This window comes from Bos indicus x Bos taurus, chromosome 19, assembly GCF_003369695.1.
Source record: "Bos indicus x Bos taurus breed Angus x Brahman F1 hybrid chromosome 19, Bos_hybrid_MaternalHap_v2.0, whole genome shotgun sequence".
NCBI classification, from domain to species: domain Eukaryota; kingdom Metazoa; phylum Chordata; class Mammalia; order Artiodactyla; family Bovidae; genus Bos; species Bos indicus x Bos taurus.
Genome location: NC_040094.1, coordinates 42,383,824 through 42,448,738, shown reverse-complemented (window position 1 = coordinate 42,448,738; position 64,915 = coordinate 42,383,824). Strand labels below are relative to the sequence as shown.

The 64,915-nt window shown below is 41.7% G+C and overlaps 8 protein-coding genes and 1 pseudogene across 16 annotated transcripts; 8 read left to right on the top strand and 1 right to left on the bottom strand.

Annotated features, from left to right (window-relative positions):
- The first annotated feature begins 2,772 nt into the window (after positions 1 to 2,772).
- Positions 2,773 to 3,579, top strand: LOC113878293 (keratin-associated protein 4-11-like). Of its 6 annotated transcripts, none has more exons than XM_027519320.1 (3): positions 2,773 to 3,062; positions 3,165 to 3,386; positions 3,465 to 3,579. In XM_027519320.1, exons 1-3 carry the CDS (start codon positions 2,773 to 2,775, stop codon positions 3,577 to 3,579), a joined length of 627 nt encoding a protein of 208 aa, XP_027375121.1. The 6 variants fall into 6 exon arrangements, with proteins under 6 accessions (XP_027375121.1, XP_027375120.1, XP_027375119.1 ...); XM_027519319.1 differs by having other exon boundaries at positions 2,773 to 3,077; XM_027519318.1 differs by having other exon boundaries at positions 2,773 to 3,146; positions 3,204 to 3,386.
- Positions 3,580 to 8,950: 5,371 nt separating this feature from the next.
- Positions 8,951 to 9,580, top strand: LOC113877929 (keratin-associated protein 4-11-like). Of its 2 annotated transcripts, none has more exons than XM_027518609.1 (2): positions 8,951 to 9,087; positions 9,205 to 9,580. In XM_027518609.1, the coding sequence occupies exons 1-2, from the start codon at positions 8,951 to 8,953 to the stop codon at positions 9,578 to 9,580; spliced, it is 513 nt and encodes a 170-aa protein (XP_027374410.1). The 2 variants fall into 2 exon arrangements, with proteins under 2 accessions (XP_027374410.1, XP_027374409.1); XM_027518608.1 differs by having other exon boundaries at positions 8,951 to 9,117.
- A 4,929-nt stretch (positions 9,581 to 14,509) lies between these two features.
- On the top strand, positions 14,510 to 15,022 carry LOC113877930 (keratin-associated protein 4-7-like). Its single transcript, XM_027518610.1, has one exon. It carries the CDS (start codon positions 14,510 to 14,512, stop codon positions 15,020 to 15,022), a length of 513 nt encoding a protein of 170 aa, XP_027374411.1.
- A 6,387-nt stretch (positions 15,023 to 21,409) lies between these two features.
- Positions 21,410 to 22,485, top strand: LOC113878241 (keratin-associated protein 4-11-like). 3 transcript variants are annotated; one of them, XM_027519217.1, is made up of 2 exons: positions 21,445 to 21,581; positions 21,699 to 22,074. In XM_027519217.1, exons 1-2 carry the CDS (start codon positions 21,445 to 21,447, stop codon positions 22,072 to 22,074), a joined length of 513 nt encoding a protein of 170 aa, XP_027375018.1. The 3 variants fall into 3 exon arrangements, with proteins under 3 accessions (XP_027375016.1, XP_027375018.1, XP_027375017.1); XM_027519216.1 differs by having other exon boundaries at positions 21,445 to 21,611; XM_027519215.1 differs by having other exon boundaries at positions 21,410 to 22,485.
- A 4,139-nt stretch (positions 22,486 to 26,624) lies between these two features.
- Positions 26,625 to 27,224, top strand: LOC113878276 (keratin-associated protein 4-11-like). The gene is made up of 2 exons (XM_027519286.1): positions 26,625 to 26,761; positions 26,858 to 27,224. The coding sequence occupies exons 1-2, from the start codon at positions 26,625 to 26,627 to the stop codon at positions 27,222 to 27,224; spliced, it is 504 nt and encodes a 167-aa protein (XP_027375087.1).
- Positions 27,225 to 32,530: 5,306 nt separating this feature from the next.
- LOC113878328 (keratin-associated protein 9-1-like) lies at positions 32,531 to 40,234 on the top strand. The gene is made up of 3 exons (XM_027519343.1): positions 32,531 to 33,091; positions 39,410 to 40,041; positions 40,120 to 40,234. Exons 1-3 carry the CDS (start codon positions 32,531 to 32,533, stop codon positions 40,232 to 40,234), a joined length of 1,308 nt encoding a protein of 435 aa, XP_027375144.1.
- Positions 40,235 to 53,535: 13,301 nt separating this feature from the next.
- LOC113878562 (keratin, high-sulfur matrix protein, IIIA3) lies at positions 53,536 to 54,305 on the top strand. The gene has a single exon (XM_027519772.1). It carries the CDS (start codon positions 53,582 to 53,584, stop codon positions 53,978 to 53,980), a length of 399 nt encoding a protein of 132 aa, XP_027375573.1. The 5' UTR covers positions 53,536 to 53,581; the 3' UTR covers positions 53,981 to 54,305.
- A 5,301-nt stretch (positions 54,306 to 59,606) lies between these two features.
- LOC113877250 lies at positions 59,607 to 60,193 on the bottom strand (annotated as a pseudogene).
- A 1,321-nt stretch (positions 60,194 to 61,514) lies between these two features.
- On the top strand, positions 61,515 to 62,221 carry LOC113878586 (keratin, high-sulfur matrix protein, IIIA3-like). Its single transcript, XM_027519815.1, has one exon. The coding sequence runs from the start codon at positions 61,561 to 61,563 to the stop codon at positions 61,963 to 61,965; it is 405 nt and encodes a 134-aa protein (XP_027375616.1). The 5' UTR covers positions 61,515 to 61,560; the 3' UTR covers positions 61,966 to 62,221.
- The last annotated feature ends 2,694 nt before the right edge of the window (positions 62,222 to 64,915 follow it).

The following is a 64,915-nucleotide window of genomic DNA, read 5'->3' as shown; positions in this document are numbered from 1 at the left end:
CACTATTAGAACGTAATTGCCAAATGTATGTGTGTACAATTGAAAACTATTAAACAGAGTCCTCTTTAATGATGAGATCTTCTAGTGCTTCCATTCTCATCTTGTAAGTGACTAGTTGACTCTCTTAGAAACATCTATTGCATAAATATCTTCCTTACCACACTCATTGTAACCAACCCAGAAAGGCATTCACCTCCCACCCCTAGACTGCAACCACCACCTGTCTTCCCACTTCCTGTCTCTCCACCCACCTCTAGCTAAGTAATATTTACAAAGCTGAGCTATTGGTTCACAACTTTCTCCCAACTGTATGATGATATCCACTTTCCTTTGTATAAATTCAAGATTATCTTTAAATTCTCTCACTCTATCAGTGAACATTTTTTTTTTTCTATTCTTCTACACTTACCAGCCAGACAAGTCATTTACTTCATCATAAGTCAACCTACGCCCTCATTCAATAATGTCCCCATTGTCTGCTCTTCTCTTCTCCATCCATCTAGATCATCTGTAGCATGTTAAAGGATAAGTAAATGCCCTGTGTTTTCAATAAATCCCATGGTCATTCAACTAACATTCACTCAGGGCAATTGCTGGGTATCATATCTATAAAACTGAATAAGACAGTGCCTGACCTCATAGGGGCAAACAGAAGGACTGGAAATAGACATACAAACTAGCTACAATCAAGTGTGATACTCTAGATCAGAGGCATATCTTAAAACAAAAGGAGGGAAGGACTCATTTTGAATGTGGTAGAAACCAAGAAAGACATTAGAGATGATTTTGTGTCTTGGCTGGACATTTAAGTACAAGCAAGAGTTTGCTGTGTTGACAAGGGAGAAAGCATATTTACACAAAAGAGACAGAAAGAAAATGACTTAGGAGTATAATATTCTTAACTTCTTTGAATGTTCTATGGGAGAACTACCTTCCCTGCTTACTGTGTGACTTCAATCTATCTGAGCCATATTACTTCATGTCAGAAGAATTAAGAAAATTGTGTTTACCTCACAAAGTCCTTGTGAAGTGTAAACAAGATAACAATTATAGAAGACTCAGAAAATTCCTAACATGTAGTAGGCACTCAAAAATAGTAACTATTAGTGTTATATTTCATAAAAGTATATGAATTTAAATATATAATTGGTATTTTGTTTAGTAATCACACTCTAAATAGTTGCAAACCTCATGTGTGTGTCTTATTTGTCTTATTCGAGTGTATGTGGGAAATAAATTAAGCCTTAATCCCTTAATCTTTCATTTGTATCAAGGAAAAATCTCAAATATATCTTGCTAAGAGACAATACCTCATAATACAAAAAAATATACTTCAATAATACTCAGTTATACATAGTCCATTGCGTATGTTGACATACTAAAATATAGATTAAAAAAAAAACTTATAATATGTAATCTTTGAGGAACATGTCAATAATAATTTAATAATGTTAAAAAGGACCCATCATGCCAAGGTGTTTTTACTATTTAGAAGTAGTGAATCACTGCACTACAACTCTTTCAAGTTGAATAGATCCAATAAAGAAAACACTTTATAGATAGAACTAATAAAGAAAGTGGCACCAGTGGTAAAGAACCTGCCTGCCAGTGCAGGAGATGTAAGAGACATGGATTCATTCCTGGACCAGGAAGATCCCCTGTAGGAGGGCAGGGCAACCCACTCCAGTACAGCACAATAAAGAAAACAGGCACTTCCTTTGGGATCTTTTAAAAAACTGAGACATTACTTTGCCAACAAAGGTCCGTCTAGTCAAGGCTATGGTTTTTCCAGTAGTCGTATGTGGATGTGAGAGTTGGACTATAAAGAAAGCTGAGCGCCGAATTGATGCTTTTGAACTGTGGTGTTGGAGAAGACTCTTGAGAGTCCCTTGAACTGCAAGGAGATCCAACCAGTCCATCCTAAAGGAGATCAGGTCTGGGTGTTCATTGGAAGGACTGATGCTAAAGCTGAAACTCCCATATTTTGGCCACCTCATGTGAAGAGTTGACTCATTGAAAAGAACCCTGATGCTGGGAGGGATTGGGGGCAGGAGAAGGGGATGACAGAGGATGAGATGGTTGCTTGGCATCACCGACTTGATGAACATGAGTTTGGGTAAATTCCAGGAGCTGGTGATGGACAGGGAGGCCTGGCGTGCTGCAATTTGTGTGGTTGCAAAGAGTTGGACTGACTGTGTGACTGAACTGAACTGAACACCTTAATGAACATCCAGTAGTCCAAAGGAATCAGAGTATTCTTCATTGTACATGAGTGGTTCTCTCTCCTAATCTAAGATGGGTCTTTAATCCTATTTTCCCACCAGCATTTCATATGATTGCTCTTAACCTCTTTGACAGCAGAGGAGATTTAGTCCTCACTCTCAGCATATTATCCTGGAGTTAAATACATAAATAAAAACTTGTGAAATCCAGTAAAACAATGTCTTATAATGAGTCTACTTGAAGGACACATCAGATAAGGGAAGAAATATGGGTGCTGATTCACTTGGCTTTAACCAAATTAGATAGCTCAGAATACAAGAGGAAAAGGAAATGTGCCATTTTTAAATGTAGGAATATTTACCAGATAAACACAATTATATAATTTGCTAAAAATGAACTGATTTTCTAGTGAGATAAAAACAACAACAATAATCCTGCACATGCTCAAAGTAGTTCTCAGCAGGGTATAAAAGTGACAGATGGCAAGGAAAGATCAGACTCAAGAACCTCACTCTCCTATTAACAACAGAACCTCCACCCTCTGACACCATGGTCAGCTCCTGTTGTGGCTCCATCTGCTCTGACCAGAGCTGTGGCCGAAGTCTCTGCCAGGAGACCTGCTGCCAGCCCAGCTGCTGCCAGACCACCTGCTGCAGGACCACCTGCTGCCGCCCCAGCTGTGGTGTGTCCAGCTGCTGCCGCCCGGTCTGCTGCCAGCCCACCTGCCCTCGCCCCACCTGCTGCATCTCTAGCTGCTACCGCCCCTCCTGCTGTGTTTCCAGCTGTGGTTCCAGCTGCTGCAAGCCTACCTGCTGCATCTCCAGCTGCTGCAGGCCCCAGTGCTGCCAGCCTGTGTGCTGCCAGCCCACCTGCCCTCGCCCCACCTGCTGCATCTCTAGCTGCTGCCGCCCCTCCTGCTGTGGGTCCAGCTGTGGTTCCAGCTGCTGCAGGCCTACCTGCTGCATCTCCAGCTGCTGCAGGCCTACCTGCTGCATCTCCAGCTGCTGCAGGCCCCGGTGCTGCCAGTCTGTGTGCTGCCAGCCCACCTGCTCTCGCCCCGCCTGCTGCATCTCTAGCTGCTGCCGCCCCTCCTGCTGTGTTTCCAGCTGTGGGTCCAGCTGCTGCAGGCCTACCTGCTGCATCTCCAGCTGCTGCAGGCCCCGGTGCTGCCAGTCTGTGTGCTGCCAGCCCACCTGCTCCCGCATCTCCAGCTGCTGCCGCCCCTCTTGCTGTGGCTCCAGCTGCTGCCTGCGCCCAGTGTGTGGCCGGGTCTCCTGCCACACCACTTGCTATCGCCCCACCTGTGTCATCTCCACCTGCCCCCGCCCCGTGTGCTGTCCCTCCTCTTGCTGCTGAATCTCTGCTTTGAACATACTGCTTCCTCATTTCCTCCCTCCCCACAGTTGCAGAGCTTCTTTTTAAAATATGGAGGGTTCAAGAGAACTAGTCTCTTGAATTTCATAAGCAAACATCAGGCATACTGAGCCCACGTTCTAACTTCTCTCCAAACTCCCCCACTTCTAAATGTAATCACTCAGAATCTCCCAGGAAATTATATTCTCCCAACACTCCTCCCTTTTTCTTCAGCACATCTATTTTTCATGCTTAAGGAACTTGTCAAATCACTTGTGAGGCCACTGAATTTATCTCTCTGATATGGAAATCCAGTGAAGATTTTTTGGTGATTTTCTTATGTCTTTTTATTTCCATGAACCTAAATAAATGTCCTCCTACTGGCACTGAAAATTGAATCTGATTGTTACTCTCTTTCTTTGTTTTAAGTATTTACATTTTGATCCAAAGTAATTGTATTTTGCCTTCACCTGCCAAAGAGCACAAATTAATCAACCTTCAGTTCAATTCAGTTCAGTTAAGTCTCTCAGTCGTGTCCACATCTTTGTGACACCATGGACTGCAGCACGCCAGGCCTTCCTGTCCATCACCAACTCCTGGAATTTACCCAAACTCATGTTCATTGAGTCGGTGATGCCATCCAGCCATCTCATCCTCTGTCGTCCCCTTTTCCTCCCACCCTCAATCTTTCCCAGCATCAGAGTCTTTTGAAATGAGTCAGTCAGTTTTTCGCATCAGATGGCCAAAGGATTGGAGTTTCAACTTCAACATCAGTTCTTCCTATGAATATTCAGGACTGATTTCCTTTAGGATGGACTGCATGGATCTCCTTGCAGTCCAAGGGACTCTTGAGACTCTTCTCCAACACCACAGTTCAAAAGCATCAATTCTTTAGCACTCAGCTTTCTTTATAGTCCAACTCTCACATCCATACATGACTACTGGTAAAACCATAGCTTTGACTAGATGGAACTTTGTTGAGAAAGTAATTTTCTGCTTCTTAATATGCAGTCTAGGTTGATCATAACTTTCCTTCCAAGGAGTAAGTGTCTTAATTTCATGGCTGCAGTCACCATCTGCAGTGATTTTGGAACCCAAACAAATAAAGTCTGACACTGTTTCCACTGCTTCCCCATCTATTTGCCATGAAGTGATGGGACCAGATGCCATGATCTTAGTTTTCTGAATGTTGAGTTATTGTTGTTTTTTTTTTAAATTTTATTTTATTTTTAAACTTTACATAATTGTATTAGTTTTGCCAAATATCAAAATGAATCCACCACAGGTATACATGTGTTCCCCATGCTGAACCCTCCTCCCTCCTCCCTCCCCATACCATCCCTCTGGGTTGTCCCAGTGGACTAGCCCCAAGCATCCAGTATCGTGCACTGAACCTGGACTGGCATCTGAGTTTTAAGCCAACTTTTTCGTTCTCCACTTTCACTTTCATCAAGAGGTTCTTTAGTTCTTTCTTCACTTTCTGATGGTGTCATCTGCATATCTGAGGTTATTGATATTCTCCCGGCAATCTTGATTCCAGCTTGTGCTTCATCCAGCCCAGCGTTTCTCACGATGTACTCTGCACATAAGTTAAATAAGCAAGGTGATGATATACAACCTTGACATACTCCTTTTCCTACTTGGAACCAGTCTGTTGTAATACTGGAGTGGATTGCCATTCCATTCTCCAGGGGATCTTTCTGCCCCAGGGATCAAACCCAGGTCTTCTGCACTGCGGGCAGATTCTTTATGTTCTGAGCCACCATGGAAGTCCCTACATATACAGTGGAGTTCTACTTTATTCAAGGAGCCAGAGTTTCAGTACATTTGGTTTATTATTATTATTCAGAATATTCAGTGTATTCTGCCTTCTAGAGGGGCTACCTTCAGTGCCAGGGAGGTGACATAAATGAATGAAACAGCTTGGTGACAGTTCCTAGGTATTCCTGGAGACTGTGATTTTATGTTCAAGACAAAAAGGGGACCTTTCCAGTGCCACTTCTGCTCACTTCCTGTCCCTTCCCTTCTAGAAGTGCTAATCCCCAAAAAACTTCTAAATAAACATCCTGTTTGCTAATTTTTATCTTTGGGTCTGCTTTTTAGGGAACTCAAACAGTCTCGAAAAGCAATTTGTAACTCACAACAGTTAATCTGAGAGCTGGGAAGATTGACTGAAATTTATTTTTCATCTTTAGTGTATAATAAGTAGGAGCTTAAACATAAACATAGAAAACTTATGGAAATGAATATGTAGAGAGAACCGTGAATTTTATCTAAAGTACATTTATTCTTTGCTAAGGATTTTATGTCACTTATACATCAATATCTGCTTTATTTAAAAATTTAAATAACACAAAAGAATGTGTTCAGAAGTGAGTTTCCTATTATTAGTCTTTGCCGATCCCATTGAAAACCTGTTTATACAAAGAGAGATATATTCTTATTGAATACATTTGTATCACATTTATGTCTTTATTCACAAACCCAGCTTTAGCTGTACATTTTTTTGTTCTGATGTTTATTCAAATATTATTTTTTGGCCTTCAGGCAATGTTAATACATCCCTCCAATACCAGGTAAGTATATTATTTGACAGATTTGCTTACATATTTTTTATATTTATTGTTGAGAACTGTAAATACATGCTTCCTATCAGTTTTTATGAAGAAATCTTGCTAAGTGCATAAGAAATCTATCACTTTTCTAGGTCAGCCAACTTCACTGTTAACAATAATATTCAAGTGATTCTTGGGATTTTCTAGACATATCGTCATGGCTGAGAATAGTCCCCAGGCTCAGGTATGCCCCAGATTCATTCCCCAGTTACCCAGGTGGTAACCGCATTATTAAGTCAGACTTATGGGTTTTCTTTCGTTCCTGCCTTGCTCTCCCACTTCCTCATGTGTACTTCCCAGCATTCCCCCCACCCCCAAGTGAACTACCTGCACTCACATCTTTGTCTCAGTATCTGCTTTGGGTGCAATTCAAACAACAACAATAGATGTTCAGCTAATATTTTTAGCTGATTGATATTAAACCAGTGATGATAGTTACTTCTCACAAAAGAGGGCTAAATTGGGATGTCTGGAAGAGAAGAGAAACAGTGTCAACATATGTGCTCACCTCCTTTCTATTGTACCTGTTTCTGTGTTAATACAGCATATGTATCCATGGTGTCCTATAGGTAAGTTCCACTCAAAGGATCAAATTTGAACTTCCACAAATGTGTTTTATCAGGTGACACGTTGCTTGCCACTTAAACAAATGTGGTATTCCTCAAGTGTAACCATGATCCCTTTGTTTGGAATGTTTCTCCCACTTTTCTCAACCAGGCAAGCAGACATATTTTTAAAGGACCATTACATATCCATAAGTCATCCAAGAGCCTTCATTCACTCGACAAACATTTGTCACTAATGTGCTCTGTCTCAGTAACAAAATTAAATTTTATTAGTTCATGCCTTCAGGGTGTCTGCATCACAGAAGTGAAATGACAGAAAGTAAATGTAGTACAGCAGAGTGCAAAATTCAGAGCACAATGCAGGGACAAATTGTATTTGAACAGGGTAGTTAATCATTGAGAGGAAACATTCAGGGGAAACCTGGGGTATTGATAGAGGAATAGTAGTTTGCAAAGATAATGACAAAAATGAAACATTCCAGGAAGATGAAACAGCTTCAGCAAAGGCATGCGAGCTTTATTTCCACCTCTTCCTCAGCTGTCCTAAAACAGCTTAACTTCTGTTTAATCTTATGTAAGTTTTCTTTTTTTTTCCCTCAACAGTTCTATGCTTCTTTGGCTTATTGCTTAAAGAAGTATTAAGAATATGCACTGTGTTATATGCTGTATTAAGATTCAAAACAAATATAAGATATTCAGCACAATGCTTAGTGAACTCAGCATAATGCCTAGTGAATTTAGCATAATGCATAGTAAATACGAATGATAAATATCATTATTCCTCAGATTTTATTGAAGATGTATGGAACATATCCCATACTATATATGCTGATTTTAGTTCTTTAGTCAAAATAACACAGGAAGCTCAGTCTGGTGCTCTATGACAACCTAATAGACGTCATTCTATTGGTGGGATGTGATTGGGGTGGAGGGCAGATCAGAGGGAGGGGACATATATATACTTATGGCTGAATCATATTGTTGTACTGCAGAAAGCTACACAAACTTGTAAGAGAATTATCCTCCAATTTAAAAAAGAGACTTAAAATAATAACTGTCATTCTTTTGAAAATGAAAGTCACTCAGTCGTGTCCAGCTCTTTGTAACCCCATTGACAGTACAGTCCATGGAATTCTCTACATCAGAATACTGCAATGGGTAGCTGTTCCCTTCTTCAGGGGATCTTCCCAAGCCAGGGATCGAACCCAGGTCTCTGACATTGTAGGCAGATTCTTTCCCAGCTGAGCTATCGGGGAAGCCCTTCTTTTAGCAATTGCCAAACTGTTTCTTATGCATGTGACTCATTCAAGTATCTACAGGAAAAAGATGAGGCGTTACCTGTCAAGTTCTCTTACTACCCAATAGAATGTCTTGGATCCATATTTTTGAAGACTTAATAATTCCAAGCATGTTTATATATAATGAATGCTTTTGTAATGAAATATCCTGTGTACAAGTCTAACAAATTAAAGATAAATCAAAACATCCCATTCATGTTGCCTAGCCTGGGAGACACAGTAAAAATGTGTTTCTTCTACTTAAAAGCTGTGACTATAGCTAAGTGCTTCTGACAGTAGAGCCCAAACAGATACAGAATTTGAAACTTCCTTGTGGTCTAGCTATCTTCCTGACCATCAAAATGCCTACAGAGTATCACAATCATCCCTATTATTTGCAGGACAAGTCTCCACAAACATCTTTCTTTCTATTTCCTTTCCAGTGCTTCACCTTATCAGCACATTTCCCCCTCACCCTTGACAATAAAATATACATGAGCCATATAAGAAACTTTTTCTCTCTGATGTTCAGACAGCAGTGATATGAGAAAATATCACACTCAAAAAAAATTTCAGAGCCACATGACTAATGCTTTGTTAAGACATTGAACACACCAGGAGCACAACTGACACCCACTAAGGAAGTATTGGGATAGATCTTTAAATCGGACACACAAGAACATATCAGAAAAAGGAAAACTGTTATTTTCTCCAAATTGGAATACTGCAGGATAAACACAAATTATGTAATCAAATGATCAATTTTCCTAAGAGGGTAAACAATAACCAGGAAATAATGATGTCATGAGAGCAGCTCTTCAGCAGGATATAAAGGGGGCTGTGGGCCAAGGCGACTCTCAGACTCAAGAAGCTCACTTTCCTGGAAACTCACCCAGAACTTCCACCCTCTGACACCATGGTCAGCTCCTGTTGTGGCTCCGTCTGCTCTGACCAGAGCTGTGGCCGAAGTCTCTGCCAGGAGACCTGCTGCCGGCCCAGCTGCTGCCAGACCACCTGCTGCAGGACCACCTGCTGCCGCCCCAGCTGTGGTGTGTCCAGCTGCTGCCGCCCGGTCTGCTGCCAGCCCACCTGCCCTCGCCCCACTTGCTGCATTTCTAGCTGCTGCCGCCCCTCCTGCTGTGTTTCCAGCTGTGGTTCCAGCTCCTGCAGGCCTACCTGCTGCATCTCCAGCTGCTGCAGGCCCCGGTGCTGCCAGCCTGTGTGCTGCCAGCCCACCTGCTCTCGCCCCGCCTGCTGCATCTCTAGCTGCTGCCGCCCCTCCTGCTGTGTTTCCAGCTGTGGGTCCAGCTGCTGCAGGCCTACCTGCTGCATCTCCAGCTGCTGCAGGCCCCGGTGCTGCCAGTCTGTGTGCTGCCAGCCCACCTGCTCCCACATCTCCAGCTGCTGCCGCCCCTCTTGCTGTGGCTCCAGCTGCTGCCTGCGCCCAGTGTGTGGCCGGGTCTCCTGCCACACCACTTGCTATCGCCCCACCTGTGTCATCTCCACCTGCCCCCGCCCCGTGTGCTGTCCCTCCTCTTGCTGCTGAATCTCTGCTTTGAACATACTGCTTCCTCATTTCCTCCCTCCCCACAGTTGCAGAGCTTCTTTTTAAAATATGGAGGGTTCAAGAGAACTGGTCCCTTGAATTTCATTGGCAAACACCAGACATACCAAGCCCACGTTCTAATTTCTGTCCAAACTCCCTTCCTTTCTAAATTAGATCACTCGGAATCTCGTAGGAAATTACAATCTCCCAACACTCCTCCCTTTTTCTTCAGCACATCTATTTTTCATACTTAAGGAATTTGTCTCCATCACTTTTGGGGCCACTGATTTTTATTTAACATGGAATTCCAGTAAAGATTTCTTTGAGTACTCTTTGTTAAAGACTTTCTTATGTCTTCTTATTTCCATGAACCAAAATAAACCTCCTCCTACCAGTACTGAGAATTGAATCTGATTGTTACTCTCTTTCTTTTTTGTAAGGATTCATATTTTGATCCAAATAATTGTATTTTGCCTGCACCTTCCAAACAACACACATTAATTGACCTTCAAGAGAGGTCAAAAGACACTGATCACTTCTTAGTTATGTCTACAAAGTAGATAAATTAATCATTTTCTAGTCTTCATGGGGGAAAGGGGTGAAATTGAAGTGATAGGGCATCTATGAACATAATTACAGGAGAAAAGATTTGGAGATTGAACACAATTCATGATTTTTAACAACACCACCTTTCAGGGTTTTTTCACCTATAAAAGCATCACATAGATAGTTTAGTAAAAGTCTATGCATTTTCTACTTAGGGTCGCATGCAATGAGTCCTTCATCCACTCACACAGTGAAAATGTTAGTCACTCAGCTGTGTCCAACTCTATGCGACCCCAAAGATTGTAGCCCACCAGCTTGCTCTGTCCACGGAATTCTGCAGGCAAGAATACTGGAGTGGGTTGCCATTCCGTTCTCTGTGGATATTTCTGCCCCAAGGACCAAACCCCGGTCTCCTGCATTGCGGGCAGATTCTTTATCTTCTGAGTCCCCATGGAAGCCCCTGCATATTCACTAGAGTTCTGTTTTGTTTTTGTAAACAGAGCTTCAGTAGATTTGTGTTATAATAATTATTCAGAATATTCAGTTTATTCTGCCTTATAGGGGGGCTACCTTCAGTGCCAGGCAGGTGATATAAAACCATGAAACAGACCTGGTGACAGTCCTAGGTATTGCTGGTGACTGTGAGTTTAGGTCCAAGACAAAGAAGGGACCCTTCCAGTGCCATGCTTAGATGTCCACTGAAACTCTATCCCAGCTTGATTTCTCCAGCTGTCCACTTCTGCTCATTTCCCTCCCCCTTTCCTTCTAGAAGTGCTAATCCAAGAACACTTCTCAATAAACATCCTGTTTGCTATTTTTCATCTCTGGGTCTGCTTCCTAGGGAACTCATACAGTTCCCAAAAGCAATTTGTAATTCACAACAGTTAATCTGAGAGCTGGATAGCCTGACTGAAATGTAGTTTTCATTTTTTAGTGTATAATAAGTTGGAGCTTAAACATAAACTTGGAAAACTTATGGAACTGAATCTGTAGAGAGAATTGTGAACTTTATCTAAAGTACACATATTCTTTTCTAAGGATTTTATGTCACTTATACACCAATATCAGCTTTAGTTAAAAAAATTTAAATAACATAAAAGAATGTGTTCAAAAGTGAGTTTCCTGTTGTTGGTCTTTGCCAATCCCATTCAAAACCTATTTTCACAAACATACATTCTTATTGGATGCATTTGTATGACATTTATGTCTTTATTCATTAACCCAGCTTTAGCTGTACATTTTTTTGTTCTGATGTTTGTTCAATATTATTTTTTGGCCTTCAGGAAATGTGAACACATTCCTCCAATACGAGATAAGTATATTATTTCACAGATTTCTCTACATATTTTTTATATTTATTGCACAGATCTGTGAATTCATTTTTTCCACTACATGTTATGAAGAAATCTTGCTAAATGCATGGGAAATCCATCAGTTTTCTATATCAGCCAAATTCACTGTTAACAATAATATTCAGTTGATTCTGTGGGATTTCCTGATGTACAATCACGGCAACTAAGAGCCCCAGCCTCAGGATGTCCCCAGATTCATTCCCCAGTTGCCCACAGTGGTAACCGCATCATTAACTCAGACGTTTAGGTTTTTCTTTCTTTCCTGCCTTCGTTTCCACTTCCTCATCTGTACTTCCCAGAATCGCTCCGCAAAGTGAACTACCTGCACTCACATCTTTGCCTCAATATCAACTTTGGGTGAAATTCAAATAAAAACAATAGATGTTCAGCAAATATTTTTAGCTGATTGATATTAAATCAGTGATGGTGGTTAATTCTCACAAAAGAGATCTAAATTGTGATATCTGGAAGTGCAGAGAAGTGTCAACACTTGTGTTCACCTTCTTTCTATCATATCTGTTTCTGTGTTACTATACCACATGTATCCATGGTGTCCTATAAGTAAGTTCCATTCTATGCATCAAGTTTGAACTTCCATAAATGTGTTTTATCAAGTGACATGTTGCTTTTCACATAAACAAAAGTGGTTTTCCTCAAGTGTAACCATGATCCCTTTGTTTGGAATGTTTCTCCCACTTTTCTCGACCAGGCAAACAGACATATTTTTTAAAGGAACATGACATACCCTTAAGTCACCCCAAAGCCTTCATTCAGTCGACACACATTTGTCACTAATGTGCTCGTCTCAGTAACAAAATTAAATTTTATAGTTCGTGCCTTCAGGGTGTCTGCATCGCAATAGTGGAATGACAGAAAGTAACTGTGGGACAGCAGAGAGTGCAAAATTCAGAGCACAGTGCAGGGACAAATTATATTTAAACAGGGTAGTTAATCATTGGGAGGAAGCATTCAGGGGAAACCCGGGGTTTTGAGAGAGGAATAGTAGTTTGCAAAGATAACCACAAATATAAAACAGTCCAAGAAGATGAAATGGCTTCAGCAAAGGCTTGCAAGCTTTATTTTCCACCTCTTCCTCAGCTGTCTTAAAACAGCTTAACTTCTGTTTAATCTTACAGAATATTTTTTTCCTCTTAATGTTTCTATGCTTCTTTGGCCTATTGCTTAAAGAAGTAGTAAGAATACATACTACATTATAGCTGCATTAAAGATTCAATACAAATAAAAGATATTCATCACAATGCTCAGTGAACTCAGCACAATGCCTGGTAAATTTAGCATGCTGCTGCTGCTGCTGCTGCTAAGTCGCTTCAGTCTTGTCCGACTCTGTGCGACCCCATAGACGGCAGCCCACCAGGCTCCCCTGTCCCTGGGATTCTCCAGGCAAGAACACTGGAGTGGGTTGCCATTTCCTTCTCCAATGTATGAAAGTGAAAAGTGAAAGGGAAGTCGCTCAGTTGTGTCCGACTCTTCGCTACCCCATGGACTGCAGCCTACCAGGCTTCTCCATCCATGGGATCTTTCCAGGCAAGAGTACTGGAGTGGGGTGCCATTGCCTCCTCTGAAATTTAGCATAATGCACAGTAAATACTCTGCAAATGATAAATATCATTATTCCTCACCTTTTATTGAAGATGTATGAAACTTATCCACATACTATATATGTTGATTTTAGTTTTTCATTTAAAAATAGCATAGGAAGCTCAGTCTGGTGCTCTAAGACAACCTAGAGGGGTGAAACAGGATTGGGGTGGGAGGGCAGATCAGAGGGAAAGGATTATATACAGTTGAGGCTGAATCACATTGTTGTACTGCAGAAAGCTACACAACCTTGTAAAGGAATTATCCTCCATCTAAAAAATAAGACTTAAAAAATAACTGCCATTCTTTTGAAAATGAAACTTGCACATTTGTGTCTAGCTTGTTGCGACCCAATGGACTATACAGTCCATGGAATTCTCCAGGTCAAAATACTGGAATGGGTGGCCATTCCCTTCTCCCAGGGATCTTCCCAACCTAGGGATCGAACCCAGATCTCCCACATTGCAGGTGGATTCTTTCCCAGCTGAGCTATCAGGGAAGCCCTTCTTTTACCTATTTCCAAACTGTTTCTTAGGCATGTGTCTCATTCAAGCATCTACAGGAGGAAGATGAGGAGTTACATGTCAAGTTCTCTTACTACCCAACAGAATGTCTTCGCTCAGTTGAAGCCTTATTAATTCCAAACATTTTTATATATAACGAATGCTTTTGTAATGAAATCTCCTGTGTACATGACTGACAACTAAAAGATAAACCAAAATATCCCATTCTGGTTACCTAACTTGGGAGGCATAGAGCAAAAATGTGTTTCTTCTATTTAAAAGCTGTGAGTACTGCTAAGTGCTTGAGAACCTGGAGTGAAATCAGAGGCAGAATTCGTTAACTTCCTCATGGTCTATCTTCCTGACCATCCAAGAGGCCCACAGAGGATCACATTCATCCATATTATTTGTGGGACATCCTCCCTCCAAACAGCTTGTTTTCTAATTCATTTCCAGTGTTTAATCTCACCAGCACTTGTTCCCCTCACCTTTGAGAAAAAAATATACATGAGCCATATAAGAAACTTTTTCTCTCTGAAGTTCAGAGAGCAGTGATAGGAGAGAAGATCACACTCAAAAAATAAGTGTTGGAGTCATATGACTAATGCTTTGTAAGCACTGAACCCACCAGGAGTAAAGATGACACCCACAACGGAAGAACTAGGACAGGGCTTTCAATTGGACACACAGGCGCTTACCAGGAAAAGGAAAGGTATTATTTTCTCCATTTTCGAATACTGAATAAGAAACACATAATTATGTAATTAAATGATCAATTTTCCTAAGAGGGTAAACAATAAAAAGGAAATAATGATATAATGATAGCAGCTCTTCTGCAGCATATAAAGGGGGCTGTGGGCTGAGAAGACTCTCAGACTCAAGAAGCTCACTTTCCTGGAAACTCACCCAGACCTCCACCCTCTGACACCATGGTCAGCTCCTGTTGTGGCTCCGTCTGCTCTGACCAGAGCTATGGCCAAAGTCTCTGCCAGGAGACCTGTTGCCGCCCCATCTGCTGCCAGACCACCTGCTGCAGGACCACCTGCTGCCGCCCCAGCTGTGGTGTGTCCAGCTGCTGCCGCCCGGTCTGCTGCCAGCCCACCTGCCCTCGCCCCACCTGCTGCATCTCTAGCTGCTACCGCCCCTCCTGCTGTGTTTCCAGCTGTGGTTCCAGCTGCTGCAGGCCTACCTGCTGCATCTCCAGCTGCTGCAGGCCCCAGTGCTGCCAGTCTGTGTGCTGCCAGCCCACCTGCTCCCGCATCTCCAGCTGCTGCCGCCCCTCATGCTGTGGCTCTAGCTCCTGTGGCTCCAGCTGCTGCCGCCCGAGCTGCTGCCTGCGCCCAGTGTGTGGCCGGGTCTCCTGCCATACCACTTGCTATCGCCCCACCTGTGTCATCTCCACCTGCCCCCGCCCCGTGTGCTGTCCCTCCTCTTGCTGCTGAATCTGCTTTGAACATACTGCTTCCTCATTTCCTCCCTCCCCACAGTTGCAGAGCTTCTTTTTAAAATGTGGAGGGTTCAAGAGAATCGGTCCATTGAATTTCATAAGCAACACCAGACAGACTGAGCCCTCGATCTAACTTCTCTCCAAACTCCCCCACTTCTAAATGAAATCACTCAGGATCTACCCAAAAATTACAATCTCCCAACACTCTTCCCTATTTCTTCAGGACATCTGTTCTTTCATGCTTAGGGAATTTGTCTCCATCACTAGTGAGGCCACTTGATTTTTATCTCTCTGATATGAAATCCAATGAAGATTTTTTTGCTGTACTCTTTGGCAAAGATTTTCTTGTGTCTTGTTATTTCCATGAACCTAAATAAACGTCTTCCTACTGGCACTGAAAATTGAATCTGATTGTTGCGCTCTTTCGTTTTTTAAAGCATTTACATATTGATCCAAAGTAATTGAATTTTGCTTGCACCTGCCAAACAGCATAAATAATCAACCTTCAAGAGAGGTCAAATGACATTGACCGCTGCCTAGTCATGTCAAGGAAGTAGGTATATCAGTCATTTTCTAGTCCTTATGGGGGAAAGGGGTGAAACTGAAGTGATAGAGCATCTATGAATATAATAACAGGAGGAAAGATTTGGAAAGATTGAACACAATTCATGATTTTTAACAACACTAGCTTTCAGGGGTTTTTCACCTATAAAAGCATAGCATAGATAGTTTAGTTAAGTCTATGCACTCGGGTCACATGCAATGAGTCCTTCCTCCGCATACACAGTGAAAATGTTAGACACTCAGCCGTCTCCAACTCTATGTGACTCCGTGGATTGTAGCCCACCAGGCTCCTCTGTCCACGGAATTCTGCAGGCAAGAATACTGGAGTGGGTTGCCATTCTGTTCTCCAGGGCATCTTTCTGCCCCAGGAATCGAACCCAGGTCTCCTGCACTGTGGGCAGATTCTTAATCTTCTGAGCCACCATGGAAGCCCCTACATGTATACAGTGGAATTCTGTTTTATTCTGGTAGCCAGAGCTTCAGTAGATTTGGTTTATTATTATTATTATTCAGAATATTCAGTTAAGTCTGCCTTACGGTGGGGCTACCTTCAGTGCTAGGCAGGTGATATAAATGAGTGAAACAGACCTGGTGACAGTTCCTAGGTGACTGTGAGTTTATGTCGAACAGTAAAAAGGACCTTTCCAGTGCCATGCTTAGATGTCCACTGAAACTCTATCCCAGCTTGATTTCTCCAACTGTCCACTTTTGCTCAATTCCCTTCCCTTCCCTTTCCTCCTAGAAGTACTAATCCCAAATATACTTCTCGATAAATATCTTGCTTGCTAATTTTCATATCTGCGTCTGCTTCCTAGGAAACTCAAACAGTCCCCAAAAGCAATTCGTAATTCACAATAGTTAATTTAAGACTTGGAAAGACTGACTGAAATGTAGTTTTCATCTTTAGGTTTACACTAAGTAGAAGCTTAATCACAATCTGAGAAACCTTATGGAAATGAATCTGTAGAGAGGACTGTGAATTCTATCTAAAGTACATTTATTCTTTTCTAAGGATTTTATGTCACTTATACACAAACACATGCTTCTAAAAAAAACTGAATAACACAAAAGAATGTGATCAAAATGAGTTGCCCATCATTTAGTCTTTGCCAATCCCATTCAAAACCAATTTTTACAAATGGAGATACATTCTTATTGAACGCATTTGTATAACATCTATGTCTTTATTCACAAAGCCAGCTTTAGTTGTACATTTTTTTTCTGATGTTTATTCAAATATTATTGTTTTGCTTTCAGGAAATGTTAATACATTCCTCCAATACCTGGTCCTATATTATTAAATTATATTATTTGACAGACTTGTTAACATATATTTTATATTTATTGTTGAGAACTGTGAATACATGTTTCCCACTAGATTTTATGAAGAAATATTCCTAAGTGCATACGAAATCTATCAGTGTTCTAAGTCAGTTAACTTCACTGTTAACAATAATATTCAGGTGATTCTTTGGGATTTTCTAGACATATAGTCATGGCAGTGAATAGCCCCCAGCCTCAGGTATGTCCCTGGATTCATTCCTCAGTTACCCACAGTGGTAACCGCATTATTCACCCAGACTTATGGGTTTCTCTTTCATTCCCGCCTTGCTTTCTCATTTCCTCATGTGTACTTCCCAGAATCCCCAACCCCCACCCCCCGAGTGAACTACTTGCACTCACATTTGTGTTTCAATATCTATTTTGGGTGCAATTGAAACAGAGACAATGGATGTTCAGCAAATTTTTTTGTTGATTGATATTAAACCAGTGGTGGTGGTGACTTCTCAAAAAAGAGAGCTAAACTGGGCTGTCTGGAAGTGAAGAGAACTAGTTTCAGCATTTGTGTTCACCTCCTTTCTATCATATCTGTTTCTGTGTTAATACAGTATATGTATCCATGGTATCCTACAAGTAAGTTCCATTTTATGGATCAAAGTTGAACTTCCACAAATGTGTTTTATCAGGTGACTCGCTGTTTGCCACATAAACAAATGTGGTTTTCCTCAAGTGTAACCATGACCCCTTTGTTTGGAATGTTTCTCCCACTTTTCACTACCAGGCAAATGAGTAATAATTTTTAAAGTTCCATTATCTACCCGTAAGTCATCCAAAAGCCTTCATTTACTTGACAAACATTTGTCGCTAACATGCTGTATCCCAGTAACCAAATTAAATTTTATAGTTCATGCCTTCAGGGTGTCTGCATAGCAGTAGTGGAATGACAGAAAGTAACTGTGGGACAGCAGAGAGTGCAAAATTCGGAGCACAGTGCAGGGACAAATTGTATTTGAACAGGGTAGTTAATCATTGGGAGGAAGCATTCAGGGAAACCTGGGGTATGGACAGAGAAATAGTAGTTTGCAAAGATAACCACAATTATAAAACATTCCAAGAAGATGAAATGGCTTCAGCAAAGGCTTTCAAGCTTTATTTTCCACCTCTTCCTCAGCTGTCCTAAAACAGCTTAACTTCTATTTAATCTTACAGATTTTTTTTTTTTTTTTTGGTCCTCTTAATGTTTCTATGCTTCTTTGGACTATTGCTTAAAGAAGGAGTAAGAATATACACTACATTATATGCTGTAGTAAAGATTCAAAACAAATATAAGATATTCAGCACAATGCTCAGTGAGCTCAGCACAATGCCTGGTAAATTTAGCATCAGTTCAGTTCAGTTCAGTTCAGTCGCTCAGTCGTGTCCGACTCTGCGACCCCATGAATCGCAGCTCGCCAGGCCTCCCTGTCCATCACCAACTCCCGGAGTTCATTCAAACTCACGTCCATCGAGTCGGTGATGCCATCCAGCCATCTCATCCTCTGTCGTCCCCTTTTCCTCCTGCCCCCAATCCCTCCCAGTATCAGAGTCTTTTCCAATGACTCAACTCTTCGCATGAGGTGGCCAAAGTACTGGAGTTTCAGCTTCAGCATCAGTCCCTCCAAAGAATACCAGGGCTGATCTGCTTCAGAATGGACTGGTTGGATCTCCTTGCAGTCCAAGGGACTCTCAAGAGTCTTCTCCAACACCACAGTTCAAAAGCATCAATTCTTTGGTGCTCAGCTTTCTTCACAGTCCAACTCTCACATCCATACATGACCACTGGAAAAACCATAGCCTTGACTAGACCGACCTTTGTGGGCAAAGTAATGTCTCTGCTTTTCAATATGCTATCTAGGTTGGTCTTAACTTTCCTTCCAAGGAGTAAGCGTCTTTTAATTTCATGGCTGCAGTCACCATCTGCAGTGATTTTGGAGCCCCCCAAAATAAAGTCTGACACTGTTTCCACTGTTTCCCCATCTATTTCCCATGAAGTGATGGGACCAGATGCCATGATTTTCATTTTCTGAATGTCGAGCTTTAAGCCAACTTTTTCACTCTCCACTTTCACTTTCATCAAGAGGCTTTTTAGTTCCTCTTCACTTTCTGCCATAAGGGTGGTGTCATCTGCATATCTGAGGTTATCGCTATTTCTCCTGGCAATCTTGATTCCAGCTTGTGCTTCTTCCAGCCCAGCGTTTCTCATGATGTACTCTGCATAGAAGTTAAATAAACAGGGTGACAATATACAGCCTTGACGTACTCCTTTTCCTATCTGGAACCAGTCTGTTGTTCCATGTCCAGTTCTAACTGTTGTTGTCCAGTTCTAACCTGCATATAGGTTTCTCAAGAGGCAGGTCAGGTGGTCTGGCATTCCCATCTCTTTCAGAATTTTCCACAGTTTATTGTGATCCACACAGTCAAAGGCTTTGGCATAGTCAATAAAGCAGAAATAGACGTTTTTCTGGAACTCTCTTGCTTTTTCAATGATCCAGTGGATGTTGGCAATTTGATCTCTGGTTCCTCTGCCTTTTCTAAAACCAGCTTGAACATCTGAAGTTCACGGTTCACGTATTGTTGAAGCCTGGCTTGGAGAATTCTGAGCATTACTTTACTAGCATGTGAGATGAGTGCAATTGTGCAGTAGTTTGAGCATTCTTTGGCATTGCCCTTCTTTGGGATTGGAATGAACACCGACCTTTTCCAGTCCTGTGGCAACTGCTGAGTTTTCCAAATTTGCTGGCATATTGAGTGCAGCACTTTCACAGCATCATCTTTCAGGATTTTAAATAGCTCAACTGGAATTCCATCACCTGCACTAGCTTTGTTCGTAGTGATGCTTTCTAAGGCCCACTTGACTTCACATTCCAGGTTGTCTGGCTCTAGGTTAGTGATCATACCATCGTGATTATCTTGGTGGTAAAGATTTTTTTTGTACAGTTCTTCTGTGTATTCTTGCCACCTCTTCTTAATATCTTCTGCTTCTGTTAGGTCCATACCATTTCTGTCCTATATCGAGCCCATCTTTGCATGAAATGTTCCACTGGTATCTCTAATTTTCTTGAAGAAAAAAAATTTCTCTTCAAGAAATTTAGCATAATGCATAGTAAATACTCTACAAATGATAGATATCATTATTCCTCACCTTATTGAAGATATATGAAACTTATCCACTTACTATATATGTTGATTTTAGTTCTTCATTTAAAAATAACATAGGAAGCTCAGTCCGGTGCTCTATGACAACCTAGCGGGTGGGATGGGATTGCGGTTTGAGGGCGGCTCTGATGGAGGGGACATATATATATACTTATGGCTGAATCACATTGTTGTACTGCAGAAACCTACTCAATATTATAAAGGAATTATCCTCCATTTAAAAAATAAAGACTTAAAAAAATAACTGTCATTCTTTTGAAAATGAAAGTCGCTCACTCGAGTCCAGGTCTTTGCAACCCAATGGACTACCCAGTCCATGGAATTCTCCAGGTCAGAATACTGGAATGGGGGTCCTTTCCCTTCTCCAGGGGATCTTCCCAACCCAGGGTTGAACCCAGATCTCCCACATTGCAGGTGGATTCTTTTCCAGCTGAGCTATCAGGAAAGCCCTTCATTTAACTACTGCCAAACTGTTTCTTATGGATGTGTTTCATACAAGCATCAACAGGAAAAAGATGAGGAGTTATCTGTCAAGTTCTCTTACTACCCAACAGAATTCTTGGATCCATATTTTTGAAGGCTTAATAATGCCAAACTTCTTTGTAATTAATGAATGCTTTTATAATGAAATATCTGTGTACATGTCTGACAACTAAAAGATAAATCAAAACAGCCCATTCTAGTTGCTTAGCCTGGGAGGCATACAGCAAAAATGTGTTTCTTCTATTTAAAAGCTGTGAGTACTGCTAAGTGCTTGAGATGGTGTGAAATCAGACACAGAATTTGAAAATTCCTTGTAGTCTACCTATCTTCCTGACCATCCAAGATGCACACTTAAGATCACATTCATCCATATTATTTCTGGGACATCCTCCCCCAAACATCTTTCTTTCTAATTCCTTTCCAGTGTTTCACCTGACCAGCACTTGTTCCCCTCACCCTTGACAACAAAATATACATGAGCCATATAAGAAATTTTTCTCTCTGAAGTTCAGAGAGCAGTGATAGGAGGGAATATCACATTCCAAAAAAAGATGCTAGAGTCAGATGATAAAAGCTGTATAGGACAATGAACCAACCAGTAGAAAAGGTGACACCCAAAAGAAAGAACTGGGACAGGGCTTTCAATTGGACACACAGGCACTTACCAGGAAAAGGAAAGGTATTATTTTCTCCATTTTGGACTACTGCATGAGACACACACAATTATGTAATTAAATGATCAATTTTCCTAGGGGGTTAAACAATAACAAGGAAATGATGTAATGGTAGCAGCTCTTCAGCAGGATATAAAGGGGGCTGGGGACCAAGAAGACTCTCAGACTCAAGAAGCTCACTTTCCTGGAAACTCACCCAGATCCTCCACCTTCTGACACCATGGTCAGCTCCTGTTGTGGCTCTGTCTGCTCTGACCAGAGCTGTGGCCGAAGTCTCTGCCTGCAGACCTGCTGCCAGCCCAGCTGCTGCCAGACCACCTGCTGCAGGACCACCTGCTGCCGCCCCAGCTGTGGTGTGTCCAGCTGCTGCCGCCCGGTCTGCTGCCAGCCCACCTGCCCTCGCCCCACCTGCTGCATCTCTAGCTGCTACCGCCCCTCCTGCTGTGTTTCCAGCTGTGGTTCCAGCTGCTGCAGGCCTACCTGCTGCATCTCCAGCTGCTGCAGGCCCCAGTGCTGCCAGCCTGTGTGCTGCCAGCCCACCTGCTCTCGCCCCGCCTGCTGCATCTCTAGCTGCTGCCGCCCCTCCTGCTGTGTTTCCAGCTGTGGGTCCAGCTGCTGCAGGCCTGCTTGCTGCATCTCCAGCTGCTGCAGGCCCCGGTGCTGCCAGTCTGTGTGCTGCCAGCCCACCTGCTCCCACATCTCCAGCTGCTGCCGCCCCTCTTGCTGTGGCTCCAGCTGCTGCCTGCGCCCAGTGTGTGGCCGGGTCTCCTGCCACACCACTTGCTATCGCCCCACCTGTGTCATCTCCACCTGCCCCCGCCCCGTGTGCTGTCCCTCCTCTTGCTGCTGAATCTCTGCTTTGAGCATACTGCTTCCTCATTTCCTCCCTCCCCACAAGTGCAGAGCTTCTTTTTAAAATGTGGAGGAGTCAAGAGAACTGGTCCCTTGAATTTCATAAACAAACACCAGACATACTGAGCCCACATTCTAACTTCTGTCCAAACTCCCTCCCTTCTAAGTAAGAACACTCAGAATGTTCAAGGAAATTACATTCTCCCAACACTCTTCCCTATTTTTTTAGGACATATGTTTTTCATGCCTTAGGAATTGTCTCCATCACTTGTGGGGCCACTGATTTTTATCTCTCTGACAGGGAAATCCAATGAAGGTTTTTTGGTGTACTCTCTGTTAAAGATTTTCTTATGTCTTGTTATTTCCATGAACCTAAATAAACGTCCTCCTAGTGACACTGAAAATTGAATTTGATTGTTACTCTCTTTCTTTTTTTAAAGTATTTACATTTCATTCCAAAGTAATTGTATTTGCCTGCACTGCCAAACAGCACAAATTAATCAACCTTCAAGAGAGGTCAAATAACACTGGTCACTATTAGTTATGTTCAGAAAATAGATAAATAATCACTTTCTAGTCTTTATGGGGCAAAAGGGTGAAACTGTAGTGATAAAGCATCTATGAATATAATAACAGGAGGAAAGTTTTGGAAAGATTGAACACAATTTATGAGTTTTAACACCACCACCTTTCAGGGTTTTTTGCACTTATTAAAGCAACGGATAGATGTATTTTCTGCTTTGGGTCACATGCCACGAGTGCTTCGTCCACATACACAGTGAAAATGCTAGTCACTCAGCCGGGTCCAGCTCTATGTGACCCCGTGGATTGTAGCCCAGCAGGTCCTCTGTCCATGAAATTCTGCAGGCAAGAATACTGGAGTAGACTGCCATTCTGTTCTCCAGGGGATCTTCCTGCCCGAGGGGTCGAACCCAGGTCTCCTGCATTGCCAACAGATTCTTTATCTTCTGAGCCACAGTGGAAGCCCCTACATATACAGTGGAGTTCTGCTTTATTTTTGTAGCCAGAGCTTCAATAGATTTGATTTATTATTATTATTCAGACTATTCCGTTTATTCTGCTTTATAGAGGGGCTACTTTCACTGCCCGGAAGGTAATATAAATGATTGAAACAGACTTTATGACAGTTCCTAGGTATTGCTGGAATGTGTGATTTTATGTTCAAGAGAAAAAAGGGAACTTTCTAGTGCCATGCTTAGATGTCCACTGAAACTTTTTCTTAGACTGATTTCTCCAACTGTCCACTTCTGCTCACTTCCCTTCTCTTTCCTTCTACAACTGCTAATCTCACAAGCACTTCTCAATAAATATCCTGTTTACATATTTCAATCTCTGGGTCTGCTTCCTAGGGAACTCAAACAGTCCCCCAAAGCAATTGGTAATTCATAATAATTAATCTGAGAGCTGGAAAGACTGCCTGAAATGTAGTTTTCATCTTTTAGTATATAATATGTACGAGCTTAAACATAAATATAGAAAGCTTATGAAACTGAATCTGTAGCGAGAACTGTGAATTTTATCTAAATTACATATATTCTTTTCTAAAGGTCTTATGTCACTTATACATAAACACATGGCTTTTTAAAAAATTTAAATAGCACAGAAGAATGTGATCAAAATTTAGTTTCCTATCATTAGGCTTTGGCAATCCCATTCAAAACCTAGTTTTACAAATGGAGATACATTCTTATTGAATGCATGTGTATGACATTTATGTCTTTATTCACTAACCCAGCTTTAGCTGTACATTTTTTTGTTCTGATGTTTACTCAAATATTATTTTTTGGCCTTCAGGAAATGTTAATACATTCCTCCAATACCAGGTAAGTGTATTATTTTACAGATTTGTTTACATATTTTTATATTTTAGCACAGATCTGTGAATTCATTTTCCCATTATATTTTATGAAGAAATCGTGCTAAATGCATAGGAAATCCATCAGTTTTCTATATCAGCCAACTTCACTGCTGACAATAATATTCAGTTGATTCTGTGGGATTTTCTAGACACACAGTCATGGCGGCTAATAGCCCCCAGCCTCAGGTAGGTCGCCAGATTCATTCCGCAGTTACCCACAGTGTAACCGCATTATTATAGACGTATGGGCTTTCCTTTCATTCCTGTCTTGCTTTCCCACTTCCTCAGGTGTACTTCCCAGAATCGCCCCCCAAAGTAAACTACTTGCACTCACATCTTTGTCTCAATATATACTTTTAAACCAGGGATGGTCGCTAATTCTCACAAAAGAGAGCTAAATTGGAATGTCCAGAAGTGAAGAGAACCAGTGTCAACATATGTATTCACCTCCTTTCTATCATATCTGCTTCTGTGTTAATACAGTATATGTATGTATGGTGTCCTATAAGTAAGTTGGATTCTGTGCATCAAATTTGAACTTCCACAAATGTGTTTTATCAGATGACACGTTGCTTGCCACTTAAACAAATGTGGTTTTCCTCAAGTATAACCATGATCCCTTTGTTTGGAATGTTTCTCCCACTTTTCTCAACCAGGCAAAACAGACATATTTTTTAAAGGACCATTACATACCCTTAATTTATCCAAAAGCCTTCATTCACTCGACAAACATTTGTCACTAATATGCTCTGTCCCAGGAACAAAATTAAATTTTATAGTTCATGCCCTCAGGGTGTCTGCATTGCAGAGAGTGCTAAATTCAGAGCACAATGCTGTGACAAATTATATTTGAACAGGGTAGGTAATCATTTGGAGGAAGCATACAGGGGAAACCTGGGTTTTGAGAGAGGAATAGGAGTTTGCAGAGATAACGATAAAGATGAAACATGGAATGAAGCAGCTTCAGCAAAGGGTTGCAAGCTTTATTTTTCACCCCTTCTTCAGCTGTCCTAAAACAGCTTAACTTCTGTTTAATCTTACAGAAGTTTTTTTTTTTTCTTTTCCTTTTAACGTTTCTATGCTTCTTTGGCCTGTTGCTTAAAGAAGTAGTAAGAAAACACATTATATTATATGCAGCATTACAGATTCAAAACAAATATAAGGTATTCAGCACAATGCTCAGTGAACTCAGCACAGAGTCTAGTGAGTTTAGCATAATGAATAGTAAATATTCTACAGATGATAAATATTATTATTCTTCACCTTTTATTGAAGATGTGTGGAACTTTTCCATGTACTATATATGTCAATTTTAGTTCTTCAGTTAAAAATAACATAGGAAGCTCAGTCCTATGCTCTATCACAACCTAGAGGGGTGGGATGTGATTGGAGTGGGAGGGCAGATCAGAGGGAGGGGATATATATATATACTTATGGCTGAATCACATTGTTGTACTGCAGAAAGCTACAAAACCTTGTAAAGGAATTATCCTCCAATTAAAAAAATAAAGACTTAAAAAATAACTGTCATTCTTTTGAAAATGAAAGTCACTCAGTCATGTCCAGCTCTTTGTAACCCCATGGACTATACAGTGCATGGAATTATCCTGGCCAGAATACAGGAATGGGTAGTTGTTCGCTTCTCCAGGGGATTTTCCCAACCCAGGGATCGAACCCAGGTCTCCCACATTGCAGGCGGATTTTTTCCCAGCTGAGCTATTAGAAAGCCCTTCTTTTAACTATTGCCAAACTCTTTCTTATGCGTATGTCTCATTCAAGCATATACAGGAAAAAGATGAGGAGTTATCTGTCAAGTTCTCTTACTACCCAACAGAATGTCTTGGATCCGTATTATTGAAGACTTAATAATTCCAAACATGTTTATATATAATGAATGCTTTTGTAATGAAATATCCTGTATACAAGTCTGACAACTAAAAGATAAACCAAAATATCCCCTTCTGGTTGCCTAGCCTGAGAGACATACAGCAAAAATGTGTTTCTTCTATTTAAAAGCTGTGAGTACTGCTAGCAGTGCTTGAGACAGTGGAATGAAATCAGACACAGAATTTGAAACTTCCTTGTAGTGTAACTATCTTCCTCACCATCCAAGATGCCCACATAGGATCACATTCATTCATATAATATGTGGAACACCCTCCCCCCAAACATCTTTCTTTCTAATTCCTTTTCATGTTTAACCTCACCAGCACTTATTCCCCACAGCCTTGACAACAAAATATGCATGAGTCATATAAGAAATTTTTTCTCTCTGAAGTTCAGAGAGCAGTGATAGGAGAGAAGATCACATTTAAAAAAAAAGTGTTAGAGAGTCATACGACTAATGCTTTCTAAGCATTGAACCAACCAGGAATAAAGGTGACACCCACTAGGGAAGGCTAGGACAGGGCTTTCAATTGGATACACAGGTGCTTACCAGGAAAAGGAATGGTATTATTTTTTCCATTTTCGAATACTGGATAAGAAACACACAATTATGTAATTAAATGATCAATTTTCCTAAGAGGGTAAACAATAACAAGGAAATAATGATGTCATGAGAGCAGCTCTTCAGCAGGATATAAAGGGGGCTGGGGACCGAGAAGACTCTCAGACTCAAGAAACTCACTTTCCTGGAAACTCACCCAGAACTTCCACCCTCTAACACCATGGTCAGCTCCTGTTGTGGCTCCGTCTGCTCTGACCAGAGCTGTGGCCGAAGTCTCTGCCTGGAGACCTGCTGCCGCCCTAGCTGCTGCCAGACCACCTGCTGCAGGACCACCTGCTGCCGCCCCAGCTGTGGTGTGTCCAGCTGCTGCCGCCCGGTCTGCTGCCAGCCCATCTGCCCTCGCCCCACCTGCTGCATCTCTAGCTGCTACCGCCCCTCCTGCTGTGTTTCCAGCTGTGGTTCCACCTGCTGCAGGCCCCAGTGCTGCCAGCCTGTGTGCTGCCAGCCCACCTGCTCTCGCCCCACCTGCTGCATCTCTAGCTGCTGCCGCCCCTCCTGCTGTGGGTCCAGCTGTGGTTCCAGCTGCTGCAGGCCTACCTGCTGCATCTCCAGCTGCTGCAGGCCCCGGTGCTGCCAGTCTGTGTGCTGCCAGCCCACCTGCTCCCGCATCTCCAGCTGCTGCCGCCCCTCTTGCTGTGGCTCCAGCTGCTGCCTGCGCCCAGTGTGTGGCCGGGTCTCCTGCCACACCACTTGCTATCGCCCCACCTGTGTTATCTCCACCTGCCCCCGCCCCGTGTGCTGTCCCTCCTCTTGCTGCTGAATCTCTGCTTTGAACATACTGCTTCCTCATTTCCTCCCTCCCCACAGTTGCAGAGCTTCTTTTTTAAATGTGGAGGATTCAAGAGAACTGGTCCCTTGAATTGATAAGCAAACACCAGACATAATGAGCCCATGTTCTATCTTCTCTCCACAGTCCCTCCCATACAAATGAGATCACTCAGAATCTCCCAGGAAATTACAATTTCTAAACACTCCTCCCTTTTTCTTCAGGATATCTCTTAATCATGCTTAAGGAATTTGTCTCCATCACTTGTGGGTCCACTGATTTTTACCTCTGATATGGAAATACAATGAAGATTTTTTGGTGTACTCTTTGGTAAAGATTTTCTTATGTCTTGTTATTTCCATGAACCTAAATAAATGTCTCCCTATTGGCACTGAAATTTGAATCTGATTGTTAGTCTCTTTCTTTTTTAAAAAGGATTTACATTTCAATCCAAAGTAATTGAATTTTGCCTGCACCTGCCAAACAGCACAAATTAATCAACCTTCAAGAGAGGCCAAATGATACTGATCACTACTAGTTACGTCTAGAAAATAAATTAATCATTTTCTAGTCTTTATGGGGAAAGGAGGTGAAACTGAAGTGATAGAGCATCTATGAAGATAATAACATGAGAAAAGATTTGGAAAGATTGAGCACAATTCATGATTTTTAACAACACCACCTTTCAGGGTTTTTTCACCTACAAAAGCGGCAGATAGATAGATTAGTAAAGTCTATGTATTTTCTACTTTGAGTCACATACAGTGAGACCTTCGTCCACATATACAGTGAAAATGTTAGTCACTCAGCTGGGTCCAACTCTATGCGACCCCGTGGATTGTAGCTCAGCAGGCTCCTCTGTCCATGAAATTCTGCAGGCAAGAATACTGTAGTGGGTTGCCATTCCATTCCTCTGGGGATCTTTCTGCCCCAGGGATCAAACCCATGTCTCTTGCATTGCGGGCAGATTCTTTATCTTATGAGCCAACATGGAAGCCCCTACAGGTATACAGTGGAATTCTGTTTTATTCTGGTAGCCAGAGCTTCAGTAGATTTGGTTTATTATTATTATTACTATTCAGAATATTCAGTTTATTCTGACTTATAGTAGGGCTACCTTCAGTGCCAGGCAGGTGATATAAATGAATGAAACAGACCTGGTGACAGTTCCTTGGTATTGCTGGTGACTGTGATTTTATGTCCAAGACAAAAAAAGGGACCTTTCCAGTACCATGCTTAGATGTCCACTGAAACTCTATCCCAGCTTGATTTCTCCAACTGTCCACTTCTGCTCACTTCCCATCTCTTTCCTCCTAGAACTACTAGTCCCAAGAGCACGTCTCGATAAATACTCTGTTTGCTAATTTTCACCTCTGTGTCTGCTTCCTAGGGAACTCAAACAGTCCCGAAAAGCAATTTGTAATTCACAACAGTTAATCTGAGAGCTGGAAAGACTGCCTGAAATGTAGTTTTCATCTTTTAGTGTATAGTAAGTAGAAGCTTAATCATAATCCAAGAAAACTTATGGAAATGAATCTGTAGAGAGAACTGTGAATTTTATTTAAAGTACTTTTATTTTTTTCTAAGGATTTTATGTCACCTATACACACACATGCTTTTTTTAAAATTTTGAATAACACAAAAGAATGATCAAAATAGTTGCCCATCATTTGTCTTTGCCAATCCCATTCAAAACCAATTTTTACAAATGGAGATACATTCTTATTGAATCTTTTTGTATGACATTTGAGACAGTAAGGAGAGGGAGAGGGTGGGATGATTTGGGAGAATGGCATTGAAACATGTATAATATCATATAAGAAATGAATCGCCAGTCCAGGTTCAATGCAGGATACAGGATGCTTGGGGCTGGTGCACTGGGATGACCCAGAGTGATGGTATGGGGAGGGAGGTGGGAAGGGGGGTTCAGGATGGGGAACACGTGTACACTCATGGCAGATTCATGTTGATGTATGGCAAAACCAATACAATATTGTAATTAGTCTCCAATTAAAATAAATAAATTTAAATTAAAAAAAATAAAATAAAAATTTTGAATAACACAAAAGAGTGATCAAAATAGTTACCCATCATTTGTCTTTGCCAATACCATTCAAAACCAATTTTTACAAATGGAGATACATTCTTATTGAACCCTTTTGTATGACATTTGTGTCTTTATTCAGAAACCCAGCTTTACTTGTACATTTTTTTTGTTCTGATATTTATTCAAATATTATTTTTTAGCCTTCAGGCAATGTTAATACATTCCTCCAATACCTGGTAAGTATATCATTTGACAGATTTGTTTACATATTTTTTATATTTATTGTTGAGAACTGTGAATACATGTTTCCTGTTAGATTTTATGAAGAAATATTGCTAAGTGCATAAGAAATCTATCAGTGTTCTAAGCCAGTCAACTTCACTGTTAACAATAATATTCAGGTGATTCTTTGGGATTTTCTAGACGTATAATCATGGTGGTGAATAGCCCCCAGCCTCAGGTATGTCCCCGGATACATTCCTCAGTTACCCACAGTGGCAACCTCATTATTAACCCAGACTTACGGGTTTTTCTTTCGTTCCTGCCTTGCTTTCTCATTTCCTCATGTGTACATCCCAGAATCCACCTCTTCCCCCCGCCTCCGCCAAGTGAACTACTTGCACTCACATTTATGTTTCAATATCTATTTTGGGTGCAATTGAAACAAAGACAATAGACGTTCAGCAAATATTTTTTGTTGATTGATACTAAACCAGTGGTGGTGGTTAGTTCTCCCAAAAGAGAGCTAAATTGGGATGTCTGCAAGTGAAGAGAACCAGTGTCAACACTTGTGTTCTCCTCCTTTCTATCATATCTGTTTCTTTGTTAATGCAGTATATGTATCCATGGTGTCCTATAAGTATGTACGATTCTACGGATCAAAGTTGAACTTCCACAAGTGTGTTTTATCAGGTGACATGTGGCTTGCCACATAAACAAATGTGGTTTTCCTCAGGTGTAACCATGACCCCATTGATGGAATGTTTCTCCCACTTTTCTCTACCAGGAAAAAAGACATATTTTTTAAAGGACCATTATATACCTGTAAGTCATCCAAAAGCCTTCATTCACTCGACAAACATTTGTCACTCATGTGCTCTGTCCCAGTAACAAAAATAAAATTTATAGTTCATGCCTTCAGGGTGTCTGCATAACAATAGTGGAATGACAGAAAGTAACTGTGGTGCATCAGAGTGCAAAAAAACAGAGCACAATGCAGAGACAAATTGCATTTGAACAGGGTAGTTAATCATTGGGAGGAAGCAAGTAGCGTAAACCTGGGGTTTTGAGAGAGGAATAGGAGTTTGCAAAGGTAATGACAAAGATGAAACATTCCAGGAAGATGACATGGCTTCAGAAAAGGTTTGCAAGCTTTATTTTTTACCTCTTCCTCAGCTGTCCTAAACAGCTTACTGCTACTGCTAAGTCACTTCAGTCGTGTCCGATTCTGTGTGACCCCATAGATGGCAGCCCACCAGGCTCCCCCGTCCCTGGAATTCTCCAGGCAAGAACACTGGAGTGGGTTGCCATTTCCTTCTCCAATGCATGAAAGTGAAAAGTGAAGTCGTGTCCGACTCTTAGTGACCACATGGACTGTAGCCCACCAGGCTCCTCCATCCATGGGATTTTCCAGGCAAGAGTACAGGAGTTCTGTTTAATCTTACACAAATTTTTTTTTGCTCTTAACGTTTCTATGCTTCTTCGGACTATTGCTTAAAGAAGTAGTAATAATACACACTGTACTATATTTTGCTTTAAAGATTCAAAACAAATATAAGATATTCAGCACAATGCTCAGTGAACTCAGCACAATGCCTGGTAAATTTAGCATAATGCATAGTAAATACAAATGATAAATATCATTATTCCTCACCTTTTATTGAAGAGGTATGGATATATGTTGATTTTAGTTCTTCATTTAAAAATAATATAGGAAGCTCAGTCTGGTGTTCTCTGACAACCTAGAGGGGTGGGATGGGATTGGGGTGGAGGGCAGATCAGAGGGAGGGGACATATATATACTTATGCCTGAATCACATTGTTGTACTGCAGAAAGCTACACAACCTTGTAAAGGAATTATCCTCCAATTAAAAAATAAAGACTTAAAAAAATAACTGTCATTCTTATGAAAATGAAAGTTGCTCAGTCATGTCCAGCTCTTTGTGACCCCATAGACTATATAGTCCATGGAATTCTCCAGGTCAGAATACTGGAATTGGTAGCCATTCCCTTCTCCAGGGGATCTTACCAACCCAGAGATCGAACCAAGGTCTCCCACATTGAAGGCAAATCCTTTACCAGCTGACTTATCAGGGAAGCCCTTTTTTAAACTATTGTCATGCTGTTTCTTATGCATGTGTCTCATTCAAGTATCTACAGGAAAAGGATGAGGAGTTATCTGTCAAGTTCTCTTACTACACAACAGAATTCTTGGATCCATAGTTTTGAACGTTTAATCATTCCAAACATGTTTATATACAGTGAATGCTTTTAAAATGAAATATCCTGTGTACAAGTTTGACAACTTAAAGATAAATCAAAACATCCCATTCTGGTTGCCTAGCCTGGGAGACATACAGCAAAAATGTGTTTCTTCTATTTAAAAGCTGTGAGTACTGCTAAGGGCTTGAGACAGTGGAGTGAAATCAGACACAGAATGTGAAACTTTCTTGTGGTCTACCTATCTTCCTGACCATCCAAGATGCACACTTAGGATCACATTCATCCATATTATTTCTGGGACATCCTCCCCCAAACGTCTTTCTTTCTAATTCCTTTCCAGTGTTTCACCTGACCAGCACTTGTTCCCCTCACCCTTGACAACAAAATATACATGAGCCATATAAGAAATTTTTCTCTCTGAAGTTCAGAGAGCAGTGATAGGAGGGAATACCACATTCCAAAAAAAGATCCTAGAGTCAGATGATAAAAGCTGTATAGGACAATGAACCAACCAGTAGAAAAGGTGACACCCAAAAGAAAGAACTGGGACAGGGCTTTCAATTGGACACACAGGCACTTACCAGGAAAAGGAAAGGTATTATTTTCTCCATTTTGGACTACTGCATGAGACACACACAATTATGTAATTAAATGATCAATTTTCCTAGGGGGTTAAACAATAACAAGGAAATGATGTAATGGTAGCAGCTCTTCAGCAGGATATAAAGGGGGCTGGGGACCAAGAAGACTCTCAGACTCAAGAAACTCACTTTCCTGGAAACTCACCCAGATCCTCCACCCTCTGACACCATGGTCAGCTCCTGTTGTGGCTCTGTCTGCTCTGACCAGAGCTGTGGCCGAAGTCTCTGCCAGGAGACCTGCTGCCGCCCCACCTGCTGCAGGACCACCTGCTGCAGGACCACCTGCTGCCGCCCCAGCTGTGGTGTGTCCAGCTGCTGCCGCCTGGTCTGCTGCCAGCCCACCTGCCCTCGCCCCACCTGCTGCATCTCTAGCTGCTACCGCCCCTCCTGCTGTGGTTCCAGCTGCTGCAGGCCTACCTGCTGCATCTCCAGCTGCTGCAGGCCCCAGTGCTGCCAGCCTGTGTGCTGCCAGCCCACCTGCTCTCGCCCCACCTGCTGCATCTCTAGCTGCTGCCGCCCCTCCTGCTGTGTTTCCAGCTGTGGTTCCAGCTGCTGCAGGCCCCGGTGCTGCCAGTCTGTGTGCTGCCAGCCCACCTGCTCCCGCATCTCCAGCTGCTGCCGCCCCTCTTGCTGTGGCTCCAGCTGCTGCCTGCGCCCAGTGTGTGGCCGGGTCTCCTGCCACACCACTTGCTATCGCCCCACCTGTGTCATCTCCACCTGCCCCCGCCCCGTGTGCTGTCCCTCCTCTTGCTGCTGAATCTCTGCTTTGAACATACTGCTTCCTCATTTCCTCCCTCCCCACAGTTGCAGAGCTTCTTTTTTAAATGTGGAGGATTCAAGAGAACTGGTCCCTTGAATTGATAAGCAAACACCAGACATAATGAGCCCATGTTCTATCTTCTCTCCACAGTCCCTCCCATACAAATGAGATCACTCAGAATCTCCCAGGAAATTACAATTTCTAAACACTCCTCCCTTTTTCTTCAGGATATCTCTTAATCATGCTTAAGGAATTTGTCTCCATCACTTGTGGGTCCACTGATTTTTACCTCTGATATGGAAATACAATGAAGATTTTTTGGTGTACTCTTTGGTAAAGATTTTCTTATGTCTTGTTATTTCCATGAACCTAAATAAATGTCTCCCTATTGGCACTGAAATTTGAATCTGATTGTTAGTCTCTTTCTTTTTTAAAAAGGATTTACATTTCAATCCAAAGTAATTGAATTTTGCCTGCACCTGCCAAACAGCACAAATTAATCAACCTTCAAGAGAGGTCAAATGATACTGATCACTACTAGTTATGTCTAGAAAATAAATTAATCATTTTCTAGTCTTTATGGGGAAAGGAGGTGAAACTGAAGTGATAGAGCATCTATGAAGATAATAACATGAGAAAAGATTTGGAAAGATTGAGCACAATTCATGATTTTTAACAACACTACCTTTCAGGGTTTTTTCACCTACAAAAGCGGCAGATAGATAGGTTAGTAAAGTCTATCTAATTTCTGTTTCGGGTCACATACAATGAGTCTTTCGTCCACGTATACAGTTGATATGTTAGTCACTCAGCCGTGTCCAACTCTATGCGACCCTGTGGATTGTATCCCATGAGGCTCCTCTGTCCACGGATTCTGCAGGTAAGAATACTGTAGTGGGTTGCCATTCCATTCTCCAGGGGATCTTTCTGCCCCAGGGTTCAAACCCAGGTCTCCTGCATTGTGGGAAGATTCTTTATCTTCTAAGCCACCATAGAAGCCCCTGTACATACAGTGGAGTTCTTCTTTATTCTGGTAGCCAGAGCTTCAGTAGATTTGGTTTATTATTATTATTATTATTATTACTATTCAGAATATTCAGTTTATTCTGTCTTATAGTGGGGCTACCTTCAGTGCCAGGCAGGTGATATAAATGAATGAAACAGACCTAGTGACAGTTTCTTGGTATTGCTGGTGACTCTGATTTTACGTCCAAGAGTAAAAAGGGACCTTTCCAGTGCCATGCTTAGATGTCCACTGAAACTCTATCCTAGCCTGATTTCTCCAACTGTCCACTTCTGCTCACTTCCTTCCCTTTCCGCCTAGCAGTACTAATCCCAAGATCACTTCTCAATAAACACCCTGTTTGCTAATTTTCATCTCTGGGTCTTCTTCCTAGGGAACTCAAACAGTCCCGAAAAGCAATTTGTAATTCACAACAGTTAATTTGAGAGCTGGAAAGACTGACTGCAACGTAGTCATCATCTTTTAGTATATAATAAGACTTCCCTGGTGGCTCAGATGGTAAATCATCTGTCTACAATGCAGGAGACCCGGGTTCAATCCCTGGTTTGGGAAGATCTCTTGGAGAAGTAAATGGCAACCCACTCCAATATTCTTGCCTGGAAAATCCCATGGACGGAGGAGCTTGTTAGGCTACAGTCCATGGGGTTGCAAAGAGTCAGACAAGACTGAGCGATAATATATAAGTACAAACTTAAACATAAACATATAAAACTTATGGAACTGAATTTGTAGAGAGAACTGTGAATTTTATCTGAAGTACTTTTATTCTTTTCTAAGGATTTTATGTCACTTATACACAAACACATGCTTTTTTCAAAAAAAAATTGAATAACACAAAAGAATGTGATCATAAGTGAGTTGCCCATCATTTGTCTTTGCCAATCCCATTCAAAACCAATTTTACAAATTGATATACATTCTTATTGAATCCTTTTGTATGACATTTATGTCTTTATTCACAAACTCACCTTTTTTGTACATTTTTTTTCTGATGTTTAATCAAATATTATTTTTTGGCCTTCAGGCAATGTTAATACATTCCTCCAATACCAGATAAGTGTACTATTTGACAGATTTGTTTACATATCTTTTTATATTTATTGCTCAGATCTATGAATTCATTTTGCCATTACATTTTATGAAGAAATATAAAAGTGCATAAGAAATCTATCAATTTTCTAAGATAGCCAGCTTCACTGTTAACAATAATATTCAGTTGATTCTGTGGGATTTTCTAGGCATATAACTGTGGCAGCTAATAGCTCCCAGCCTCAGGTAGGCCCCAGATTCATTCCTCAGTTACCCACCATGGCAACTGCATCATTGACTCAGACTTTTGGCTTTTTCTTTCTTTCCTGTCTTCCTTTCCCACTTCTTCACGTGTACTTCCGAGAATTGCTGCCCCAGGTGAACTACTTGCACTCACATCTTTGTTTCAGTATCTACTTTGGCTGCAATTCAAACAAAGACAGTAGATGTTCAGCAAATATTTTTAGCTGATTGACATTAAACCAGTGATGGTGGTTATTTCTCAGAAAAGAGAGCTAAACTGGGATGTCTGGAAGTGAAGAGAACCAGTATCAACATTTGTACTCACCTCCTTTCTATTATATCTGTTTCTGTGTTAATACAGTATCTTTATCCATGATTACCTGTAAATAAGTTTCATTCTATAGATCAAATTTGAACTTCCTCAAATGTGTTTCATCAGGTTACACGTTGCTTGCCACTTAAACAAATGTGGTTTTCCTCAAGTATAACTATGATCCCTTTGTTTGGAATGTTTCTCCCACTTTTCTCAACCAGGCAAAACAGACATATTTTTTAAAGGACCATTACATACCCTTAATTTATCCAAAAACCTTCATTCACTCGACAAACATTTGTCACTAATGTGCTCTGTCCCAGTAACGAAATTAAATTTTATAGTTCATGCCCTCAGGGTGTCTGCATCACAGAGAATGCAAAATTCGGAGCACAATGCAGGGACAAATTGTATTTGAACAGGGTAGTTAATCATTTGTAGGAAGCATTCAGGGGAAAGCTAGGGTTTTGACAGAGGAATAGTAGTTTGCAAAGATAATGACAAAGATGAAACATTCCAGGAAGATGAAGCAGCTTCAGCAAAGGCTTGCAAGCTTTATTTTTCACCCCTTCTCAGTTGTCCTAATATAGCTTAACTTCTGTTTAATCTTACACACAAGCTTTCTTTTTTTCCTTTTAACATTTCTATGCTTCTTTGGCCTATTGCTTAAAGAAGTAGTAAGAATACACTCTATATTATATGCTGCATTACAGATTCAAAACAAATATAAGATATTCAGCACAATGCTTAGTGAATACAGCACAATGCCTAGTGAATTTAGCATAATGAATAGTGAGTACTGCACAAATGATAAATGTCATCATTCCTCACCTTTTATTGAAAATGTATGGAACTTATCCACATACTATATATGTTGATCTCAGTTCTTCATTTAAAATAACATAGGAAGCTCAGTTCAGTGCTCTATGACAACCTAGAGGGGTGGGATGGGATTGGGGTAGGAGGGCAGCTCAAAGGGAGGGGACATATATATAATTATGGGTCAATCACATTGTTGTACTGCAGAAACCTACACAACCTGGTAAAGGAATTATCTTCCAATTAAAAAATAAAGACTTAAATAACTGTCATTCTTTTGAAAATGAAAGTCATTCAGTCGTGTCCAGCTCTTTGTGACCCCATGGACTATACAGTCCATGGAATTCTCCAGGTCAGAATACTGGAATAGGTAGCCATTCCCTTCTCCAGGGGAACTTCCCAACCCAGGGATTGAACCCAGGTCTCCCACATTGCAGGCAGATTCTTTTCCAGCTGAGCTATCAGGGAAGCCCTTGTTTTAACTATTGCCAAACTGTTTGTTTTCATACCATTCATGGGGTTCTCAAGGTAAGAATACTGAGGTAGTTTGCCATTCACTTCTCCAGTGGCCCATGATTTGTCAGAACTCTCTACCATTACCTGTCTGTCTTGGGTGGCCCTACACAGCATGGCTCATAGTTTCATTGAGTTAGACAAGGCTGTGGTCCATGTGATGAGATTGGTTAGTTTTCTGTGTTTGGTTTTCAGTCTGTGTGCCCTCTGATGGAGAAAGATAAGAGGCTTATGGAAGCTTCTTGATGGGAGAGACTGACTGAGGGGAAAACTGGTCTTGTTCTGATGGGTGGAGCCATACAATTTTCTGTTGATTGGCAAGGCTATGTTCCCTCTGTGCTATTTACCTGGGGCCAAACTATGATGGAGGTAATGAAGATAATGGCTTCCTCCTTCAAAAGGTCCCATGCACACACTGTTACACTCAATGCCCCCAACTCTGCAGCAGGCCACCACCAACCCACACCTCTGCCAGAGACTCCTGGACACTCACAGGCAAGTCTGGGTCAGTCTCATGTAGTGTCACTGCTTGTTTCTTCTGGGTCCTGGCGCACACAAGGTTTTGTTTGTGCCCTCCAAGAGTCTGTTTCCCCAGTCTTGTGTAAGTTCTGGTGGCTCTGTGGTGGGGTTAATGGCGACTTCCTCCAAGGGGACTATGCCATACTTCCTCCAAGGGGGCTATGCCAGGTCTACTGTACCCAGAGCTCCTGCCCCTTCAGCAGTCCACTGCTGAACTGTAACTCCTCAGGAGACACTCAAACACAGTTCTGTCTCAGTCTCTGTGGGGTCTTTAGGTCCTGGTGTGAACAAGGTATGTTTGAGCCTTCTAAGCATCTCTAGCATGTATGGACAGTGATTCTAAATGCAATTTTGCCCCTTCTACCATCTTTCTGGGACTTTTCCTTTGCCCTTGGACTTGAGGTATCTCCTTAAAGTCGTTCCAGTGCCACACAGCCACCACTACAGCATCAGCTACCATCTTGCAGGTGCTTCTCTGTCCTTGGATATGGGGTATCTCCTCACAGTCACCCCAGCACCACATAGCCAATGCTCCAGGGCTTACAGACTTGCTGGAGCTGCTGCATGCCAAAGAATTGATGCTTTTGAACTCTGGTGTTGCAGAAGACTCTTGAGAGTCCCTTGGACAGCAAAGAGATCCAACCAGTCCATCCTAAAGGAAATCAGTCCTAAATATTCATTGGAAGCACTGATGCTGAAGCTGAAACTCCAATACTTTGGCCACCTGATGCGAAGAACTGACTCATTTGAAAAGACCCTGATGCTGGGAAAGATTGAAGTCGGGAGAAGAAGGGGATGACAGAGGATGAGAAGGTTGGATGGCATCACCGACTCAATGGGCATGAGTCTGAGTAAGCTCCAGGAGTTGGTGATGGACAGGGAGGCCTGGCATGCTGCAGTCCATGGGGTCGCAAAGTGTCAGACATGACTGAGTGACTGAACTGAACTGACTGAATCTGTTTCTTATGCATGTGTCTTAGTCAAGTATCTACAGGAAACAGATGAGGAGTTATCTGTCAGGTTCTCTTACTACCCAACCGAATATCTTGGATACATATTTTTGAAGGCTTAATCATTCCAAACATGTTTATATACAACGAATGCTTTTATAATAAAATATCCTGTATACAAGCTTGACAACTAAAAGATAAATCACAACATCTCATTCTGATTGCCTAGCCTGGGAGACATACAGCAAAAATGTGTTTCTTCTCTTTAAAAGCTATGAGTATTGCTAAGTGCTTGAGACAGTGGAGTGAAATCAGACACAGAATTTGAAACTTCCTTGTGGTCTAACTATCTTCCTGCTCATCCAAGATGCCCACGTAGGATCACATTCATCCATATTATTTGTGGGACATCCTCCCCCCAAATATCTTTCTGTCTAATTCCTTTTCAATGTTTCATCTGACAAGCCATGTTCCCCTCACCTTTGACAACAAAATACACATGAGCCTTATAAGAAACATTTCCTCTCTGAAGTTCAAAGAGCAGTGATAGGAGAGAATATCACATTCCAAAAAAAAAAAATGTTAGTGTCATATGACTAATGTTTCATAAGACATTGAACCCACCAGGAGCAAAGGTGACACCCACTAAGGAAGAACTGGGACTGGGCTTTCAATTGGACACACAGGAGCATACTAGGAAAAGGAATAGTGTTATTTTCTCCATTTTGGAATACTAATTGAGAAACACACAATTATGTAATTAAATGATCAAGTTTCCTAGAAGGGTAAACAATAACCAGGAAATAATGATGTAATGATAGCAGCTTTTCAGCAGGATATAAAGGGGGCTGTGGGCCAAGGCGACTCTCATACTCAAGAAACTCACTTTCCTGGAAACTCACCTAGAACCTCCACCCTCTGACACCATGGTCAGCTCCTGTTGTGGCTCCGTCTGCTCTGACCAGAGCTGTGGCCGAAGTCTCTGCCTGGAGACCTGCTGCCGCCCTAGCTGCTGCCAGACCACCTGCTGCAGGACCACCTGCTGCCGCCCCAGCTGTGGTGTGTCCAGCTGCTGCCGCCCGGTCTGCTGCCAGCCCACCTGCCCTCGCCCCACCTGCTGCATCTCTAGCTGCTACCGCCCCTCCTGCTGTGTTTCCAGCTGTGGTTCCAGCTCCTGCAGGCCTACCTGCTGCATCTCCAGCTGCTGCAGGCCCCAGTGCTGCCAGCCTGTGTGCTGCCAGCCCACCTGCCCTCGCCCCACCTGCTGCATCTCTAGCTGCTACCGCCCCTCCTGCTGTGGGTCCAGCTGTGGTTCCAGCTCCTGCAGGCCTACCTGCTGCATCTCCAGCTGCTGCAGGCCCCGGTGCTGCCAGCCTGTGTGCTGCCAGCCCACCTGCCCTCGCCCCACCTGCTGCATCTCTAGCTGCTGCCGCCCCTCCTGCTGTGGGTCCAGCTGTGGGTCCAACTGCTGCAGGCCTGCTTGCTGCATCTCCAGCTGCTGCAGGCCCCGGTGCTGCCAGTCTGTGTGCTGCCAGCCCACCTGCTCCCGCATCTCCAGCTACTGCCGCCCCTCTTGCTGTGGCTCCAGCTGCTGCCTGCGCCCAGTGTGTGGCCGGGTCTCCTGCCACACCACTTGCTATCGCCCCACCTGTGTCATCTCCACCTGCCCCCGCCCCGTGTGCTGTCCGTCCTCTTGCTGCTGAACCCGCTGTCTTGTGACCACTCTCTCCACTTACCTCTGTCCCACATATGTAGATCCTTTTTTGTGCTGACCCATAGGACTCATGGAGTCTAGCTGACATCACTCAGTTAGTTGAATCTCATGATTACAGTGGGTCCACCACTGTTCTTCTGACTCTGTGAACATATTCTGGCTCATTTATAATTCTTCCTTGTCATATTTTCCTTTCTATATCAGCACCAAGTAAGAATTAATTTGCAATCCATCAGATAAGAAATTATCTCAGTCCTCTCAATGTTTCATTCTTCCTGATATTTTGGTCATGATCTGCAGGTGGTCCACCAGGTGGCTATTATCTGCAGCCGCTGAGTGGCACTGACTTGACACCCTGAGATCAGGGGTGGGGGGGTCCAATTTACCCTCTATTTTCTCCTCAAGTGAATTTCTTTTGTTTTGTCACGTCTCTGCTTTCTAATAAACTTCTCTGCACATAAAAATTCACTGGTATTTTTTCCTATTATTTTCATAATCATTTTACTTACTAACTAGACAATTTATATTGTATATGAAGATACAGGAAGAATAACCCATGTTGAAATCACTTTGACAATAGATGCTACATCAGATATAGATGATTTAAGATTTTAGAGCAAAACTGGCATGTATGTATATGTGCATGTGCATGTGCATGTGCATGTGGCTTAATATACTAAATTAGGGCAGAGTTAATCAAAACACATTATACCCTTTAATAGCACTAGCTCCCTTTTGGAAAAAAAGGATAAAATTTCTGAGTGTGGAGTACATGTCAAAGAAATTTTTAAAAATTGCACTAGCTCCCTTTTGGAAAAAAAGGATAAAATTTCTGAGTGTGGAGTACATGTCAAAGAAATTTTTAAAAATTGCCTGTAAAGAATTTAATGTATTCAATTCCTTTCACTTAATAAACAACATTTCCAAGTTATAATCATAGATGGGTTATATGTTCCATTGAGTTCAGTTGAGGAGATACCATGTTTCATTGTATTTAAAAAAAAAAAAAAACATTTTATTAAGGTCTGATTGCTGTATTAAAAAGTTATATATGTTTAATGAATACAACTCAATGAGTTATATATTACTGTATATTTTTCAGCTTTTATTTTATTTTTTAAAATTTAAATTTATTTATTTTAATTGGAGGCTAATTACCTTATAATATTGTATTGGTTTTGCCATACATCAACATGAATCCGCCACGGGTGTACACATATTCCCCATCCTGAACTCCCCTCCCACCACCCTCCCCGTACCATCCCTCTGGGTCACCCCAGTGCACCAGCATCCTGTATCTTGCATCAAACCTGGACTGGCGATTCATTTCTTATATGATATTATACATGTTTCAATGCCATTCTCCCAAATCATCCCACCCTCTTCCTCTCCCAGAGTCCAAAAGACTGTTCTATACATCTGTGTCTCTTTTGCTTTCTCTCCTACAGGGTTATCGTTACCATCTTTCTTTTTTATTTTTTTTATTTTTAAACTTTACAATATTGTATTGGTTTTGTGTTACCATCTTTCTAAATTCCATAATATGCGTTAGTATACTGTATTGGTGTTTTTCTTTCTGGCTTACTTCACTCTGTATAATAGGCTCCAGTTTCACCCACCTCATTAGAACTGATTCAAATGTATTCTTTTTAATGGCTAATACTCCATTGTGTATATGTACCACAGCTTTCTTATCCATTCATCTGCTGATGGACATCTAGGTTGCTTCCATGTCCTGGCTATTATAAACAGCGCTGCGATGAACATTGGGGTACATGTGTCTTTTTCAATTCTGGTTTCCTCAGTGTGTATGCCCAGCAGTGGGATTGCTGGGTCATAAGGCAGGTCTATTTCCAGTTTTTTAAGGAATCTCCACACTGTTCTCCATAGTGGCTGTACTAGTTTGCATTCCCACCAACAGTGTGAGAGGGTTCCCTTTTCTCAACATCCTCTCCAGCATTTATTGCTTGTAGACTTTTGGATCACAGCCATTCTGACTGGCGTGAAATGGTACCTCATTGTGGTTTTGATTTGCATTTCTCTGATAATGAGTGATGTTGAGCATCTTTTCATGTGTTTGTTAGCCATCTGTATGTCTTCTTTGGAGAAATGTCTATTTAGTTCTTTGGCCCATTTTTTGATTGGGTCGTTTATTTTCCTGTAATTGAGCTGCAGGAGTTGCTTGTATATTTTTGAGATTAGTTGTTTGTCATTTGCTTCATTTGCTATTATTTTCTCCCATTCTGAAGGCTGTCTTTTCACCTTGTTTATAGTTTCCTTTGTTGTGCAGAAGCTTTTAAGTTTAATTAGGTCCCATTTGTTTATTTTTGCTTTTATTTCCAATATTCTGGGAGGTGGGTCATAGAGGATCCTGCTGTGATGTATGTCGGAGAGTGTTTTGCCTATGTTCTCCTCTAGGAGTTTTATAGTTTCTGGTCTTACGTTGAGATCTTTAATCCATTTTGAGTTTATTTTTGTATATGGTGTTAGAAAGTGTTCTAGTTTCATTCGTTTACAAGTGGTTGACCAGATTTCCCAGCACCACTTATTAAAGAGACTGTCTTTTCTCCATTGTATATTCTTACCTCCTTTGTCAAAGATAAGGTGTCCATAGGTGCATGGATTTATCTCTGGGCTTTCTATTTTGTTCCATTGATCAATATTTCTGTCTTTGTGCCAGTACCATACTGTCTTGATGACTGTGGTTTTGTAGTAGAGCCTGAAGTCAGGCAGGTTGATTCCTCCAGTTCCATTCTTCTTTCTCAAGATTGCTTTGGCTATTCAAAGTTTTTTATATTTCCATACAAATTGTGAAATTATTTGTTCTAGCTCTGTGAAAAATACCATTGGTAGTTTGATATTTTTTAGAAAATATGCCAGATCTGGATGGTGTGCTGTGTTTCTGAGTATATCTCTCAGTTTTCCTCGTAATTCAAATGTCTCCTCACTTAACAAATGTCTCCTCACTTAACAATTCAAATGTCTCCTCCTCCTCACTCACTTAACATAACTTAAATATCTCCTCCTAGGAGGTTGGAATTTCAGAGTTCACTTTTTAACGATTCTTTTAATTGATGCTAATTTGTAGTTTTGAGTAGTTCTCAGTTGGGGTACACACTGACTCGGGGTGGGGGGCACGTTGGTACTGAATTCTACAAAGAAGATTGAAACCTGCCCAATGAGTAAGTAATGGCAAGATTTCCTAACCCTTGATTTAGAATTTGAAATAGCAACACCTTTAGATAATGTCCACTCTAGTATTTTTGGGTTTCCTTGTGGCTCAGCTGGTGAAGAACCTGCCTGCAGTGTGGGAGACCTGGGTTTGATCCCTGGGTTGGGAAGATCCCCCAGAGAAGGGAACAGCCCCCAACTCTAGTATGCTGGTCTGGAGAATTCCATGGACTATAGAGTCCATGGGGTCGCAAAGAGTGGGACACGACTAAGTGACTTTCACTTTCACATTTGGATAGTGTCAGAAATTACTTTCCAAAATAATGTTCTATGACTTGTCTATAAAAATATTTAAAAATTGAACTAAAAGTTAAAGCATCATTATAGCATCAAACATTCTCAACTACTAAAACACTTTCTATGCTGGCTACTTCCAGGATGAGGAAAGTAAGGGGAGCTCATCTGAAAGAAACACACAGACCACCTTCTTCACAAGGGTAATTATCACTAGAAATAAACTGAATATATATCGTCTCAGTTGCCAACTGCTATATTACAATCCATGCCAAAGTTTAATAGCCAAACACAGCAACAATTTTTTATTTCTCACAATTCTGTGCATTGACTGGGCATTCTGATGATCTTTCCTGTTCTCACTCATACCACTGTGCTGATCTCAAAATTTAACTGGGATTCAAAGTTCCAAGATTTACATGTCTGGTAGTTGACTCTTCCAGGAAGGAAAGGAAAATGCTTGAAGACTTCTTAAGGCTTAGATTCCAGAACTCATATAACACTATTTCCACTGTATGCTATTGGTCAAAGCAAGTCCTAAGGCCAAACTAGACACAAAGAGTAAGGAAACAAAATCTACCTCTTGATGGGAAGAATTGCAAGACATGCTGGCCAGTTCAGGGCTGAGGCAGAATGCGGAAGCTCTACTAAGTCAATGTCAGTCCTGAGGATCCCTTCCTTCCTGTCTTCCACTTATTTGAATATAAATAAGAACATTGATTCATGTAGGTGATATGGATTCCCACCTCTATGAATTACAATGAGAAAGTTTTGGCTGCAATTATTGGCAGAGATGGGGCTCCATGTAATGACAGCTCTTCATATTTAAGAGAAGAGAAATAAGGAAAATGAGAACTTCCAGACTGCAGAAGGGTCCCAAGTGTGCACCTGACATTAGTTGCTCATGGGTTGTGAAAATTTGTCACCTTCCTAGTAACAAAACCACTGCAGATGGTGACTGCAGCCATGAAATTAAAAGACGCTTACTCCTTGGAAGAAAAGTTATGACCAACCTAGATAGCATATTCAAAGCAGGGACATTACTTTGCCAACAAAGGTCCGTCTAGTCAAGGCTATGGTTTTTCCTGTGGTCATGTATGGATGTTAGAGTTGGACTGTGAAGAAGGCTGAGCACCGAAGAATTGATGCTTTTGAACTGTGGTGTTGGAGAAGACTCTTGAGAGTCCCTTGGACTGCAAGGAGATCCAACCAGTCCATTCTGAAGGAGATCAGCCCTGGGATTTCTTTGGAAGGAATGATGCTAAAGCTGAAACTCCAGTACTTTGGACACCTGATGCAAAGAGTTGACTTATTGGAAAAGACTCTGATGCTGGGAGGGATTGGGGGCAGGAGAAGGGGACGACAGAGGATGAGATGGCTGGATGGCATCACTGACTCGATGGATGTCAGTCTGGGTGAACTCCGGGAGTTGGTGATGGACAGGAAGGCCTAGCGTGCTGTGATTCATTGGGTCACAAAGAGTCGGACACGACTGAGTGACTGAACTGACTGACTGAGTAACAAAAGAGACTGTATGACCCCTATACACTTGAGATTTGATATGATGGAAAAAGCCAAAAGAGATTTTTTACTTAAAAAAGCAAAAGTGAAAATGTCAAGAGGGAATGCTGCTCTTGCAATCTGTCCCACCTTCTCCTTCTCCCACTGTGCCCGCAAGTCCATTCTCTATGTCTGCATCTCTATTCCTTCCCTGCAAAGAGACAATAGCATTGACATATATACACTACCATGTGTAAAATAGGTAGTTAGTGGGAAGCTGCTGTATAGCACAGGGAGCTCAGCTCCGTGTTCTGTGAGGACCTAGAGGGCTGAGATGGTGGGGAGGGAGATTCAGGAGGGAGAGGATATATGTGTACATAGAGCTGACTCACTTTGTTGTACAGCAGAAACGGACACAACACTGTAAAGCAATTATAGTCCAATAAAAATAATAATAACTAACAAAACTACAAACTACCAGCCAAAAAAATAAATGTCAAGTGGCAGAGAGTGCCATCTCTCTCACTTCTTCTATCAAGAGACTAAGACTATTGAAGCTTTGCAGAAGACATGGAAAGAGACTCTGACGCAAAAGAGTTCATTGTTATTGGCTTGATCTCAAAAGACATAGAACCCAGAACATCTTCGTGATTTAGGAGGAGGTATGGCAGTTGGACAAATTCTCCAGTCATCTCCTGCTAAAGCTAATATTTACTATGGATTAATGGAATATTTACTCTCCAGTGCCCTCCATCCCCCATCCCCCATCCCAGCTGAAAAAGCAATTTCACCAAAGGAAAGTCCCTAAAAGACTTTGGAAGCCACCATTTTCACCATTATACAGATGAACTGTGTGGTTTCTGGTGTTAGGTAACCACATGGTTGAAGGAGTGGAGGAAAGTATTATTAGTCATCATAACATCAAACTGACAAGAGTAGAACCCCCAGTATTCAGGGGCAACCAAGACCAATAGTTGGTTAGTAAATAAAAAATACAGTCATAGAGTGCTTCCACACCCAAGGAACGCGAAAGTTCTAAGGCAAAAACAATTCCTGAAGAACATTAACTCATGATAAATAATGACGCATCACAAGAGGAAATGGATCTCCACTGGTTCACCCTCATAATGGTTTAGACCTTGCTGTTGCTGGGAGTCCCAGGGATTTCTCTGGCCCAAGACAGATGATTTTCTCAGCCTGGTATTCCTACACCATAGCAAAGAGTAAAATTGGATTTTAAACTCATTTATATTGCAAACAGTTCTACATATAGATTTTGTTTTCCTTCTATCAACATTCACATAGAATAAGATTCACTGGGCTTCTCTTGCTAAGAATTTCCAGTTCTGGCTATCTCAGATGAGAGATCCTTCCAGACTCTTTTGTAATCTTTTGGGCCCAGTAAGGGAGTTAAAACCCTAGCCCAGAGTCATTGGTTCATATCCTGAAGAAGCTTCAGCATCAGTTCACAGATTGAAAAATTTGGTCTGAAGTTCCAGCTTCATTTTGGAATCTGGAAATTTTTGTTTTCTTTCTTTTTTAAGTTTTATTAATTTCTATATTTTTAATTGGAGGATAATTTCCTTGCCACAAAAAGTTGGACACGACTGAACAACTAACATTTTCAAAATTTCTTTACAATATTGTGTTGGTTTCTGCCATATATCAGCATAAGTCAGCCATAGGCATACAAATGTCCCCTCCCTCTTGAAACTCCCTGTCACTTCCCACCCCATCCCACTCCTCTAGGTTGTCACAGAGCACTGGGTTTGAGCTCCCTGCATCATACAGCAAATTTTCATCAACTATCTGTATTACATATGGCAGTGTATATGTTTCAGTGCTGTTCTCTCTATTCATCCCACCTTTTCCTCCCCCAACTGTGTCCACAAGTCTGTTATCTATGTCTGCATTTCCACTGCTACCCTGCAAATAGGTTCATGAGTACCATCTTTCTAGGTTCCATATATATGTGTTAATATATGATATTTGTTTTTCTCTTTGACTCACTTCACTCTGTGTAATAAGCTGTAGGTTCATCCACCTCATTAAAACTGACTCAAATGTGTTCTTTTTATGGCTGAGTAATATTCCACTGTTGGAGAAGGAAATGGCAACCCACTCCAGTGTTCTTGCCTGGAGAATCCCAGGGACAGAGGAGCCTCATGGGCTGCCGTCTATGGCGTCGCACAGAGTCGGACACGACTGGAGCGACTTAGCAGCAGCAGCAGCAGTATTCCATTGTATATATGCACCACAGTTTCTTTATCCATTCTTCTGTCGATGGGTATCTAGGTTGATTCCATGACCTAGCTTTTGTAAGTAGTGCTGCAATGAACATTGGAGTACATGCGTCTTTTTGAATTATAATTTCCTCAGAGTATATGCCTAGTGGTGGGATTGTTGGGTCATATGGTAGTTTTATTTCTAGTTTTTTAAGGAATAGCCATACTGTTCTCCATAGTGGCTGTATCAGTTTACATCCCCAAAACAATACAAGAAATTTATTATTTTAAAAATTATATCCAGGGACTTCCTTGGTGGTTCAGTTTAAGACTGCGCTTCCACTGCAGGGGACACAGTTTAATATATGAAATGAATCGCCAGTCCAAGTTTGATGCATGATACTGGATGCTTGGGGCTGGTGCACTGAGACGACCCAGAGGGATGGTTCGGGGAGGGAGGAGGGAGGGCGGTTCAGGATGGGGAACACGTGTATACCTGTGGTGAATTCATGTTGATGTATGGCAAAACCAATACAATATTGTAAAGTAATTAACCTCCAACTAAAATAAATAAATTTATATTTTAAAAAAAAAGAAAAAAAATCCCTGGTTGGGAAACTAAGATCCTGCATGCCATGGCACAGCCAAAAAATGAAAGTGATGTGGAGAATGGGAATTCTTTTGCAGTCCAGTGATTAGGACTCAGTGCTTTCACTGCCATGGACTTAGGTTAGATCCTGCAAGTCACTCAGTATGGTCAACAAATAAATAAATAAAACAAAAAATTATATCCAGAATCCATATATATACATATATATATAGTCAGGGGGGAGATTTCATATCAATTTGGTATCCGTGCTGCTGAAGTCCTTCAATTAACTTTCCCAAGAGAAAATTTTGTCTGCTAGTCATTGAAATAATTGGTACACAATGAAATAGGATTTCTAATGAAATATTTGATTAAATCAATAGCTGCTTTCATAAAATCAATGCCATTCCCACACTTTTGCCTGTTGAATACCTAATCAAAGACAAACTATTAGGAGACAGATAACATGAATTTCTTATGGAGAAACCAAGCAGCCCCTGTTTAATCAATGACATTTCTTGGTTGATCAGGATGAAAAGAGTAAGTAAAACGAAAGTCACCCACATGAATGGAGATCCAGAGGATGAAATCCAGTTGGACTTTCTAAAAGTCTTTATTCAAGCTTCATAACAAAGGTTATAAAGTAACTAATTTGCACTCTGGCAGATTAGATCACTCTTCACTAATATTTACTGTCTGCCTCTCCTGCGTCTTTGGGAGACGTGTCCTCTCCCCATTTCCTAGCCATGATTTGGACTTCACCATGTGACTTGCTTTGGCCAATGGGATACTAGAAGACACAACCCTAGCCAAGATTTGGAATGTGTTTGCATGATGGGAATTCCTCCCTTGTGCTGTCAGAAATAGGGTTACTAGGTAGAATGCAGGATTCCTCATTAAACTGGAATTTCAGATAAACAACAAATAATTTTTATGTAAGGATGCCCTATGCATACTTACATATACTTACACTAAAATATTATATACTTACAGTAAAATATTATTTGTTGCTTATTTGAAATTCAAATTTAACTGAGGGATGTGTATTTTTATTTGCTGATTCTGGAAACATGAATTCAGAAGGAAGTCCAAAACTAATCCATGGCCAGAAACCAAGACCAGCCTTAAAAATCAGCCAAACTCAACTGAACTGCGGACAAGTGGCCAAGAAACAAATACTTGCTGTTGTATGTTATAAGAGTTTGTGGTTGTTTGTTATGCAGCAAGAGTTGACTAATTCAACTGTGGTGGCAATGAGAAACTAGTAAATATATCAATTGGTATGAAAAGATTAACCAGATAGTTTTCCATAAATGAAATAACAATAGGGGAATGCCCAAGTGTTTTGCTGGACTTGATTTTATCTCAACTTTCTGGAAGACTAGATTAATAATAATCTCCAGGTTTATAGATAAAACTAAGTTCTCATGATTTGTCGCTGATGGCCCAGGCAGGATATCTGCCTCTGTGAGTTCCTGTGGCTGAACACTGTTTGAGAGCCCCACTACTGGTGTCCCCATAACCAGGGAGAGCCACAGGCACACCCTACCTCCCCAGGAGACACTCCAGGACCAGCAGTGCTCCACGGCCCAGAAGAGAAGAGCTGGGAAGCAGGCTTTGGGGGACCCGGTCAACAAGAGAAAGTTCCTGCCCACAAAACTCCAGCACAACAGCCCCAACGTGGACTGCAAGGAAAGGCTGCTGACCAGACAGAGGGGGAGAGTCAGGATAACCCCCTGGAGACCAACCATCACCCCAGCACATGGAGCAAAGAGGAGGGGCCCCAACTTTGCTTCATCTTTGGCACCACAGACCCAGTCTTACTTTATGGAGAATGTGCAGTTTGTGTAGTGGGAAAAGCACACGCTAATGTGTAAGCAGAGCCAGATATTCATTTCCCTCATCATGCACTAGTGAGGACAGGTTTTCCTTCCATAGCTGTGGAGACTCCAAACACAATCCACAGGGCATCTTCAACCCCAAGCCAATTGCAGGAGCACAGGTTTGGACTGTCCCTCTTTCTGAAGAACATGAAAGGTATCAAGCCTCACAGTTGAAGAGTATCTTGACTACTTAATGGATTGGGTGTATAATGCCTGGAAAAAAAAGAAAAACCCTGCAAAATAAGCTTTAAGACATTTATGATATGCCATATGAGATGCAGTCTCTATTTTGAAATTTTGTTTTATTTTTTACTGAAGTTTAGTTGACTTGCAATATTATATTGGATCAGCATGGTGATTCAATATTTTTATAGATTATACTCCATTACAGGTTATTGGTTATGGTCCTCTGTGTTGTATGATATATCCTTGTTGCTTATCTATTTTATACAAAATAGTTCGTATCTCTTAATCCCCTGAAAGGGAAAGTGTTAGTAGCTCAGTCATGTCTGACTCTTTGTGACTCTATGGACTGTAAGCCTGCCAGGCTCCTCCATCCATGGGATTTCCTAGGCAAGAATACTGGGAGTGAGTTGCCATTTCCTTCTCCAGGGGATCTTCCTGACCCAGGAATCGAACCTAGGTCTCCTTTATTGTAGGCAGATTCTTTATTGCCTAAGCTACCAGGGAAGCCCCTTGATCCCTACCCCTAATTTTATTTTGAAATGCTAGGATGGGCTTCTCCCCAGTTCATGGTAACCCCACTAGTCCCTGATAGACATAGCGCTTTCAGGAACAGGACCACCACAGACCACTTTGTGCATGAGGCTGAAATCAAAGGACATGCAAGATATCTCAATAGTTTATTTAAAAATAAATGCAAATATTTTTAAAAGCACTTAAGAATAGTAAAAAGTGAAATTATTCATCTTAAAGTGAAGAAAAATCCCATTGGATTTTGTAAGCATGTTTGTTAAAACGTAAGTTTAAGGGTCAGACATACTTGGGATGAACCCAGACTCTTGAGAGCTGTGTTATTCCAATTATTTAAGAACTGTATAACCTTGGGCAAACTACTTAAACTCGCTGAGGTTCAATTCTTTATCTACAGAAGTAATAATATGTAATTCATTTGATTGCTATGATGACTAATAAGACAGGTAAAGATACCTATTATAGTCCCTGGAATGTACATGTGTGTGCGTGTGTGTGCACGCACATGCTCACTTGCGTCTGACTCTTTGAAAACCCACAGACTTAGTCCACCAGCCTCTGCTGTCCATGGAATTTTCCACGTAAGAATACTGGAGTGGGTTGCCATTTCCTACTCCAGGGGATTTTTCTGAACCAGGGATCAAACACACCTCTTCTGTGTCTCCTAGTACTCGATACATATAGTAACTTAAAGCTCTTACATACTGAGAAGAAAAACCAGTGCTCACAGCATCAGCAAACAAAACGATACATCCAGAGGGAACTATTATAAACTGTTCTTAGGGGAAAATGCGTATAAGCTTCCAGTAAGGGCCTAGTTAAGAAATTCCTTGTAAAACTGTGATACATTAATTCGAAGGACTGTTGAGGCCAAAAATTTCCACAGAATGTAAGTCATAAATAAAAATGTTATTTGTAAGCAAATCAGAATATATTACCCTTATATCAAATTAAAATGTGACTTTGCCCACAATATTTTATGTAATTCTAGCCACATTATGTCAGAGAACATTTAGTCTGTACAGTAAAAATCAACTAATATTATAAAAGGAGCCAAGAGAGTATCTTGGCATGAGGAATATAGAGAATGAACTTGATATAATTCACATTCGTGATATCTTTCATGATATCATTGAAGGAAAAATAAAACTGATACCCTCATGACAACAACAAAAAGCCTCCTCCTTGTAGCTCAAGGGGGTAATTTTAGGACAAATGACATTTTAAAAGCATTTGATTAGTGATTTGCAAGCTCTTGGCCCTTTTTTTTCCATTTAGCACATGGCTGACAGGACAGGATTCTTTTTTTTTTTTTTTTTTAATTCAAAGATAAAGTGTAAATGTACTTCATACATAAGATTCAAATTTATAGAACTCATCATAAAGGGTAAAGTATAGGGTGAAGGTACAATTAAAAAACAGTAAGAGGAATTAGACAAGTGCATATGTCACAGAGCCACAATGTGCTACCAAGGGAAGCCAGACTATACTTTGCTGCTGCTGCTGCTGCTAGGTCGCTTCAGTCGTGTCCAACTCTGTGCGACGCCATAGACGGCAGCCCGCCAGGCTCCCCCGTCCCTGGGATTCTCCAGGCAAGACTATACTTTAAGACCTGGGAAAAAGCGGTTCCCCCACCCCATCCCAGCTCTAATAAGTCAACCTCTATTGATTCTCTGTGCTGGTGCACAGATCTGGCCTAGCTTGCAAGCCCTGAGGCCCTTTTGGATTATCTGTCATTGGGGTAAATTGTTTCCTAATTCATTTTTAGTTGGGGACTTCCCCGGTGGTTCAGGGGTAAAGAATCTGGGTCGAGAAGATGCCCTGGGGAAGGAAATGGCAATCCACTCCAGAATCCCATAGACAGAGGAGCCTGGCGAGGACTCCAGTCCATGAGGTCACAATTTAGCGACTAAACAATGGCAACAATCACTCTAAGTGATCCCTACTTGAGATTGTCAATTATATTCCAGTAAAACTGGGGAAGGAAAAAATACTTAAGATATTCTCTCTCCTGTCTGACAACTGTATCATCTGCAAAGCCTGATAAACAGAAAAGTCACAGTAGATGTTGTTTACTGAGGAATGAGGAGACTGGGACCCCATGAGGTGACCATGGTGAAACCACATGACCCTTTTCATAAAATGAGGAGATATATGTATAAGTTCTCTGCCATCTCTTCGCAGAATCTACACATGCAATGACAACCCCAAGAAATTACACAGATAAAAATTGCAATGGTTGCTTGATGAGGGTTTTATCATTAAGGTAGAGGTTGAGTTTGGTTTGGAAGGTGAGGAGGGTACAGAATCCACTAGGACCACCCAGGCCCTCCTGGGGAGGAGTGATTAAACCATGTGGCAGCCATCCTGGGTGCCATGTAGCCCTCCTCATATGGAGAACCACAAACCTGCCTTTCAGTGAGTCATGGAGGAGACACCCGGGAAACAGGTGACACTGGGCTGGCTGGAGTGCTACTGTGAGCCTGTTAGCTTCATGTGCATGGTTGCAAATACCAGGTCACTGTTTGGGTGGCAATTATGGGAGTCTTTGAAGTCCAGAAATAAAATGCTAACTACAGGGCCAAAGGATAAAGTAATTAGATACTAGCATAATTTGGAAAACACATTCTTTTTTATATGGATTGCATATTTCAAAGGAAATTTCACTAGCTTCAAATCATGTGGCTAGATTTGGTGACTATAAACAAAACAAGAAAACAGAAAATATCTGTGGGGTGTGTGCGTGGGTACAGGGGTAGAGGGTTACCAAAACTGGTATTAGTCAATGCTAAATCCTCACTTGATTGGCCAGAATATTAACAAGGAATGGCATGAGTCTCTGGGGATCATCAGCTCCTGGCCAGGGTATATAAAAGGCCCCGAGCACGGGGAAGACACTCACACCTGAGAACACTCAACTCCTCTCACCACTTCAACCCCACTCAGCCCCACACACCACCATGACCGTCTCCTGCTGCGGCCCCACCTTCTCCTCCTCCAGCTGTGGCGGAGGCTGCCTCCAGCCCTGCTGCTACCGTGACCCCTGCTGCTGCCGCCCAGTGTCCTGCCAGACCACCGTGAGCCGCCCCGTGACCTGCGTGCCCCGCTGCACGCGCCCCATCTGCGAGCCCTGCCGCCGCCCGGTCTGCTGCGACCCCTGCAGCCTGCAGGAGGGCTGCTGCCGCCCCATCACCTGCTGCCCCACGTCCTGCCAGGCCGTGGTCTGCCGCCCCTGCTGCTGGGCCACCACGTGCTGCCAGCCCATCTCTGTGCAGTCCCCGTGCTGCCGGCCCACCTGCTGCCGGCCCGCCCCCTGCCGCACCACCTGCCGCACCTTCAGGACCTCCCCCTGCTGCTGAGACCCCACTTTCTTATAAAGCAACATCCTGGAGCCTAAGCATCCACTCTGCATTTTAATTACGCTGAAAGAAAAATAGACATTTTTTCATAAGGTGACAATAGTCATTTTTATATTTTACCATTTGGATATATAAGCAGATGTCCAGTCAAACGTGCAGGTGTCTCCATCAGCAGAAGTCACAATGGATGCTAAATCCATCTTTAAAAGTCCCCAGAGTGGGTGTTGCAAAGCCATTCTGAATTCCAGAGGCTGCTTAAACTCTCCCCTCCATCTTTTGAATGTATTGCCTGCTTATTTTGCAATAAACTAATTTTTTCCTGTAACACCCCCGCTTCCTGATTCATTCATTAGTGCATGTTTATGAGTGTACACAGATGAGCAAACAATGAAAAGGAAGAGAGATGGAGAGGATGAAGGAGACAGGAGAGGGAAAGAAGAGGTACAGGGATCCAGGTATGAGTCTTAGCAAGTGGTACAGGACTGTGAGACAGTCCTCAGACTGCCCACGTGCGTAGGAAGTCTGAGCACACTAGGTCCTCCGTGGCTTGTCCTTTGCCCACATCTCCAGGTTCATGTCTCAACACTCCCCAACTGTATTTCACTCTAAACAACTCTGAACTTCTCACAGTAACTGACACAAGTCATGAAGTTCCATGTCTTTGCTTTTGTCATGTTCTTCATTTAATCTGGAATATTTTTTCATCTACCCCTTCCCTCCACCCTCTCCATCTACCTAACCCTGAGTCATTTCCAAGATTCAGCTCAGTCCTCTCCAATTTTTCTGTTCTAAGCCCTCCATCATGTATGGATGTGAGAGTTGGACTGTGAAGAAAGCTGAGTGCCGGAGAATTGATGCTTTTGAACTGTGGTGTTGGAGAAGACTCTTGAGAGTCCCATGGACTGCAAGGAGATCCAACCAGTCCATTCTAAAGGAGATCAGTCCTGGGTGTTTTTTGGAAGGAATGATGCTAAAGTGCTGAAACTCCAGTACTTTGGCCATCTCATGTGAAGAGTTGACTCATTGGAAAAGACTCTGATGCTGGGAGGGATTGGGGGCAGGAGAAAAAGGGGATGACGGAGGATGAGATGGCTGGATGGCATCATGGACTTGATGGACGTGAGTTTGAGTGAACTCCAGGAGTTGGTGATGGACAGGAAGGCCTGGCGTGCTGCAATTCATGGGGTTGCAAAGAGTTGGACATGACTGAGCAACTGAACTGAACTGAACTGAAGCCCTCCATCACACAAACACACATGCATAACATGCACGAACACACATGCACACACCCACAAGCTAGGTTAGGTGCCCCTAAGTTGTGCCAATAACATCCTATACTTCCTTCCCTCTTCACAAGGCATAGTATTGAGATTATCTACTTCTCTACCTCAAATGAAGGGGCCACAATTTGCCTGGTTCCCATTACTGAGGTTGATGTTTAGAATATAGCTGGTAGTCAATTTCTATTTATTGAATCAAAATACATTAGAAGGGAATTGTCTTTATGAAAAGAATTCTAAAAGCTATATATTTACTTAAAGCAAAAAATTCATCAGTTTAACTTAAATTTTCTGACCTCCAGTTTTCCCTGTCTACAAAATGAGAAAATTAATATTTATAAATGTAAAGAGGCAGAGTAGGGATCAAGCCCCCCCCAAAAAAAAAAATAAAAAGATTGCCGGGAGAAATCTCAATGACCTCAGCTATGCAGATGACACCACCCTTGTGGCAGAAAGTGAAGAGGAACTAAAAAGCCTCTTGATGAAAGTGAAAGAGGAGAGTGAAAAAAGTTGAAAAGTTGGCTTAAAACTCAAAAAAAAAAAAATAAAATAAAATAAATGTAGATTTCTGGATAAGTTAAGCAACTTAATGTTTATAAAGTGCCTGGCACATAGGAAGCACCCCTACTGTTACCAAACCAATTTTGATCTGCTCACTCATGCACAGTAAAACAAATCTTTTGACACTGCATTGTGGTGAAGAAAAGTGCAGAGTTGATTGCAAGGCAACCAACATGGAACCAAGCAAGGAGAATGGGCAGCTTGGGCTCAAAAGACCTGAACTCCCCAGTGGCTCTCAGGGAAGTGTTTTTAAAGGCAAGGTGAAGAGGAGGGTCTTGGGTCCAGGATCAGCTCATACTCAGTTTTCTGATTGGTTGATAGTGAGGTTAACAGGGTGATATTTCAGGAATCTGCCTTCAACCTTCTGATTCTAATTGGTCTGGGGTCTCTGTGTGTGTGATCAGCATGCAATTAATTTCTTCTACCTGATGCGGGGTTTAGTGTCTGCAAAACAACTGAAGGGTATGGCTCAGAATAGTATCCTTGACAAGGAACTGAAAGTCCTTGACTTTGTTTTATGGCTGAACTATCATGATTTTGTCTTGCTTGACTGTCTTTCTTTGTTTCTGTATTTCTCATTTCTTCTATTAAATTTGCTCTTTGGAACTTGGGGGAGGCTTAGGAAGCTAAAGCTTTTCTGCAAACAAAAAGCAGACGGGGACAAGGAGGAATTTGTTCCTGGGAAGGCCCCACAGCGTCCTGGCCTGTTTCAATACCATTCATATTTGTTGAACATTTGATCATCGCTATAACAAACAGGCTCAAAAGATGTGCTACTTATTACACATCATGTTATTTTAAGTTGGAAGGCATTCAGGGGAAGACTTTTTTCAGGATAATCCATAACCACTGCCAGAGACTAAATTCCTAATAAATACAATAAAGACGGCACAAAAAAATTCATGATTAGGTCCAGGCTATTTCAGGATGAAAGGGCTCTTTAAAGGCTGATTTACAGTATGCAGGAAAGAGTCCTTGATGGCAGGATTTATGAATATGAATAGGGGTTTATCATCAGGGGTAATAAGAACTGGGGATATATATGCATTTGATAGTTACACTTTCCCTTTCACCCTAACCCAAAGGAATTAAACACAAAGCTGTAGGAGACTCCAAAAGATTACTTGTTTAGTCTTCCTTAGATTTAAGGAGATAAATACTTAAACCACTTAGAAGAGATATTTATTTTTTTTAATTCGAGAAATAAATCCCAGTAGTTCCCTGATCACACAGGCCTTTTGTCTTTTCCAACTAAAATATTTTCTCTTTTCAACTAATAATACCCGTATCTTCTGTCGTCTACATTTTGTGGATTTTATAATAAATTTGGATTATGAAGAACATCAGAGACTGTTATTACAGATGAGGAAACTGGGGCTGCTAGTGTTAAAGTATTTGCTCTAAATTACAAAATTGACAGGTGGTGGAGAAAGAATTTATTTTTTAACTTTTCATTTTATATTGGAGTATAGGCAATTAATAATGTGGCGATAGCTTCAGGTGGATGGCTAAGGGACTCAGCCATACATATATACGTATCCTTTCTCTCCCAAACTCCCCTCCCATCCAGACTGCCACATAACACTGAGCAGAGTGCCCTTTGGTATACAGTAGGTCCTTGTTGGTTATCCCTTTTAAATAAAGCAGTGTGTACATTTCGATCCCATTCTCCCTATCTCTCCCTGCACTCCTTCCCTCCTGGTATCCATAAGTATTCCATTCTCTAAGTCTGTGAGTCTGTTTCAGTTTTGTAAGTAAGTTTACTTGTATTATTTCTTTTTAGGTTCTGATATCTCTCTTTCTCTGTCTGACTTATTTCTCTGTCTTCCCCATCCTCCTCCTGCCCTTTTTCCTTCAATCTTCCCCACTCCCATCTCTGACACTTATGAATGGAGGCTATTTTAAGGATCATTTTGGAGAACACAGAATGCATTTTCTATTTTCAGAACTTGCAAAATGTCCTACCATCCAGGGCGCCCAAACTAGTTTCTAAAAAAACATAACTCATGACACTCATAACAAAACACAACTCATGAAACTATTGAGGTAAGGGCATGGCTTTTTCTGGCCATCAGAAAGAGTCATCATCACTACATGCTTCTTCAATCCAACTAAAAAATCCCATAATTTATCACCACCTTAGATAATGTTTACTTTCTTCTACTCTAACAATTATGCTCGTGCAGAACATCTGGAATTTGCACAATGTAACTAAAAAAGCCCATGAGATAAAGGCCAGGGACACATCCCTTTTCTAACAAACTTAGGTCCATTAGTGTGCTATAGCAAGGGAGAGCACACAGCATTAGAAACACAGGACATCCCACCAAGTGAAGGTAAAGGTTTTTATAGGATTTTGAGGAATGGGAAAATTCAGGTAAAATTACGTGAAATGGTAGGTTCAAAGCCAAATGCGGCTTTGTTTTTTTTTTTTTTTTTCTCTCATTTTTTTAAATTTTATTTTTAAACTTTACAATATTGTATTAGTTTTGCCAAATATCGAAATGAATCCGCCACAGGTATACCTGTGTTCCCCATCCTGAACCCTCCTCCCTCCCCATACCCTCCCTCCGGGTCGTCCCAGCAGCGCTGGGCAGTGAAGTGGACTTACTGTCTCCTTTCTCTGGAAACCACAGTTAAGATAACTGCGGAATGTGGTATCTGAAAATCTCGTATCTGATTCTCTGCCCCCTGGATTGGATATTGAGACTGCTTTTGTGTTAAGGTGATTACGGTCCTATCCAAGCAATAGTGGGATGTCCCCTTATTACTTGGGATTCCCAGGTGGCTCAGTGGTAAACAATTCGCCTGCCAATGCAGAAGATGCAAGAGACACAGGTTCCAGCCGTGAGTCAGGAAGATCTCCTGGAGTAGGGAATGGCAACCCACTTCAGTATTCTTGCCTGTAAAACTCCACGGACAGAGGAGCCTGACAAGCTACAGTCCATGGGGCCACAAAGAGTCAGACACGACTAAGCATAACACAGCCCTTATTACTATTGTTACTTCAAATAGCAAAGTTTCTGACAGTCCATGATCACAGAACACAAGATTTCTTAGGACTATGTCCGTTTGTCAGTTAAAATAAGCAATGAGTTTACAGATGTATTCCTATTCCTAATGTTTGAATCTCTGTATATAATCATTAGGTAAAGAATCTGCCTGCCAATGCAGTAGGTGCGGGAGACTCAGGTTTGATTCTTGGGTGGGGAAGATTCCCCGGAGGAGGAAATAGCAACCCATTCTACTAGTCTTCCCTGGGAAATCCCATGGACAGAAGAGCCTGCTGGGCTACAGTTCATAGCATCGCAAAAGAGTTGAACACAATTTAGTGACTAAACAAACAACAATATATTCTAAGCCGAATAACAATATGCTAAAATAATCCATAAATTAAGCGAGTTCTTATTTTATTTCCCTATATGAGACAGAATTTTTGATTACTACTACTACTGTTCACTCTTTTAAAGTGACTCAGAGTTGGAAAAAGACCAGGAGTTATGCATCAGTGTTTGTACTCAAAAGATGGTGTGCAGTATTGCTGAAGCTTTGCCACTCTTTTACCTGTACATCTCTGGAGAAATCACTTCACCAATTTGGCCTTCCACAAATTGGGATAGACTATCATGCATCAGAAACTCAAAGGCCTTTAAGGACCAGAATTATGGTGGACAGAAGTGTGTCAACTACCTCAGCAACCTTTGTTCAATGTTATCTTTTTTTGGCATTTATTTATTTATTTTTTTATTTTTTTTACTTTTATTTGCATTTATTTTTTGCGGCATTTATTCCCGGGCCATAAGTTTTTGTTTCTTCAGTTTCTTCTGGGATATCTTTTTCTTCTGTGCAACCTCCTCTTCTGGTTTAGGAACAATCTGTTCTTTTTCAGGAAGGATCATCTCAATGTGGCATGGAGAGCTCATGTAGGGGTTGATCCGACCGTGAGCTCTGTAAGTCCTGCGCCGCATCTTGGGGGCTTTGTTCACCTGGATGTGCTCAATGACCAGAGAATCTACATCTAAGCCCTTAAGTTCAGCATGACTCTCTGCATTTCTGCGCATGTGCAGTAACAATTCAGCACTCTTTCTGGGCCACCGACCCTGCGTCCAGCCCCACTGTTTGGCCTGTGCACACCCAGCAGCTCCACCGTTGTAGCGACGGAATGGCACACATTGCTTCTTTAAAGTGACATCCTTCAGATACTTGGTGGCTTTTCGGATATGCATACCCTTTATGGCCTGGGCAGTTTCACGAGTGTTCTTAAAGTGAACACGAAGATTTGAACCTCTTGATTTGCATGATTTTGTGGGGTTTTCTGGGTCAAGTGAATAGCGCACCATTTTTAGGGGTCACCTCAGGCCGCTTACCTAGCATTTATTTATTTAATGTCACATTTTTTGAAGTATAGTTGGTTTACAATGTTATGCCAATAGAAAAGAGTACACTGTTATTTTTAACCTTTTTTCCAATTTACATTTATTTTCTGTACCCCTATTTTTCTTAGCTGAGACTGAAAAAGACAAAATAATCTTATCAATTACCAGTTCACTTACTTCCCTTTGTCATTTTTAAAATTTTTATTTTTTTTTTTGGCTGTACCATGTGTCATCTGGGCTTTTCTTTCACCAACCAGGGATGGAACCCATGCCCCCTGCAGTGGAAGCACAGAGTCTTAACCACTGGACCACCAGGGAAGTCCCTCCCCTTGTCTTTCTTAGAAGCCTACCTTCACACTTGATATGTAAGCAAGCAAAATCCTCAGCCAACAAACCAAAGCATCTACAACAGCAAGATAATTAGTCCCTTTATAAATATTTTAATGTGTGTAGAAGAACTCAGTACAAGTGCTTATGTCACACCTAGGAAGCAAGAAATATTCCAATTTCAGTGTTATTCCTAAGACTCAAGAAGGAATACTCAGAAAGGCATAATATGAATAAAATCTTTACTTCGTTTGGCCTTACTGTTGCATGAAAAGTTTGTCTCCTTTAACTGGCTTCCCTGCCTTTGTCTTACCTTTCTAAAAATTGTAGTTACTCTGTGATAAGAAACTACAGTATAGCACTATTTACTTAGTAAGGGTCCCATATGTTGCTATGAAGTGATAGGCCAGTTCAGGCCACTAAACAGCATTACTTGAGTGACTTAGGTGGTTATTTCCTGATAAACAAGGTGAAATAACACATTATTTTACAGAAGCACTGGGCCATTTGTTCCATTGCAGAAGCAGTACACATCACCTTTTACAAGCCATTTTGGTTTTCCAGAAACTCATCCTTCATTTCAGCGTCAATCAGAAACCAGGCTTACAACTCATGAACCTTATAGTCCCACGCTTAGTCATGGATGATGAACAGAGGAAAGTGTGATGGTGGCAACACTGGATTCCTCAAACTTTCAACTTGTCTGTCACATGACATGGTCTGGAAGGATTAGCTATTCAATGAGTAATTTTTCAGATGATGTAAATCATTAAGTATTCATTTCAAGGGGAAAAGCAGACAGGAAGAAACAAAAGCACCTATCAGCAATGCTGGTATTGCTGCCTCAGCAGTTGAATCCACCAATCTGGGGTTCTCATTTCAATGGGCAACCACAACTCCAGGAAACAGCTTGTCATGGGGATCATCATCTCCTGGCCAGGGTATATAAAGGGCCCAGAGCAGGAGGAAGACACTCACACCTGAGAACACTCAACTCCTCTCACCACCTCAACCCCACTCGGCCCCACACACCACCATGACCGTCTCCTGCTGCGGCCCCACCTTCTCCTCCTTCAGCTGTGGCAGAGGCTGCCTCCAGCCCTGCTGCTACCGCGACCCCTGCTGCTGCCGCCCAGTGTCCTGCCAGACCACCGTGAGCCGCCCCGTGACCTGCGTGCCCCGCTGCACGCGCCCCATCTGCGAGCCCTGCCGCCGCCCGGTCTGCTGTGACCCCTGCAGCCTGCAGGAGGGCTGCTGCCGCCCCATCACCTGCTGCCCCACGTCCTGCCAGGCCGTGGTCTGCCGCCCCTGCTGCTGGGCCACCACGTGCTGCCAGCCCATCTCTGTGCAGTCCCCGTGCTGCCGGCCCACCTGCTGCCGGCCCGCCCCCTGCCGCACCACCTGCCGCACCTTCAGGACCTCCCCCTTTTCTGCTGAGTAGCCCTGCAGGAAATCACCCCAGGTATTCAGAAACATGTGCCAGCCCTTCCGACCCTGCTGGATCAGATGAGAGATACTACTTTTGAAACCTATCTGCCTGCAACAATTAACTGAGCAGTAACTCTTGATCCCTTTTCCCCCACAAATATGTACCTAAATCTGGCCTTCTTTGACGGTCTTTAGAAAAATTCCAGCTTTCAGGATTTGAATTCTTGGCTTTAAAAAATGAATAAACAAAGATTAAAATTGCTCTTGAATAGAGCCCTAGTCCACTGACTCATCATCACTTCTCTACTATTTCAAGATGAGATATTTTTCTAGGATAATATTACATTTATCCAGGGGCTGTGCATGGTAAAATAATAAATTTTTGTTTCTCAGACGCAAATGTGTTTCTTTATTGTTTATTAATCTTCAAAAGTTCATTTTTTTAGCTTATGTTATAATACGGGGGGTCAGAAGAAACAAGTGAAGAAAGATTTTCCAAGGGCCATTATTTTTTAATTTTAGGAACAATTCATGCACAAGGTCTCTAGTTTTAATAGCAATCCAGATAATTCAGAACCTCTTACATGAACCACCTTCATATTTCAAGTCAAAGTTTTCATTCATGCTGAGGAAGTGGAGAGTTGATAGGAAGTCTCTCTGATCCCAAACTTGACTAATGAATCATTCTCACATCTGTGATAAGGGGGAGGAAACCTAAGTCCTAAATATTCATTGGAAGGACTGATGCTGAAACTGAAGCTCCAGTGTTTTGACAACCTGATGCGAAGAGCCAATTCATTGGAAAAGATCCTGATGCTAAGAGAGAGACTGAAGGCAAAAGGAGAAAAAGGCAGCAGAAGATGAGCAGTTAGGTAGCATCACCGACTCAATGGACATGAATTTGAGCAAACTCTAAGAAATAGTAAAGTACAGAGTAGCCTGGCGTGCTGCAGTCCATGGGTTCACAAAGAGTGAGACACAACTTGGCGACTGAACAACAACAGCCTAAGTCAGAATCCCATTTGTTCCCTGACCTAGAAAACTGTGCCGTAATTAATATCAATTGGTACCTGGAATTCCTAACCACTGAAATGCCTGTCCTAAAGAACCAGTATGCCATATTTTCCAGAATCCCTCCAGCCAAGGAAGGAGAAATGTAGCTTGGCTAGAACCATTTCTAATTTAGAACTCTAAACAACTTTACTATACAAACCATGCCAATGTATTTGAAATAATAACATTAATCCACAGTAGATCTGTTTTTGTGGCTTTTAAATACTTGTAAGCTGGTCAGGAAACTAGCCACTATTGTTATCCTGAGAAATAATGTATTGACTTCCTGACATCTGATCTTAAAGAGTTTTTGGAATATGCTGTTTATACACCTGGTCTCATCTACCTGCCCAGCTACAGGAATCAGGCAAGGAAATCTTTGTGAAGACCCAGATCTTGACTGACTTTGTTCACTGCTGGATTCCCATTGATCAGCACAATACTTGACACATAGTATATCATCAGAAATTAATTACTACATAATTGAATGAATAAATTCTAAGGGTTGGAAGACAGAAAGATTTCATTACACCCCAGTTCTCTTCTCAGGCTGGACATGTGCATTCTTATAGTAAAACAAGAAGCCACAGCTTAAAGAGAAGTAGTTTTCTTGGAATAAAGTTTTCTCAACAAGTAGCTCATTATTTTTAAAACCTTTACATTGTCAGTATGTACAATGGAATTTCCTCTTAATTAAGTTTGACGCTTTTGTTGTTCAGTCGCTAAGTCATGTCCGACTCTTTGTGACCCCATGGATTACAGCACACTAGACTTCCCTGTCCTTGCTCAAATGCATGTCCATTGAGTCAGTGATGCTACTTAACTGTCTCGTCCTCTGCCTCCCTCTTCTCCCTCTTCTTTTGCTTCCAATCTTTCCCTAGCATCAGGGTCTTTTCCAATGAGTCAGCTGTTCGTATCAGGTGGTCAAAGTATCTGACAATTTACTGGTTGACAGTTCAAAACTCCAGTTTCTATCTATATATTCTTGATCGTTGTTTTTTATTAATAATTTTAAAAATTAATAAATTCTCTCACTACACTTTGTTTTCCTTTTTTCAGAATTTTCCTCCTTAACCTTCTAGAGACTTGCTCATCTTGTAGTGTTTTCTCAGATGTAGAATGTCCTGTTTGATCCCAAGCTCATCATTATTATTGGATCATGTTTGTTGCACTGTAACACCACACCCTGGCCAGCCACAGTGGCTGGTGCAGGTCTGGATAAGCCTGCAAGGGATTCTGTGGGCAGAATGCTTGAAAAGAAGGCTTAAATTGCAGCCTTCAGTCACAGATCTAGAACAGACTTGATTGTAAAGCACGGGTCAGAACCAAGCAAATCCAGAGGCAGAGGGAAAAAAAAAACAAAACTGCTGAGTGACATGATTTTCCTGCAGACCCTGACAATTTGAAATAATTGAACATCACAAGGGGTCTGTAAGCAGAAGGAAGCCTGGTACATGAGGGGACACTGAAGCAAGAGACAGCAGGGTAAAGGCAAAGCAGGCTTGAGACCACCTAGGGCTGTGGGACCTATACCTGGGGGGTTCATCATGCTGGCAGGCTGCTACCTTCATCTAGATGGTGGTTCTGTTGATAGTGCCTCAAGATCACTCAACTATGTCCAACTTTAATACTTTTTCCTTAAAGTGTGTTTTGGAATTCTGAGAAGGCTCTGTGGGAGATAATTCCTCACATTCCTGAGGATACTAATTAAGACATAGAGTTCTTCCAGATAACTCTCAAATTTAGCCATTTCACACACAACAATTTAAAAAATAATTTGTCATTAAAATTCCTAAATAAAGCAGAAATTCCTTATTGACAGGAAATGAGGTTTCCACAATTTCATTCTTCAACTCCTTAGGCTTACAATGTTGCCATAGATTGGAATAACTAATAACTGCTGGAATAAC

Excerpts from the sequence above, each read along its gene's own strand:
- LOC113878293 (XM_027519316.1), top strand. The coding sequence starts at position 2,773 with ATGGTCAGCTCCTGTTGTGGCTCCATCTGCTCTGACCAGAGCTGTGGC. Across the intron at positions 3,387-3,464 it reads TCCAGCTGCTGCAGGCCCCG|CTGCTGCCTGCGCCCAGTGT; the intron begins GTGCTGCCAGTC and ends CTGTGGCTCCAG.
- LOC113877929 (XM_027518608.1), top strand. The coding sequence starts at position 8,951 with ATGGTCAGCTCCTGTTGTGGCTCCGTCTGCTCTGACCAGAGCTGTGGC. Across the intron at positions 9,118-9,204 it reads TGCCGCCCGGTCTGCTGCCA|GCCTACCTGCTGCATCTCCA; the intron begins GCCCACCTGCCC and ends CAGCTCCTGCAG.
- LOC113877930 (XM_027518610.1), top strand. The coding sequence starts at position 14,510 with ATGGTCAGCTCCTGTTGTGGCTCCGTCTGCTCTGACCAGAGCTATGGC.
- LOC113878241 (XM_027519215.1), top strand. The coding sequence starts at position 21,445 with ATGGTCAGCTCCTGTTGTGGCTCTGTCTGCTCTGACCAGAGCTGTGGC.
- LOC113878276 (XM_027519286.1), top strand. The coding sequence starts at position 26,625 with ATGGTCAGCTCCTGTTGTGGCTCCGTCTGCTCTGACCAGAGCTGTGGC. Across the intron at positions 26,762-26,857 it reads TGCCGCCCCAGCTGTGGTGT|CTGTGGTTCCACCTGCTGCA; the intron begins GTCCAGCTGCTG and ends CTGTGTTTCCAG.
- LOC113878328 (XM_027519343.1), top strand. The coding sequence starts at position 32,531 with ATGGTCAGCTCCTGTTGTGGCTCTGTCTGCTCTGACCAGAGCTGTGGC. Across the intron at positions 33,092-39,409 it reads TCTCCACCTGCCCCCGCCCC|AAACTCACTTTCCTGGAAAC; the intron begins GTGTGCTGTCCC and ends CTCATACTCAAG. Across the intron at positions 40,042-40,119 it reads TCCAGCTGCTGCAGGCCCCG|CTGCTGCCTGCGCCCAGTGT; the intron begins GTGCTGCCAGTC and ends CTGTGGCTCCAG.
- LOC113878562 (XM_027519772.1), top strand. The coding sequence starts at position 53,582 with ATGACCGTCTCCTGCTGCGGCCCCACCTTCTCCTCCTCCAGCTGTGGC.
- LOC113878586 (XM_027519815.1), top strand. The coding sequence starts at position 61,561 with ATGACCGTCTCCTGCTGCGGCCCCACCTTCTCCTCCTTCAGCTGTGGC.